At 45.0% G+C, this 72,089-nt stretch overlaps 1 protein-coding gene across 3 annotated transcripts; it reads right to left on the bottom strand.

The window, feature by feature from the left end:
- Positions 1 to 11,815: 11,815 nt before the first annotated feature.
- Positions 11,816 to 68,776, bottom strand: gpn1 (GPN-loop GTPase 1). Of its 3 annotated transcripts, none has more exons than XM_059648801.1 (14): positions 68,595 to 68,776; positions 60,371 to 60,464; positions 60,136 to 60,175; positions 53,857 to 53,923; positions 50,414 to 50,451; positions 40,874 to 40,952; positions 36,797 to 36,891; positions 28,793 to 28,838; positions 26,874 to 27,020; positions 17,600 to 17,682; positions 17,177 to 17,216; positions 16,967 to 17,063; positions 12,465 to 12,578; positions 11,816 to 12,242 (listed from the first exon to the last, which is right to left on the bottom strand). In XM_059648801.1, the coding sequence occupies exons 1-14, from the start codon at positions 68,742 to 68,744 to the stop codon at positions 12,163 to 12,165; spliced, it is 1,170 nt and encodes a 389-aa protein (XP_059504784.1). In that variant the 5' UTR covers positions 68,745 to 68,776; the 3' UTR covers positions 11,816 to 12,162. The 3 variants fall into 3 exon arrangements, with proteins under 3 accessions (XP_059504784.1, XP_059504785.1, XP_059504786.1); XM_059648802.1 differs by having other exon boundaries at positions 68,630 to 68,745; XM_059648803.1 differs by lacking the exon at positions 68,595 to 68,776 and adding an exon at positions 62,251 to 62,538.
- Between the last annotated feature and the right edge of the window lie 3,313 nt (positions 68,777 to 72,089).

Here is a 72,089-nt window from a genome sequence, read left to right as displayed (position 1 = left end):
TTTTTCTTGGAACAGAGGAGACTGAGGATGGATCTGATTGAGGTATCCAAAATTATGAGAGGAAGAGACAGTATATTGTGAGAATCTCTTCCCCCATGAGAGATGTGTCTAAGATAGGGGGCATAAGTTTAAGGTGAGGAGTGAGTGGCTTAGAGGAGATCTGAGAAAACGGATTTTCACCCAGAGGGTGGTAGATATATGCTGCCTGAGTGGGTGGTGGAGGCAGGTACCCTTGCAATGTTGGAGTAGTATTTGGATGAGCACTTGATGCCAGGATAAGGCAAGCTATGGACCAATTGCAGGTAAATAGGATTAGTGTAGTTTGGTTGTAGTTTGGCAGAGAGATGGTGGGCCAAAAAGCTGTTTCTATGCTGTGTAACTGCAAGAAGAACAGGTATGCAGAGTTTTTCTTAAATAGTAAAGTATCCTTGTCTACTGGTCACTGAAGGCCAACAAATATGTGCAGCAAGCTACAGAATTAATCCTCACTGACTCTCCAAACAGCTTCCTACCCAGTCTCACTGCAGCTCCCAGCTCCCCCACCATGGCTAATTCACCTAACCTACACACCCCTGAACACTGTGGGTAATTTAGCACAGCCAATTCACCCAACTTGCACATTTTTGGATGGTGGGAGAAAACTAGAACACCTGGAGGAAACCAACAAAGACACAGGGAGAATGTGCAAACCCTGAAAAGGTAACTGCCTGAGGCTGGAATTGGACCCGGGTCCCTGGTACTGTGAGGCAGCAGTGCTAACCACGGTGCCACTGTGCCACATACATGGGTTACTTGCCAAAGCACAGGAGAGGTAATCTCGCAGACCATGAAGTACAAGGTGCTTTTGTTTTGCTGGGGTGAGGGAGCAGTAAAGTTCAGCTCTTTTGATTTTCTGCTTTCCAGTAAGAAGGGATCAGAGCAACACCTACTGTTCTCAGACCATCATTACAGTCCAGGCTGCTCCTTCTCACCAATTCACAATAAGTGCATTATCCATCTCTGTCTCCTCCTGAGCTCCCCTGAAATAAGTGCACAACCAATACAATTCACTCATGTGATATAAAAAAAAGGCAAGTGCAACAGATAACATCCAACTACAGGACTGAAGACTTGCTCCAGGCAAGCCATTCCAGGGCAGCTACAGCACTGTCATCTACTCCACCTGACAAAGGGGCTACTCTCAGAAAGCTTGTGTTTTCAAATAAACCTGTTGGATTACAACCTGGTGTTGTGTGATTTCTGACCGTGTCCACCCCAGTCCAACAGCAGCACCTCCACACCACATCTACTTAACAGCATGGAGAACATCCTAGTGATGTGTTGTCCACAAAAAGCAGGACAAATCCAATCTGGTTAGTACACTCTCAATCAGAGTAATGGAAGAGATTGTTGACAGTGGACTTCTGTCAGAATAACCCAAGCTCCACAGAATGAGAATTTTCTGAAGAAGGGTCCAGACACAAAATGTCAATTTTCCTGCTCTTCTGATGCTGCCTGGCCTGCTGTGTTCCTCCAGCTCCACACTGTGTTATTTCCAGAGAATGAGCAAGGTTAATTACCCTGGAAATCAAAGCAGCTTTAGGAAATGCTGGAAATATGAAGCAATTCTGGCTGCAACTGTGAAGAAAGAGAAACAGGTAATATTCAGGGTAAGAAAAGATTAAGTGAAACTTTAAATAGGGCTAAGGGAGATGGCAGAAGGTAGGAGGAAGAACTAAAGAGAAGAACTGTCATATTGTGGAAGGTCCAAAATCACACAACACCAGGTTACTGTCCAACAGGTTTATTTGAAAACTCCAGCACCTCCACATATTGTGAAAGGCACAAGATGAAACTACAAAAAATTCTAAGGTGCAGGGTCAAAGGAGATGTTAACAGCACAAGTAAACAAGCAAAAGATGAGGCAAAAACAAATTGGAGAAACGCAGCTGGTCTGGCAGCATCTGTAGAGAGCAAGTGGAATTAACATTTAGAGTGCAGTGTCTTGCCAGTGCTCTAAAGAGGGGTCACTGGACTCTGCTTTCTTTCCACCGATGTTGCTAGACCTGCTGAAAATTCTCCAGCAATTTCTGCTTTTTTTAAAGATTAGATTAGATCCCCTACAGTGTGGAAACAGGCCCTTCGGCCCAACACGTCCACATTGCCCCTTGAAGCATCCCACCCAGACCCATCCCCCTATAACCCACACATCCCTGAACACTACGGGAAATTTAGCATGGCCGATCCACCTAGCCTGCACATCTTTGGACTGTGGGAGGCCTTTTGTTTCAGATTTCCAGCATCTCTAGTTCTTTGTGTTACATTGAGCAAAAGGTGTGCCTAAATGAACTTAGAACATTACAGCACAGTACAGGCCCTTCGGCCCTCGATGTTGTGCCAACCTGCCAAACCAATCTGAAGCCCATCTAACCTACACTATTCCATGTACGCCCATGAGATGTAGATGCTGCAAACAGCTGAACTCAAACACGGGAAATTTAGAAAGGAAGGAGAAAAATTTGGAACTAACTGGAGGCAGAGGTTACCTTGCATTGTTGAACTCCGTATCGGCTGCCAAGTGCCAGATTTAAAGATGAGAAGCTGTCCATCAAGCTTGTAGCAAGCTTCAGTGGAACACAGTACTGGGTCAAGGGGAGAGGGCTCAGAAGTGGGAACTAAAATGGCAAGCAATTGGAAGCTCAGGGCAATAATTTCAGTGGTCACGCAGTTTGTGCTCGATTTCCCTGCCCCAGATAAAAAGAAGTAACATTGTGACTAGTAAACAGTGTACTAAATTGGAAGTAGTATAGTTAAGTCACAGCTTCATTTTGGAGGAGTGTTTGGAGACTTAGATGGAGTAAAACAAAAAGGAAATAGAATGGTTCCAACTGAAATTTCACTTGTATTTCAGATAATCTCCCAAACATTCCTTAAACTGGTGTCCTCACCTCAGTCTGAGGCCATGTGTGTGAGTCATGTGTCACCATGTGCACCCTCTTAAATAATGACTTTAAGCAGCATCAACTCTCTGTCAAAACTGCCCCCCAGTCTGCAGTTATACAAACATACAAATTTGGAAAAGCAAGCCACTCAGCCATTCAAGCCTGCTCCACTATTTAATAAGATATCCGCTGATCAGTTTGTGCTTCAAATCCCTCATTCCATTCCATCCCAGTGACCTTTGGTTGCCCAACAAGAATATTACACCTTAAAACAACTGAATGGCCCCATTTACACTACCTCCTGAGGCAGAGTGTTACAAAGTTGCACAACCTTAGAAAAAAAAATGCCATTATTTCTGTCTTGAAAGGGCAACAACTAGTTTTTTAAAATAATGTCCCCTAATTCAACAAAAGTAAACATCCTTTCCACGCCTACCCTAACACAATCTTTTAGGATGTTATACACTTCAATCAAGTCACTATCATTCTAGTAAACTCCAGTGGAAAAGAAAACAGAATTTGCTGGAAAAGCTCAGCAGGTCTGGCAGCATTTGTGGTCAGAAATCAGAGTTAATGTTTTGGGTCCAGTGACCATTCTCTGAACTGATGAACGGTCACTCAACCCAAAACATTAACTCTGATTTCTGACTCCAGATGCTGCCAGACCTGCTGAGCTTTTCCAGCAATTTCTGTTTTTGTTTCTGAATTCAGCATCCGCAGTTCTTTCAGGTTTTTATCCAGTGGAAACAAGCCTAGCTTGTGCAATCTATCCTAAGATAACCCACTCATTCCAAGTATCAATCTAGTAAATCTCAACTAAACAACCTCCACACATTGACATGCTTCGTTAGATAAGGAGACCAAAATGAACACAGTATTCAAGCTAATAAAATGTGAGGCTGGATGAACACAGCAGGCCAAGCAGCATCTCAGGAGCACAAAAGCTGACGTTTCGGGCCTAGACCCTTCATCAGAGAGGGGGATGGGGAGAGGGAACTGGAATAAATAGGGAGAGGGGGGGAGGCGGACCGAAGATGGAGAGTAAAGAAGATAGGTGGAGAGAGTGTAGGTGGGGAGGTAGGGAGGGGATAGGTCAGTCCAGGGAAGACGGACAGGTCAAGGAGGTGGGATGAGGTTAGTAGGTAGCTGGGGGTGCGGCTTGGGGTGGGAGGAAGGGATGGGTGAGAGGAAGAACCGGTTAGGGAGGCAGAGACAGGTTGGACTGGTTTTGGGATGCAGTGGGTGGGGGGGGAAGAGCTGGGCTGGTTGTGTGGTGCAGTGGGGGGAGGGGACGAACTGGGCTGGTTTAGGGATGCAGTAGGGGAAGGGGAGATTTTGAAACTGGTGAAGTCCACATTGATACCATTAGGCTGCAGGGTTCCCAGGCGGAATATGAGTTGCTGTTCCTGCAACCTTCGGGTGGCATCATTGTGGCACTGCAGGAGGCCAATGATGGACATGTCATCTAGAGGATGGGAGGGGGAGTGGAAATGGTTTGCGACTGGGAGGTGCAGTTGTTTGTTGCGAACTGAGCGGAGGTGTTCTGCAAAGCGGTCTCCAAGCCTCCGCTTGGTTTCCCCAATGTAGAGGAAGCCGCACCGGGTACAGTGGATGCAGTATACCACATTGGCAGATGTGCAGGTGAACCTCTGCTTAATGTGGAATGTCATCTTGGGGCCTGGGATGGGGGTGAGGGAGGAGGTGTGGGGACAAGTGTAGCATTTCCCCACACCTCCTCCCTCACCCCCATCCCAGGCCCCAAGATGACATTCCACATTAAGCAGAGGTTCACCTGCACATCTGCCAATGTGGTATACTGCATCCACTGTACCCGGTGCGGCTTCCTCTACATTGGGGAAACCAAGCGGACGCTTGGGGACCGCTTTGCAGAACACCTCCGCTCAGTTCGCAACAAACAACTGCACCTCCCAGTCGCAAACCATTTCCACTCCCCCTCCCATTCTCTTGATGACATGTCCGTCATGGGCCTCCTGCACTGCCACAATGATGCCACCCGAAGGTTGCAGGAACAGCAACTCATATTCCGCCTGGGAACCCTGCAGCCTAATGGTATCAATGTGGACTTCACCAGTTTCAAAATCTCCCCTTCACCTACTGCATCCCTAAACCAGCCCAGTTCGTCCCCTCCCCCCACTGCACCACACAACCAGCCCAGCTCTTCCCCCCCACCCACTGCATCCCAAAACCAGTCCAACCTGTCTCTGCCTCCCTAACCGGTTCTTTCTCTCACCCATCCCTTCCTCCCACCCCAAGCCGCACCCCCAGCTACCTATTAACCTCATCCCACCTCCTTGACCTGTCCGTCTTCCCTGGACTGACCTATCCCTTCCCTACCTCCCCACCTATACTCTCTCCACCTATCTTCTTTACTCTCCATCTTCGGTCCGCCTCCCCCTCTCTCCCTATTTATTCCAGTTCCCTCTCCCCATCCCCCTCTCTGATGAAGGGTCTAGGCCCGAAACGTCAGCTTTTGTGCTCCTGAGATGCTGCTTGGCCTGCTGTGTTCATCCAGCCTCACATTTTATTATCTTGGAATTCTCCAGCATCTGCAGTTCCCATTATCTCTGATACAGTATTCAAGCTGTGGTCTTACCAATGCCCTGTATAAGTGTATTACAGCATCATCTTTTTACGTTTTAACTTATTACTTTTCACTTATTCTGTTATTTTCCTAGTTTAAACTATGAAACACATTAGTGTTACCCATTACATCATTTCTTTATTTTTCTACTTATTCTATGAAGGTTAGGTTATTTTATTTTTGGATTAGGATTATTCCACGGCACAACATCGTGGGCCGAAGGGCCTGTACTGTGCTGTACTGTTCTATGTTCTTTGTTCTATGAAGTAGTGCTTAACTTTTGAACTCTCATTTCTCTGACTGCTGTGTACCTACATCGTTTGTACCTTGGTAGCTAAGATGGCGTCAGTATACAGTTTTCACTGTACTTCTGTACTTGAATACCCGTGACAATAAAATCTAAATCTAAAATTTAAATCTACATGTTCAATTCCTCTCATTGTAAAGTGAAACACACCAATAGCCTTAATTACTTGCTGTATTTGAATATAAATTACAGAGCTATGGTTGTTCCCACCCTCCCATATGGCTCTGAGAAGAGGACTGTCTACGGCTGACATCTCAAGGCACTGGAGCAGTACCACCGTCACCTACACAAGATCCTGTGAATCCGCTGGGAAGAAAGACACATCAACGTCAGCATTCTCAACCAGAATGACATCCCCAGCATTGAGACACTGGCCACCCTCCATCCACCCCCCACGTCATCTGCATGACCGACGTGAGACTCCCCAAGCAGTGTTCTACTCCCAGCTTCAAAACTGCAGGCAAGCCCCAGGTGGAAAGAGGAAGTGCTTCAGCAATACCCTCAAGGCCTCACTGGCGAAGTGCAGCATTCCCACAGACACCTGGGAATCACAGGCCCAAGACAGTCCAAACTGGAGGAGGAGCATCTGGGAAGGTGTCAAGCGCTTTGAGGCTTGCCGTCACGGAAAAAAAAATGGAAGCCTAGCAAAACCAGCAAAAGCAGCTCACCAACACACCAATGCTCCATTTACTCATTCCCATGATCACTACCTGCCCCAAGTGTAACAGAACCTGTGGTAGCCATATCGGTGTGTACAGTCATCTAAGGGCTCATCCTGAAAGTGTAAGAGGATCATCCTGGTCTGCAAGAGACCACCGATGACATTGAGTATTAACTTTTGCGACTTATGCACTAGAACACCCAGATCCCTTCTCCAGCTGAGAATCCTGCAGCTATTCTGTTTAAGCCATGCTTTTCTTTTTAAAGTTCTTCCTGCCAAAGTAACTAATTCACATTCTCCCCTGTTATACTCCATGTGCCAAACTTTTACTACCTCATTCAACATATTTACATCCATTTTCAACTTCTATGTGCCCAACATACTTTCCTACCACAAATTTATCATCCCTTATGTAAGTCATTAATGTAAACTATAAAAATCTTCTGCCCCAGCACAGGCCCATCTCATCAGATAGCTTTTTGTTAAAGTATCAGGTGTGAAAGATTACACACTTCAACAACTCAGGACACCCTTTCGATCCTACTACACCTTCACTCCTCTCCAAGCCTAGTCCTTCTTCCAATTGTACTTTTAGCTATGTATTCATGATATTCTCTAACTCAGAATGATATGTTATCAACAAAGCCCTCCACTTCAGCCCCTTAACACCCCTTCTATCCTTAAGGAATTAAGCTTGGCACAATGCTTAACTTTGCTTTTTACCTTTGTGCACGTTTCGTCCCTAACTCAAAAGGGGACTTTAACTCATCTCAATCTTTCCCTCTCACCCCTCACCTTCTCGCGATCTTTCCATTAGGAATGCCAGCATGACATCAACTGTCTCAAAGTGCCTGCTTCCCTCTAATCTGTCCCCCTTAAAACTTGCTGCTTTCTGTTCTCTCAAGTCCAACTTTCCATCACGTTCCTAGACATTACCAATGACCACAAACTGAACTGTCTCTGTAGATAGTCACCAACATTCCTCTGACAGTGCTTTCAAGGCTCTCAAGAAAGACAAGGGCAGTAGATACATGGAGTTTGGTTAGACCTCACCAGTGTACAATTTTGATCTTTTTATCTCAGGAAAGATATTATTGACAACGGTGAAAAGTGGAGGTTGGGGAGACTTGTTCCTGGGATGCAGGATCTGTCCTTTGAAAGGGAGATTGGGGATCTCCTGCGTTTTGAAGAATCAGAGATGATCTCATTGAAATCTACAAATTACTTAAAGGGATAGGCAAGGTAGATGCAGGTAAGATGATTCCTCTGACTGGGGAGTCTAGAACCAGAGAGTACAAAAATGAAGATAATATCATTTAGGCCACAATCTTTTTATTCAGTTGGTGAAGCTCTGGAATTTTCTACCCCATAGGTCTATGGAAACTCAATTTCTGAGTACATCTAAAAGTAGTAATTGATAGATTTTTGATTACCAGTTCCATACTGGGCTATAAGGATAGGGTGGGTATTTGCATCAAATGTTCAATTAGGCCTAGTCGTATCGCATGGTGAGGATGGCTCGATGGGCTGATTAGCCTACTCCTGTACCGATGCAGACAGAGAGATAAGGTGAGTAGTCACATGGGACACACCTTTATTAGTCAAGCATTGAATACAAGAGCAAGGTGGTTATGATGGAGCGTGTATATAATGGTAGACCCCATGTGGAGTGGTGTGTGTAATTTTGGTTGCCACACTATAGGAAAGATGTGACTGTATTGAAGGGGATGCTTACAGTTTCACCAGGATGTTACCTGGGCTGGAGCATTTCAGCTATAAATGGACGCTAGAATGCCTGAGGTCGTTTTCCTTGGAGCAGAGAACACTGAGGGGGATTTGATTGAGGTGTACTAAATTTTGAGGGGCATAGATAGAATAGACAGTAACAGTCTATCCCATTTATAGTGGAATCAATAACCAAGTTTTAAAGGTAAAAGACAGAAGAATTTAGAAAGGACTTCTCTGCCCCTACTCAGGGTTACATAGGAATATGTGTAGGCCATTCAGCCCTTCGATCCTGTTCCCCCATTCAATGAGATCACAGCTGATCTGTGGCCTAACTCCACTTACTTTCCTTTGGTTCATAGCTCTTAATACTTTTGTTTAACAAAAAAATATAAAAACGTACAAATAGACAATAGACAATAGGTGCAGGAGTAGGCCATTCAGCCCTTCGAGCCAGCACCACCATTCATTATGATCATGGCTGATCATCCACAATCAGTATCCTGTTCCTGCCTTATCCCCATAACCCTTGATTCCACTATCTTTAAGAGCTCTATCTATCTCTTTCTTGAAACTATCCAGAGACTTGGCCTCCACTGCCTTCTGGGGCAGAGCATTCCATACATCCACCACTCTCTGGGTGAAGAGGTTTCTCCTCAACTCTGTTCTAAATGGCCTACCCCTTATTTTTAAACTTTGTCCTCTGGTTCTGGACTCACCCATCAGCGGAAACATACTTCCTGCCTCCACAGTGTCCAATCCCTTAATAATCTTATACGTCTCAATCAGATCCGCTCTCATCCTCCTAAACTCAAGTGTATACAAGCCCAGTTGCTCCAATCTTTCAACATGTGATAGTCCCGCCATTCCGGGAATTGACCTTGTGAACCTATGCTGCACTCCCTCAATAGCCAGAATGTCCTTCCTCAAATTTGGAGACCAAAACTGCACACAATACTCCAGGTGCGGTCTCACCAGGGCCCTGTACAGCTGCAGAAAGACCTCTTTGCTCCTATACTCAATTCCTCTTGTGATGAAGGCCAGCATGCCATTAGCTTTCTTCACTGCCTGCTGTACGTGCATTCTTGCTTTCAATGACTGATGTACAAGAACACCCAGATCTCGTTGAACTTCCCCTTTACCTAACTTGACTCAATTTAGATAGTAATCTGCCTTCCTGTTCTTGCCAAAGTGGATAACCACACATTTATCCACATTAAACTGCATCTGCCATGCATCCGTCCACTCACATAGCCTGTCCAAGTCACCTTGTATTCTCATACTCACATTACACCCTGCCACCCAGCTTTGTGTCATCAGCAAATTTGCTAATATTACTTTTAATGCCTTTGTCTATATCATTAATGTATATTGTAAACAGCTGCGGTCCCAGCACCGAACCTTGTGGTACCCCACTGGTCACTGCCTGCCATTCCGAAAGGGACCCGTTTATCACTACTCTTTGCTTCCTGTCAGCCAGTCAATTTTCAATCCAACTCAGTATTTTGTCCCCAGTACCATGTGCCCTAATTTTGTTCACCAATCTCCTATGCGGGACTTTATCAAAGGCCTTCTGAAAGTCCAGGTACACTACATCCACTGGCTCTCCCTTATCCATCTTCATAGTTACATCCTCAAAAAATTCCAGAAGATTAGTCAAGCACGATTTCCCCTTCGTAAATCCATGCTGACTCTGACCTATCCTGTTACTGCTATCCAAATGATTTGTAATTTCATCTTTTATAACTGACTCCAGTATCTTTCCCACCACTGACGGCAGGCTAACCGGTCTGTAATTTCCTGTTTTCTCTCTCCCTCCTTTCTTGAAAAGTGGGACAACATTTGCCACCCTCCAATCCGCAGGAACTGATCCTGAATCTGTAGAACATGGGAAAATGATTACCAATGCATCCACGATTTCTAGAGCCACCTCCTTAAATACCCTGGGATGCAGACCATCAGGTCCCGGGGACTTATCAGCCTTCAGACCTAACAGTCTATCCAACACCATTTCCTGCCTAATATAAATTCGCTTCAGTTCGTCCATTACCCTCGGTCCTTCAGCCACTACTGCATCTGGGAGATTGCTTGTGTCCTCCCTAGTGAAGACAGATCCAAAGTACCTATTCAATTCTTCTGCCATTTCCTTGTTCCCCATAATAAATTCACCCGTTTCTGTCCTCAAGGGCCCAATTTTAGTCCTAACCATTTTTTTTTCTTTTCACATCCCTAAAAAAGCTTTTACTATCCTCCTTTATATTTTTGGCCAGTGTGCCTTTGTACCTCATTTTTTCTCCACGTATTGCCTTTTTAGTTATCCTCTATTGACTTTCCCAGTCCTCCAGCTTCCCGCTCATCTTTGCTATGTTATACCTCTTTTTTATCTTTATACAGTCCTTAACTTCCCTCGACAGCCACGGCTGCCCCTGCCTCCCCTTAGGATCTTTCCTCCTCTTTGGAATGAACTGATCCTGCACCTTCTGCATTATATCCAGAAATACCGGCCATTGTTGTTCCACTGCCATCCCTGATAGGGTATTGTACCATTGAACTTTGGCCAGCTCCTCCCTCATAGCTCCATAGTTCCCTTTGTTCAACTGCAATAATGTGGGTATCTGAAAGGGTGGTAGCAGTGGGAATTATGAGACATTTTTATATTAAAGCATTATAAATGAACACTTGAAAGGCTGTAGCAACAGACCAACTGCTAGAAAATGGGAGAGAATACTTGTTTGTTGCAGGTTGCAGGAACAGCAACTCATATTCCGCTTGGGAACCCTGCAGCCCAATGGTATCAATGTGGACTTCACAAGCTTCAAAATCTCCCCTTCCGCCACTGCATCCCAAAACCAGCCCAGCTTGTCTCTGCCTCCCTAACCGGTTCTTCCTCTCACCCATCCCTTCCTCCCACCCCAAGCCGCACCCCCATCTACCTACTAACCTCATCCCACCTCCTTGACCTGTCCATCTTCCCTGGACTGACCTATCCTCTCCCTACCTCCCCACCTATACTCTCCTCTCCACCTATCTTCTCTCCATCTTCGGTCCGCCTCCCCCTCTCTCCCTATTTATTCCAGAACCCTCACCCCATCCCCCTCTCTGATGAAGGGTCTAGGCCCGAAACGTCAGCTTTTGTGCTCCTGAGATGCTGCTCGGCCTGCTGTGTTCATCCAGCTCTACACCTTGTTATCACACAAACACAAAATTAGCTGAAGGACATCTTTCTACTCTGTAAAAATTCAGACATTGGGACACCACCACCTGCATGCTTCCCTTCAAGCTGCACACATGCCTGACTTGAAAATATAACGTTGATCCTTCAGTGTTGTGGGATCAAAATCCTAAAATTTCCTCCCCAACACCATGTTGAATGGATCCACATTCCCCCAACCCCTAAAATCCTCAAACCCAGCATTCAACATTATACAGCCGGAAAGTGTTGAAATAAAACACATCTCTGTCTTAACATCGTCTCTGCTCCACTGGCCATTTGGTAATGCCAGTACCTACACACGACACCACACTGGCCATCTCACCAGTGAGAATCATGTCTCCTCTGACCCTCTATCCATGGACAGAGAATGGAAATTCTTGCATCATTACTGAAATAAAACTTTTATTTCTTAAATAAATATCCCAAAATCCATGATTTGACTTCTCTCTTATCCAAGTTCACAAATGTCAGTCAAAGAAGATGAAAGCGCCCAGTTTGAGGGAAGGGGCAGGAAGCAGACTGTCCACACTGGATCCAGCGGCCTGACCTATACAGCATGAGTTACAGACTGTTGTTCAGAGTCAGCAGGTCCAACATGATTCTGGGATAGAAACCACAGGACCCCACCGGCAAGCACAAGGGTCACATCAGAGGCACAGGTGGGTGATCAGATTCAGTCTAGGTGACTCTTCCTGGTTTGGCATCATGTTCCAATCATTCACTTCCTTTCATTCATTGCTGGTGATAGTTCTTGCGCTTTCTCTGCTCCAGGTATCTTCGGAAGGCAGGTTCTTCACTTTGTTCTTCTGCCTCTGCTCACCAAAAGAAGACAGTCAGACTGACTTTATAATGAACACAGGAAGATAACTAGACAGGTCCTGAACCCAAACTAGAACACCATCTGTGACATGGCACTTCACAGGTAATGCCTCTCTACAGACTGCCCAACAGCCCATTGCTTCCCCTAATTCCTCCCTCTCACACCACTACGTCAACCTCAGGCTTGATGACTCCTCCCTGATTTTGCATCTTACTTTGATGATCCAAGTCATCAGTGTCTGAATCCACTTCCTCATCCTCCTCATCAACGATGCCACGGGTCAGGATCAGGGCCGATGGTCCTTCCTCCACATCTCGCTGCTCATCCACTAGGAACAAAATAATAAAGGGCACAATCAGTAATAGATGCACACACTTCATGCCAGGTGCTCTCCCTGAAACAGCTGCCCAACACCTTGGCACAATCCTAGTACCAACTCTCACACCAGAAACATTCAGAGACAAGGACAACATCAGCAGCTGAAAAAACATGAAGTGGGGAGTTTGTGTGAAAGTGACACAGTGAGAGAGATCATGAGGGGGAACAGATGTTAAAGAAAGAGCGCAAACAAGGTGGGGGGGGGCTTGCGTGGGGAGGGGAAATATGGATTGAAAGCAAAGAAACGTGGCAAGGAGGAAGAACGTGTGGCAGAGAAAGGGTGAGAGATGTGGGGTTGAGTGGTGAGAGACAGGGTTATATAGACCAATTTCCATCCCATTTATCCATCTGACATTGTACCTATATGGCCTTGCCCCTCTCCTTCACTGTGACTATTTCATTGTATCATTTACTCTCCACATCAGCCATCCTCCTTCCAAATCTACTTCATTTATATTTGACCCTGGGGAAAATGACAGCTACCTCTCAAAAACTATGCTCATCTTTCCCAAAACTCCATGGTTTGAGTGCCTCCGGTCTGGATTACAAACAACAAACAAGTAACAGTGCAGCACAGGAACAGGCCCTTCAGCCCACCATCCCCACGCTGACACATGACACCTTTCTAAAGTAAAACATCTGCCTCTGGGCTGTATTCCTCTATGCCCATTTTTTGTCTATCTGTGAAGATGCCTCTTAAATGTAACTCCCGTATCTGCTTCTACCTGCTCCTCTGGCAGCACATTTCAAGCACGTAGTACCTTCTGTGTAAAAAATCTTACTTCTCACATTATTTTAAATTTACCCCCTTTCACCTTAAACCCATGTCCCACTGTAATTGACATTTCCCCCATGGGGAAAAAACTCCAACTATCCATTTTACGCACACCACTCATAATTTTGTAAACTTCTATCAGGTTGCCCCTCATCCTTCAATATTCAAGTGAAAACAAACCAAGTTTGCCCAATCTGTCCTCATAGCTAATACCCACCAAACCAGGCAACATCCTGGTAAACCATTTCTGTACCCTTTCCAAAGTCTCCACGTCCTTCTTGAAAGCTAAAAACCTTCCTGGCCACCTTATTCACTTGTGTTGCCACTTTCAGGGAGCTGTGGGGACTCCTGGAGCCAGATCCCTCTGTATGTTAATTCTTCGAAGGGCATTATAACCATTTACTGTATACTTTCCTCCTGCATTAGGTCTTCCAAAATGCATCACCTTGCATTTGCCCAGATTAAATTCCATCTGCCATTTCTCTGTACAAGTCACCAGTCTCTCTCTTCCCTGATGTATCCTCGTCACGACCTGCAGCTCCTCCAATCTTTGTGTCATTTGCAGACTAACTAATCAGACCACCTACGTTCTCCTCCAAATCATTTATATAGGTTACAAGCAACAGGGTTCCCAGCACTGATCCCTGCAGAACACCACTGATTACAGATCTCCAATCAGAAAAAGACACTTTCACTGCTCCTCTTTGCCTTCTATGACTGAGCCAGTTCCAGAACCATCTTAGCAGCTCACTGCTAATCCCATGTGGCTTCACCTTCTGTATCCACCTATCATGACGTACCTTATCAAAGGCCTTGCTAAAGTCCATGTAGACAACATCCACCACCTTTCCCTTGATCACTTCCTCAAAAGACTCAACGAAGTTAATGAGTCATGACCTTCCCCAAACAAAGCCATGTTGCCAATTGCTATTAAGTCTACATTTTTCCTAATGTGAGTAAATCCTATCCCTAAGAATCTTCTCCAATAATTTCCCTACTACTGATGTAAGGCTAACAGGCCTGTAATATCCCTTAATCCTGCTGGCCAAGAACATTTCATGACCCCTTTTAGCCCTCCTAACTTTAAAAAAAAAGTATTTCCTGCTTTCTTTATATACTTTGAGGGCTCTGTCCATCTTCAGTTTCCTAAACTGGTGGTTGATGGAAAATATTCAGCCTGGAGTCCGGTTACTAGTGGGTGTGCCTCAACGATCTGTTTTGGGACCACTCCTGTTTTTCATTTTTATAAATGACTTGGACGCAGGCATAGGTGGATGGGTTAGTAAGTTTGCAGATGACACTAAAGTCGGTGGAGTGGTGGACAGTGTGGAAGAATGTTGCAGGTTGCAGGGAGACTTGGATAAACTGCAGAATTGGGCTGAAAGGTGACAAATGGAGTTCAATGCAGATAAATGTGAGGTGATTCACTTTGGGAAGAATAATAGGAACGCAGAATACCAGGTCAATGGAAAGATTCTTGGTAGTGCGGATGTGCAGGAGATCCCTGAAAGTTGCCACCCAGGTTGATAGTGCTGTTAAAAAGGTTTACGTTGTGTTAGGTTTTATTGGTAGAGGGATTGAGGTCCGGAGCCATGGTGCCATGCTGCAACTGTACAAAACACGAGTGCGGCCGCACTTGGAATATTGCGCGCAGTTCTGGTCGCCCCATTTCAGGAAGGATGTGGAAGCATTGGAAAAGGTGCAGAGGAGATTTACCAGGATGTTGCCTGGTCTGGAGCGCAGGCCCTATGAAGAAAGGCTGAGGGACTTGGGTCTGTTCTCACTGGAGAGAAGGCAGCTAAAAGGGAGTTTAATAGAGACATTCAAGACGATCAGAGGATTAGATAGGGTGGACAGTGAGAGCCTTTTTCCGAGGATGATGACGTCAGCTTGTACAAGGGGGCATAGCTATAAATTGGGCTGAGAGGTGGCAAATGGAGTTTAATGCAGACAAGTGTGAGGTGATGCACTTTGGTAGGAGTAACCAGAAGGCAAAGTACAGGGCTAATGGTAAGATTCTTAGTAGTGTAGATGAGCAGAGAGATCTCGGTGTCCACGTACACAGATCCTTGAAAGTTGCCACCCAGGTTGACAGGGTTGTTAAGAAGGCATACAGTGTTTTAGCTTTATTAATAGGGGGATCGAGTTCTGGAACCAAGAGGTTATGGTGAAGCTGTACAAAACTCTGGTGCGGCCACACTTGGAGTATTGTGTGCAGTTCTGGTCACCGTATTATAAGAAGGATGTGGAAGCTTTGGAAAGGGTACAGAGGAGATTTACTAGGATGTTGCCTGGTATGGAGGGAAGGCTGAGGGACTTGAGGCTGTTTTCATTAGAGAGAAGAAGGTTGAGAGGTAACTTAATTGAAACATATAAAATAATCAGAACGTTAGATAGGGTGGATAGGGAGAGGCTTTTTCCTAGGATGGTGACAGCGAGCACGAGGGGGCAGAGCTTTGAATTGAGGGGTGAAAGATATAGGACAGATGTCAGAGGTAGTTTCTTTACTCAGAGAGTAGTAAGGGAATGGAACGCTTTGCCTGCAACGGTAGTAGATTCGCCAACTTTAGGTACATTTAAGTCGTCATTGGATAAGCATATGGACGTATATGGAACAGTGTAGGTTAGATGGGCTTGAGATTGGTATGACAGGTCGGCACAACATCGAGAGCCGAAGGGCCTGTACTGTGCTGTAATGTTCTATAGATTTAAGACAGATGTCAGAGACAGGTTCTTTACTCAGCGAGTGGTAAGGACGTGGAATGCCCTGCCTGCCACTGTAGTGAACTCAGCCACATTAGGGGCATTTAAACAGTCCTTGGATAAACATATGGATGATGATGGGATAGCGTAGGGGAATGGGGTTAGATTAGTTCACAGGCCGGCGCACATCGAGGGCCGAAGGGCCTGTTCTGCGCTGTACTGTTCTATGTTCTAAACTTTACAAATGCTTGCTTATTCTTTTTGACCAAGCTCACAATTTCCCTTATCATCCAAGGTTCCCAAATCTTGCCATCCTTATCCTTCATGAACCCTAACCAACAGGCTTTTAGAAGACTTCCACATGTCAGATGTGGAAGTACCCTCAAACAGCTGACCCCAAACTACATTCCTCAGGTCCTGCCTATTGTTGTCGCAGTTAGTCTTTCCCCAATTTAGTACTTTCACCTGAGAACTACTCTTATGTTTAACCAAAAGTAACTTAAAATTGTGGTCACTGTTCCAAAAGTGTTTCCCCCACTGGAACTTCAATCACCTGGCCGGGCTCATTCCCCAGTACTCCATCTAGCATGGTCCCCTTCCCTATTCGGACTATTTATATACAGTTTCAAAAAAGCTGCCCTGGACACACCCAACAAATATCTCACAATCTAAGCCCCTGGCAGTAAGTAAGTCCCAGTCTATAACACCCTCCACAACAACCCTATTTTTATGTTCCTGCTGTCCTGTCAAAATGGCTCTTAAAATCACAAATGTGTTTCTTTTGGTGGACAACCCCTCCTTGTGTGTTCACTTCAACATGATTCACCACAACATCCTCCTCATTTCCTAGACCACTTTACCATGAGCATGAACGTGGCTGGAATCCATGGCAACATCCCCCATGTCCCTCCGTAACTGCTCCAGCTGCTCCTCTTTCTTCCTCATCTCGGCCTCAGCCTGGAATACAGCAGAGAACGATGGATTAAGTAGACTCAGGGCGGGGCTCATGAAGAAAAAGGTACAAAATGAAGGGAATAGGCCGTCCTCTCTATGTAGAGCAGGTCACTCACCAGATCCTGTCGCAGTCTCTCATAATGTGGTCGATATTCACTGTCAGGAGAGAAACAGAGTTTAAATAACCAACAACACAATCCATTACCTATGAGAATAATACCAGAGTCTCCCCTCAGTCCGCAGGCACACAAAGAACTCCTGTACGTCTCTCATGCACATACACCCTCTTTATCAAAAGACATAACATCACTTTCCCATTATCCATCACATAAAGACAGTCCTTACAACCCAGGTCAGAGGGAGCTCCAGCAACACACCCTCGGCCTAATATTTTCCAGGCTTAGACACCCAAATATCTAGGCCAAGTTTGCACATTGGAGGTCCCTAGATGTATGGGGTTTAGGACCCCATCCCTGAGTAGGATTACTGCTTCTTCTCAATCTCATCAACACCCAAACAAATATCATCTCTGTGCTCACGTTTCATACTCAGCCGCAGCATCAGCAACCTGCTGGAGAAAGCCATCCATCCCAGTGCCATCCACTGCCGAAACCCCGACCACCTGATAGAAACAACAGGAGTTAGAAGACAGCTGAGAGGCCAAATGTTAAACAAAGGACAAAGAACATTACTGCACAGGTACAGGCCCTTCGGCCCTCCAAGCCTGCGCCAATCAAGATCCTCTATCTAAACCTGTCGCCTATTTTCCAAGGATCTGTATCCCTCCGTTCCCAGCCCATCCATGTATCACTCTAGGTAATGACACTATTGTGCCTGCCTCTACCACCTCCGCTGGCAACATGTTCCCAGGCACCCAACACCCTCTGCATAAAGAACTTTCCATGTATATCTCCCATAAACATTTCCCTTCTCATCTTAGAAAGGTAGCCACCAGGATACATGAACATCAACTAGCCACAAAACGACAAGACCCACTATCACTCGTATCCTTACATACAGATGAGGAAGGTCACTACTTTGATTGGGACAACACATCCATCCTAGAAGAAGCCAAACAGAGACACGCACGAGAATTCCTAGAAGCATGGCATTCCAACCGGAATTCCATCAACAAACACATTGATTTGGAACCAATCTACGACCCCCTGAGAAAAAGAACAGGAAATGACATCACCAACCCAAGGAAACCTAACCAGATAAATAGAAAGCGGGACATAACACCAGCACTTCATCGGAGGCTCACTGATGATGTTACCTAGAATGGTGACGAAACCTCTGAAAACTAACCTTCCAGCTCAGCGAAAAACCTTGAACCCTAGTAATTGAGTCCTCCACATTGAGAAAAAAAACTTCTTGCTATCCACCCTATCTATACCCCTCATGATTTTTTAGACCTCAATCAGGTCCCCCTCAACCTCCATCTTTCTAATGTAAATAATCCTAATCTACTCAACCTCTCTTCATAGCTAGCGCCCTCCATACCAGGCAACATCCTGGTGAACCTCCTCTGCACCCTCACCAAAACATCCACATCCTTTTGGTAATGTGGCGACCAGAACTGTATGCTGTATTCTAAATGTGCTCGAACCAAAGTCTTATACAACTGTAACATGAGCTGTCAACTCTTGTACTCAATATCACCTCTGATGAATGAAAGCATGCCATATGCCTTCTTAACCACTCTATTGATCTCCGTTGCCACCTTCAGGGTACAATGGACCTGAACACCCAGATCTCTCTGTGCATCAATCTTCCCCAGGGCTTTTCCATTTACCACATAGTTCGCTCTTGAATTGGATCTTCCAAAATGCATTTGCCTTGATTGAACTCCAACAGCCATTTCTCCACCCAGCTCTCTCACCTATCTATATTCTGCTGCATTCTCTGACAGTCCCCTTCACTATCTGCAACTCCACCAATCTTAGCGTCATCTGCAAACTTGCTGATCAGTCCATCTATACCTTCTTCCAGATCATTTCTGTATATCACAAACAACAGTGGTCCTAACACAGATCCCTGTGGAACACCACTGGTCACAGTTCTCCACTTTAAGAAACTCCCTTCCACTACAACTCTCTGTCTCCTGTTGCCCAGCCAGTTCTCTATCCATCTAGCTAGTACACCCTGGAACCCACGCGACTTCACTTTCTCCAAAAGCCTACCACGGGGAACCTTATCAAACGCCTTACTGAAGACCATGTATATGACATCTGCAGCCCTTCCCTCATCTATCAACTTCCCCTTCCCTCATCTATCAACTTCGTCACTTCCTCAAAGAATTCTATCAAGTTGGTAAGACATGACCTTTCCTGCACAAAACCATGCTGCCAATCACTAATAAGCCCATTTTCTTCCAAATGTAAATAGATCCTATCCCTCAGTATCTTCTCCAGCAGCTTCCCCACCACTGATATCAGGCTCATCGGTCTATAATTACCTGGATTATCCCTGCCTCCCTTCTTAAACAAGGGGACAACATTAGCAGTTCTCCAGTCCTCTGGGGCCTTACCCATGCTCAAGGATGCTGCAAAGTTATCTATTAAGGCCCCAGTATTTCCCCTCTCTCAGTATCCTGGGATAGATCCCATCCGGACCTGGGGACTTGTGCACCCTAATGCCTTTTAGAATACCCAATACTTTCCCCCTCCTTATGCCAACTTGACCTCGAGTAATCAAACATCTATCCCTAACCTCAACATCCGTTATGGCCCTCTCCTCGGTGAATACCGCTAGTCCACCCTCACCTCCCTATACCTCCACTGATGCCTCATTTACCAAGACAATATCACATATTCACACAATATTCAACAATGAGGGGAGAGAGAGGTTTAATGCAAAGCCTGATCCCATCATAACAGAATTATCAGCAAAGCTCACTGGACCGCAAATAATTGATTTGTGGCTCCTCCCTTTATTCAGTACTACTCATTATTGCAGAATCTAACTGACTACATGGAGGCCATTTGGCTCACCATGATTATCCCAACTCCTTAAGCATACTATGCAGTCAGTACAACTCCCAGGTACAAGAGAGATAGGAGGAGTAGACCATACTCAGCATGACAGGCCTGACCTGCCATTCATCATTACCATGGCTAAGTTCAGGCTTTAACTCCACAGTACCATCCACTCCCTCATCCTCTCATTTCCAATACCCTAAATTGTGCCTAACCCAGAAATTCAAACAATTATGTAGCATCCACTGTGATCCCTATTCCTCATCTTACTCTGCGCAGCCACAAAATCTGTTTCTGCTGGCAAATACCCGAGCATAACTAAGCCAGCTTCCTGCTCCAGTAATTCACCCACTCTGGACACTTTCATTTGATCCCACCATCACCAGTTTCTGTTAAGTGAGGTTTTTTAACTAGCTTCCTAAACGTGCAATTCAGATTCTGACCATTGATCTAAATGAGAGCTCAAGAAAAACCTAGAAGATTGGAAAACTGCTAATGTAACACTTTTATTTATAAAGGAAGGGAGACAAAAAAAAGGTTAATTACAGGCCAAGATAACAAAGTGTGAAGCTGGATGAACACAGCAGGCCAAGCAGCATCTCAGGAGCACAAAAGCTGACGTTGCGGGCCTAGACCTTTCATCAGAGAGGGGGATGGGGAGAAGGTTCTGGAATAAATAGGGAGCGAGGGGGAGGCGGACCGAAGATGGAGAAAAGAAGATAGGTAATGAATACAAGATAATGTATGGTGCGGTTTAGAAGAGGTGGACGCTAGGAAGTTGTTTCCGTTAGGTGGGGAGACTAGGACCCGCGGGCACAGCCTTAAAATTAGAGGGGGTAAATTTAAAACTGAAATGAGACGACATTTCTTCAGCCAGAGTGTGGTGGGCTTGTGGAATTCATTGCCACAGAGCGCAGTGGAGGCCGGGACTTTGGATGCCTTCAAGGCAGAGATCGACAAATTCTTGATCTCAGAAGGAATCAAGGGCTACGGGGAGAGTGCAGGGAAGTGGAGTTGAAATGCCCATCAGCCGCGATTTAAATGGCGGAGTGGACCTGATGGGCCGAATGGCCTTACTTCCACTCCTATGTCTTATCGTCTTATAGGTGGAGAGGAGAGTATAGGTGGGGAGGTAGGGAGGGGATAGGTCAGTCCAGTGAAGACGGACAGGTCAAGGAGGTGGGTTGAGGTAGTAGGTACGAAATGGAGGTGCGGCTTGAGGTGGGAGGAAGGGATGGGTGAGAGGAAGAACAGGTTAGGGTGGTGGAGACAGGCTGGGCTGTTTTTGGGATGAAGTGGGGGGAGGGGATGAGCTGGGCTGGTTTTGGGATGCTATGGGGGAAGGGGAGATTTTGAAGCTTGTGAAGTCCACATTGATACCATTGGGCTGCAGGGTTCCCAAGCGGAATAAGAGTTGCTGTTCTTGCAACCTTCGGGTGGTATCATTGTGGCATTGCAGCAGGCCCAGGATGGACCTGTCGTCTGAGGAATGGGAGGGGGAGTTAAAATGATTCGCGACTGGGAGGAGCAGTTGTTTATTGCGAACCGAATGGAGGCGTTCTGCAAAGCGGTCCCCAAGCCTCCACTTGGTTTCCCCAATGTAGAGGAAGCCACACTGGGTGCAATGGATAGTATACCACATTGGCAGATGTGCAGGTGAACATGTGAAGGTGACTTCACAAGGTTCAAAATCTCCCCTTCCCCCACAGCATCCCAAAACCAGCCCAGTTCTTCCCCTCTCCCCACTGCATCACAAAACCAGCCCAGCTCGTCCCCTGCCCCCACTGCATCCCAAAACGAGCCCAGCCTGTCTCCGCTTCCCTAACCTGTTCTTCATCTCACCCATCCCTTCCTCCCACCTCAGGCTGCACCTCCACTTCCTACCTACTACTTCATCCCGCCTCCTTGACCTGTCCGTCCTCCCTAGACTGACCTATCCCCTCCCTACCTCCCCACCTGTACTCTCCTCACCACCTATCTTCCTTTCTCTCCATCTTCGGTCCGCCTCCCCCTCTCTCCCTATTTATTCTAGAAACCTCTCCCCATCCCCCTCTCTGATGAAGGGTCTGGGCCCGAAATGTCAGCTTTTGTGCTCCTGAGATGGTGCTTGGCCTGCTGTGTTCATCCAGCTTCACACTTTGTTATCTTGGACTCTCCAGCATCTGCAGTTCCCATTATCACTGATACAACTAATTACAGGCCAGTTAGTTTAGAACCAAGAACAGTACAGCACAGGAGTAGGCCCCTTGACTCAACAAGACCATGGTGACACACGATGCCTTTCTGAATTAAAAACTTCTTCCCTCTCCGCAGTCCGTATTCCTGCCTGTTCGTGTATCTATCAAGATGGCTCTGCAACTGTATCCGCCTCCACTATCTCCTCTGGCAGCACACTCCAAGCACTTAACACCCTCCAGGATATAAACATATCCACTTTTACCTTAAATCTATATCCCCTTATATTTGATCTTTCCACCCCAGGAAAAAGACCTCGACTGTCTATTCAATCCATGTCTCTCATTATTTTGCACGTTTCCAGCGGGTCACCTCTCATCCTTCAACGTTCAAATCAGAACAAACTAAGTTTGTCCAATCTCTCCTCGTAGTTAATACCCTCCAAACCAGGCAACATCCAGGTAAACTGCTTCTGTACGCTCTCCAAAGCCTCCATATCTGTTGCTGGGAAATGTAACTATAAAGGAAGTAACAGCAGAGTATTTAGAAACCCGTGTAACAACCCAGCAGCTTTAGTACAGCTTCTTGAAAATAAATCATGCCTGAAATTCATTACAGGTGTCTGAGCTAACAAGAGCAAAGAACAAAGAAAATTACAGCACAGGAACAGGCCCTTCGGCCCTCCAAGCCTGCGCCGATCAAGATCCACTGTCTAACCTGTCATCTATTTTCTAACGTTCTGTGTCCATTTGCTCCCTGCCCATCCATGTACCTGTCCAAATATATCTTAAAAGATGCTAACGTGTCTGCATCTACCACCTCCGCTGGCAACGCATTCCAGGCACCCACCTCACTCTGCGTAAAGAACTTCCCACGCATATCTCCCCTAAACTTTCCTCCTCTCACTTTGAACTCATGACCCCTAGTAATTGAGTCCCCCACTCTGGGAAAAAGCTTTTTGCTATCCACCCTGTCTATACCCCTCATGATTTTGTAGACCTCAATCAGGTCACCCCTCAATCTCCGTCTTTCTAATGAAAATAATCCTAATCTACTCAACCTCTCTTCCTAGCTAGCACCCTCCATACCAGGCAACATCCTGGTGAACCTCCTCTGCATCCTCTCCAAAGCATCCACATCCTTTTGGTAATGTGGCGGCCAGTCTGTACACAGTACTCCAAATGCGGCCGAACCAAAGTTCTATACAACTGCAACATTACCTGCCAACTCTGCTACTCAATACCGCGTCCAATGAAGGAAAGCATGCCATATGCCTTCTTGACCACCCTATTGACCTGCGTTGTCACCTTCAGGGAACAACAGACCTGAACACCCAGATCTCACTGTTCAATTTTCCCTAGGACTTTTCCATTTACTGTATAGTTTGCCCTTGAATTTGATCGTCCAAAATGCATCACCTCACATTTGCCCGGATTGAACTCCATCTGCCATTTATCTGCCCAACTCTCCAGTCTATCTATATTCTGCTGTAATCTCTGACAGTCCCCTTCACTATCTGCTAGCCCACAAATCTTAGTGTCATCTGCAAACCTGCTGATCAGACCACCTACACCTTCCTCCAACTCAATTACATATATCACAGAAGACAAGATAAAGTCGATGTAATATATTTAGATTTCCAAAGGTATTCAATAAGTACTGCAAATAAGAGTACTTATCAATTAGATAAGAGCCCATTAGTGTCGGGTCAGTACACTAGAATAGATTGAGGAATAAAAATAGTAAATTGCTGGAAAAGCCCAGCAGATCTGGCAGCACCTGTGGAGAGAAATCAGAGTTAATACTTCATGTCAAGTGACCCTTATTCAGAACACAATAGATTGAGGATTGGCTAATAGAAGTCAAAGAATTGGAATAAGGAAGGCATTTTCAGAGGGAAACCTGTAACTACTGGTCTTTATAGGGCATGTAGCTTGGAGCAGCTATCAGACATGGGTGTTCAAAACTGCATTTCCTCAAAGCATTTCGGACGTGAGCAGTAGCAGTTCTATTTCACTATAATCTGTAATCTTATGTCTTGACATAGACCTCACATTAGGCCTTCATAGTGAAGCTACAAAGCAAACTTCCATTATAGATTGAACAGCAAAAGCAGTAAATTATAGAAAGAAATAAATAATTCCAGAACAAAGAATCAGATCAAAGTCCTGATGGTGGTATTAAATGACACAGTAGGCTCAAGGTGCTGAATTGCCTCGTCCTGATCCTAGTTCTTATCTATCTATCTATCTAACCCTGCTGATTGAATTGTTTACCAATGACCTACTGAAGAAGTAAGCCGCCCTCCTTAACGATGGGGGAGCCCTGCACAATACAAAAGGCAGGACTGAAGCATGTGCATCTCTCCCCTCCCCTGATACTCAATATCACAGATGCCAGCCTTCAGCGAACGCAATACACACTGTATGATGTCAAAACACAGGTGAAGGCACTGGACACTGAGAAGGCTGCACATTCCAAATATATTCAGGTGATAATACTGAAGACTTGTGCTTCAGAACTAGCCACGCCCCTAGCCAAGCTGTATCACTGTATCTACAGGAATGGAGTTTACCTGGCAATATGGAAAATTGCCCACTTATGTTCTGAACAAAAAGCAGAACAAATTGAATCCATCCAATTGCCGTCCTGTTAGTCTAAATTTGAACATCAGCAAGTGATGGCGTGGACAGTGCGCATTGCTGGCATTGATAAGGTGGTGGTTAGCTGCCTTCTTCAACTGTTGCAGTCTACCTGCCGTGGGTGGGCCCACAATGTCCTCAGGGAGGGAATTCTAGGACTTTGACCCAGTGACAATGAAGAAATAGAAAAAGTTTCCTCAATCAGGGTGGTGAGTGGCTTAGAGGAGAACTTTCAGGTGCTGATGCTCCTATGTATTTTTTACCCTTGTCTTTCTAGAGGGATGTGGTTGTGGGTTTGGAAGGCGCTAAGGATCTTGCGTGAATTTCTGCAGTGCATCTTACACATAGTACACATTCTGAGCATCAGTGGTAGAGGGAATGGATGTTTGTAGATGCGGTACCAATAAGCAGGCTGCTTCATTCTGGATGGCGTTAAGTTTGGAACTTTACCCATCAAAGCAAGTGGAGAGTATTCCATCACATTCTTGATCTGTGCCTTTTCGATGCTGGACAAGCCTGGGCTGTCAGGAGGTGAGTTACTCACCACAGTATTCATAGCCTCTGACTTGTAGCCACTATGTTTATGTGGTGAATCCAGTTGAGTTTCTGATCATGGTAACTCCACGGATGTTGACAGTGGGGACTTCAGTAAAGCTAACATGGTTGAATGTCAAGAGGCAGTGGTCAGATTGTCTCTTATGGGAGATGGTCGCTGCCTGGTATTTGTGTGGCATGAATATTATTTGCCACTTCTCAGCCCAAAACCGGATATTATCCAGATTTTGTATGGACTGTTTCAGTATCTGAGGAGTCACAAATGATGAACGTTGTGCAATTATCAGTCAGCATCCCCACTTCTAACATTATGAGGAGGGAAAGTCATTGACAAAGCAGCTGAAGATGGTTGGGGCCTAAGACACGACCCTAAGGAAATCTTGCAGAGATGTCCTGGAGCTGAGATGGCCAACTTCCAACAATCACGACCATCTTCCTATGTGTCAGGTAGGGCTCTAACCAGCTGAAAGTTTGCCCCTTGATATCCATTTATTCCAGTTTTGCTTGGGCTCCTTGATGTCACACTCAGTCAAATGCAGCTTTAAAGTCAAGGACTGTCACTGTCACCTAATCTCTGAATCATTGCTGCAAATGCTTCAATCTTGTCTTTTGCACTGATGTGCTGGGCTCTTCCATCATTGAGGATGGGGATATTTGTAGACCCTCCTCCTGAGTAAGTTGCTTAATTGCCTCCAACCATTCATCACTGGATGTTGCAGAACTGCAGGGCTTAAATCTGATCTGTTGGTTGTGGGATGGCTTAGCTCTGTCTATCACTTGCTGCTTATGCTGTTTGGCGTACAGGTGGTATTGTTTGGTGTCTTTACCAAGTTGAGACCTTTTTTTGTTAGGTTTGCCTGGTGCTGTCTCCATTAGACCAGGGTTGATCTCGCGGCTTGATGGCAATGGCTGAGTGGGGGATATGCTGGGCTATGAGATTACAGATTGTGTTGGAGTACAATTCTGCTGCTGTTGATGGCCCACAGCGTCTCACAGATGCCCAGTTTTGAGTTGCTAGGTTTGTTCAAAGTCTATCCCATTTAGCATGTGATAGTACCACGCAATACAATGGTGGCTATTCTCAATGTGAAGAGATGTGTGACACTAGTGATACTAAAGTCATGGGGAATCTATGTGAAACTCGCCTCTGGATAGAATCATGCCAAGCACCCCTTTTTAACTACTCATTTACTTTCATGGACAGAGACTTTTGGGTTTCCTATTGTTAGCAGATGTTCTCATATTTTCTTTGACCTTCAGCTCTCCAATCTCTTCTGCATGCATCTTGGCTCCTGACAATCATGAACCTGAGAGTTATGATAAATTACTTTTAGAGAATGATAAGAAAACAGAGTCTGAACGTAAACCCCAACTAACATGATGTGAGACAGAATAAAGTTGGAGATGAGGTGGTTACAGTGGAGAAGGATTCAGAACATGCTGGAAGATAGCAAGCAACTTACCCGCAGTTGGCTGTAGAACTCATCTAGGACAAGGCTCATGGAACGTGTCAGATTACTGGCAAATGTCGTCTCCTGGTTCAGAGCATCCTGAAAAGTTTCAAAATCTTTCATCCATTCCACAGCAAAGGAATGATCCACGATATCAATCTACAGAAACAAGGTAATGATCAGTGTACAGTCACAGCAACAGGGTAACAATCAGCATATAGTAACAGCAACACGGCACCTCCTGCATCGAGTGAGTCCAGGAGGCTCCATCTTCAAATGTTAATTTTCCTGTTCATCATATTTCCCACAACTACATGTGATGGCTATATACCTCCATCCCCTAATATCAGTTGTGAATCCAATTCCCCATGATGATCATTGCTCACCTTGTCATGATACTCCTCAACTCAATATCCTGACCGTCTCTCCATATCCCTTCATCTCAATTATTCATAAAACACTCATATCATCAACTCCAATTAACTTATTTTGCACGTCTGTCAATTATTCCTCTGCACTGTCCTTTTTTTTTTAAACTTACGGGGGAGGTATAGCATGGGGTTAGATTCACAGTAAACTCCATCTGTGTAGTCCCAAAAAATACATCCAAGGCAAGTACAGAATTGTTCTAATATACCATAAAGCTCCCTCTACTCTTTTAAACAGAAAGTTAAGCGCTCTCAATACCATGATTATCAAACACCCACAGGACAGGTAATGCACGAGAATAGATAAAAAGTAAAGTGCTGTTGACTCTTTTAAACTGAAAGTAAAGCTCCCTTTGACAGTGCCTCCATTGAACATTCCCAGGGACAGCATGTTTTTAGATAGATAAGAACCAGAAGCAGGAGTCAGCAATTCAGCACCTTGAGCCTGCTCCGCCAATTAATACGATCACAGCTGATCTCATCACAACCTCAACTCCACTTACCAGCCCGCTCTCCATTACTCATTACTAAGTAATGATCGACCTCCTCCTGGCATCCGCCACAGACTGAGATAGTGAATTCCACTGATTCACAATCCTTTGAGAGAAGTAATTTTTCATCTCTGTTTTAAACCTGCTAGCCTTTATCCTAAAACTATGATCTCACAATCTAGATTACCCACATGAAGCAACATCCTCTCTATGTCTACTTTGTCAATCTCCTTTAGATATATATCTCAGTTAGATCTTCTCACATTCTTCTAAACCCCTGCGAATGTAGTACTAAACTGCTCACTCCCCTCTAGACAAACCCCTCATCTCTGGAATCAATCTAGTGAATCTCCTCTGAATTGCCTCCTATGCAGTTACATCCCTCCTTAGGGAAGGGGACGAAAACTGCAGGCAATACTCCAGCTGTCTGTATAATTGCAGTAACACACCCACTTTTATAGTTTAGTCCTTTACCAACAAGTGACAAAATTCCAGCTGTCTTTCTTATTACCTGCTGTACCTGCATATTGGCTTTCAGAGATTCATGCACAAGGACACCCAAATCCCCCTGCACCAAAGCACTCTGAGGTTTCTTTTCATTTAGATAGTCAGTTGCCTTTCTATTTTCCAACCCTAATGAATAACCTCAAACTTATCCATATTGAGCTCAAGAATACAGAATAAAGCTCCCTCTACCTATCAAACACTTCCAGCCTGTGAGTTCCAGGGTAGGTACAACATTCAGCAAGATACACAATAAAGCTCCCCTTACACTGTGACTAATTGTGGCCAAGATCCACCTTTCAAAAGCTGACCCACTATTACACGGCTCAGTATTTACTGTAACCAACCCCACCACTGCATATCCTGAGTAACTGGACTGAGACCATCTTGGACCCAGTGGCTCCAGCAGGAAATTTTAATCATTGGGAATTTCTGAACACAGATCTTTGAGGGGTAAGGTCACTGTGTGAGCCCTACATTGCTCCAACCTGACTGAAGTGACTCTTACCTTATTCATGATAACAATGAATGGCAGTCTGGTCTTGTACAGAATACTGAAAGAGGAGAGATTGACATTATATTTTAATTCACAAATCCACTGTACACCCAGGAAACGTACAACCAACACACTTTGAGATGAAATATAAAGGATTGCTAGACTGGCAGAGTTTTTCTGGAGCTCCCCATATTATGGGAGGAAAATTTAAGAAATGGTTAGGAATAACAATATGACTGCTGTCAAAGATTTGAATTAATTATCGAGGTAAGAAGGAAATTCATTGGGAATCTAATCCTTAAATTGTACTAAATTAAAATAGTGAACGATAATAATTTAAATAGAAATTAGGGCACCAAGGTTAAATCATTAGAAGGTTTTAGAAAGGTGAGGGAGGAATCAAAATGACTGTGATGGAGGTACAAAATATTGTTATAGAGGAGACTGAAAAATTGCTGATATTTAACTACCGTCAGAAGTCACATGACACCAGTTTTAGTCCAATGGGTTTATTCGAAATCACACAGAGTGCAACCTCTTCCTTCAACAGATGCAGCGAGAGAGCAGAACACACAGACCCAGAGTTTATAGGCAGAGCGATGGAGGGCAGAGAGATAGAACTGGTGTGAGTGGAGTGTCAGGTAGTAAGTCTCTGCAGACAGCCAAGAGCATTAGACAGTGAGTGAAGCGTCAACAGCTGAATAACCTGAATGGACTTCAGCAAGGCATTTGATAAGGCTCCCCACAGCAGGCTCATTCATAAAGTCAGGAGGTATAGCATACAGGGTGATTTGGCTGTCTGGATTCAGAATTGGTTGGCTGACAGGAGGCAGAGAATGGTCGTAGATGGTTGAATATTCTGCCTGGAGGTCACTGCTGAGTGGCGTCTCGCAGGGCTCTGTTCTTGGGCCTCTGCTCTTTGTAGTTTTTATAAATGACTTGGATGAGGAGGTTGAGGGGTGGGTTAGTATGTCTGCTGATGACAACAAGGTTGGAGGTGCCGTGGATAGTATCAAGGGCTATTGCAGGCTTCAGCGAGACATTGACAGAATGCAGAGCTGGCCTGACAAATGGCAGATGGAGTTCAACCTGGATAAATGCGAAGTGATGCATTTTGGAAGGTCAAACTTAAATGCTGAGTATAGGATTAAAGGCAGGATTCTCGGCAGTGTGGAGGAACAGCGGGATCTTGGTGATCAAGTGCATAGCTCCCTCAAAGATGCCACCCAGGTGGAAAAGGTTGTTAAGAAAGCATATGGTGTTTCGGCTTTCATTAACAGGGGAATCGAGTTTAAGAGCCACGAGGTTATGCTGCAGCTCTACAAAACCCTGGTGAGACCACACTTGGAATATTGTGTCCAGTTCTGGTCGCCCTATTATAGGAAAGATGTGGAGGCTTTGGAGAGGGTGCAAAGGAGGTTTATCAGGATGCTGCCTGGACTGGAGGGCTTGTCTTACGACGAGAGGTTGACTGAGCTTGGACTTTTCTCTCTGCAGAGAAGGAGGAAGAGAGATGACCTGATTGAGGTGTACAAGGTAATGAGAGGCATGGATAGAGTCGCTAGCCAGAGACTTTTCCCCAGGGCAGGATTGACTGCCACGAGGGGTCATAGTTTTAAGGCGTTAGGAGGACGGTATAGAGGAGACGTCAGAGGGAGGTTCTTCACCCAGAGAGTTGTGAGCACATGGAATATTTTGCCAGTGGAAGTCGTGGAAGCAGAGTCATTAGTGACATTTAAGCAAATGCTGGACATGCACATGGACAGCAGTGAATTGAGGGGAATGTAGGTTAGGTTATTTTATTTTTGGATTAGGATTATTCTCCGGCACAACATCGTGGGCTGAAGGGCCTGTACGGTGCTGTACTCTTCTATGTTCTAACCAGCGAAGGGATGACCTATAATCTGATTAAGTGAGACAGAGAAATAATTAGAAAATATTAAAAATAAGGTGGTGCTGAAGACAAACTAAATGACTGGAATCACATGCTGAATTCAAAACTGTACAAACTTAATTAAGGTAAGGAAATCATAACAATTTATCAAGATGATGCTGTCAAAATAGGACAGTAAGGAAGACTTTACAGATGCAGGACAGTACGATGGGGCCACCTGTTGGACTATAATCTGGTGTTGTCTGACTTCTAACTTGTCCACTCCAGACCAACACCCACGCCTCAACATCATGGTGTTAATTAATGACACTACTTCAAGTTTCAGACAATATGACAAATAAAGAGGCTGCAAGCAAACTAAAAATTTATGATCAAATATGGCTCCTACAGGTGATGATGCATGAGATTAAGGAAAAAAAAAGTAAAGAATGAATAAGAATGACAAGAGACAACTACGACAAGGAAGAGTCGGGACTGTTTGAACATATCAGTGTAAATGAGTTGTGAAATGAGACATGAGGCAAGAGGAAAGAAAACAAGATTTTGAAGATAAGCAGGAGTCATAGTCACAAAGCAGATAAACAGGCCCATCGGTCCATCACATCTATGCCAACCCACAAACACCAAAATATACTAATTCCGTTTATCTGGACTCGGTCCATTGCCTACTATGCCCTGCAATTTTAAGTGCTCATCCAGATGTTTCTGAAATGTTGGGACAGCACCAGGTGGGTTATTCATTGGAAATGCTGGGTTACAGGAACAGGACAGGGCAGAGTGTCAGGGCGGGATGTTCTTCAGAAGATCAGTGTGATTTTGATAGCCCAAGTGGCTTGTTTCTGAACTGTAGGAATTCAAAGATTCTATGAATACTTGCCTCCACCAGCTTCTCATTTGGTATTTCTACTACCATCTCGGTGAAGTTTCTTTTTCTTCAGATCTTCACTAAACCATTTGTTAATCACCTTAAAGTTATTCCCTTTGAAACAACTGCCATGAGGAAGAGTTTTTCATGATCTAATATGTCTATACCTCTCAATTTTGGATACTTCAATCAGATTCCCCCTCAGCCTATCCAGTCTCCATTCATAACTGAGACTTTTCACTCAAAGCAACATCCTGGTTAATCTCCTCTGCACAATCTCCAGTGCTTTCACATCTTTCCAATAACGTAGGGAGCAGAACTGCACTCAATTTCCGATCTATGGGCTAACTAATTTTTTATGAAGTTGTAATAAGACTTCCCTGCTCCTATATTCTTATGGGGAGGCAACGGCCGAGCGGTATTATCATTGGATTGTTAATCCAGAAACCCAGATAACATTCTGGGGACAGGGTTTGAATCCCGCCACAGCAGATGGTGGAACTTGAATGCAAAAAATATCTGGAATTAAGAGTGTAATGACAGACGTGAATCCATTGCCAATTGTTTGAAAAGCCCATCTGGTCCACTAATGTCCTTTAGGGAAGGAAACTGTCATCCTTACCTGGTCTGGCCCACATATGACTCCAGACCCGCAACAATACGGTTGAATCATAACTGCCCTCTGGGCAATTATGGTGGGCAAAAACCTGGCCTGGCCAGTGACACCCTCATCCCTTGAATGAATAAAGAAAATAAAAATTCTATGCCCCGGTAATGAAGGCAAGCATTCTGTATGCCTTCTTCCCCACCATCTGCCTGTACTGACACCTTCAGAGATCCATAGACTTGTACACCAAGGTCCCTTTGCTCCTCAGTACTCCTTAGAGACTAACCATTCATTGTGTATCTCCTTTCCTCAGTAGACCTCCCAAAAAGGGTCACTTTACAATTATTGGTATTTAATTTCATCTGCCATTGCTTTGCCCAATTTACCAGCTGACCAATATCAGACTTTAGCCTGAGAGAATCCCCCTCGTTATCAACAACACCACCGATTTTCATACCTTGGACATCTGTTACTGTGCGTAACAAGCAGCAAGGGTCCTAGCAGCAATCCCTGTGGTACACTTTGCTGGTCACAGGCTTCGAATGACAAAAACAACCCTCCACCATCACTCTTTACTTCCTATTTATAAGTTAGTTTTGGATTCAGTTTGCTAACTTGCCTTGCATTCCATGGGCTGTTATCTTTTGCATCAGCCTTCCATGTATGACCTTATCAGAGGCCTATCTGAAGTCCATGTAAACCACATCAACTGCGCTACCTTCTTCAATATATTTAAGCATCTCTTCAAAAAACTCAATTAAATTATTAAGACAGGATTGCCCAACAATTGCCCGAACAACAATGCCAGACTAATTGGTCTAATTACCTGCCATTCTTCAGCAAAGGAAGCCCACTAACTATCCTCTAATCAGCTGGCACTTCATCTGTGGCCAGCAAAGTATTAAATATCTCTGCTATGGCCTGGGACATCTCATTTCTTGCCTCCCATAGCTGCCTGCGATAAATTTCATCTGGCCCTGGGGATTTGCACACCTGTACGACTGTTAACATGTCTAATATCTCCTCCTTATGAACCATAACGTGTTCCAGAGCCTCACTATTCCAAATGAATTCCCTACCTACAATATGTCTCTCTCCTCTGTGAATACTGTTGAGAAGTATTCATTAAAGATCTCACCCATGTCCACTGATTCCATGCAAACATTGCTGGGTTGGTTTCTACTAGGTCTCATACTTTTCCTGGTAATCCTGTTACTCTTAAAGTCTTAGGGTTTTTTCTTGATCCTATTTGCCAAACATATTTTGTGACCCCTCTTCGCCCTCTTAATTTCCTTTTTAACAAACCCCCCACACACTATACTTAGAAAGGCCTCCCCTATTTTAATGTGCTCTATCTGACATGCTTTCTCCTTTTTCTTTAGCAAACTCTCGATATTGCTCGATATTCAGGGGTCCCTGGACTTGCTGCCCTTACCCTTCACTTTTACAAGAACATTCTGGCCCTAAATTCTCTTCTTTATTACCTTTCAAAGACTCCCACTTTCCAAACGTAGACTTATCAGGAAGTAGTTGTTCTCAGTCTCTGCCAGATTCTTTCTTACATTGAAATTGGCCTTCCCCCAGTGTAGACACAATTTCTGCACTACTCTTATCCCTTTCCATAATGAAACTTTCTTAATTTGAAACTTACAGGGCTATGATCACTATTCCCAAACTTTTTGCCCACTGAAACCAACCACTTGACCTGCTTCATTCCCTAGGATTAGGTTTGGCATGGCTCCATCTCTAGGAGGACTATCTACATATTGGCACCAAATAGCTTCCCTGGGTGCACTTTAAAAAATCCCTGAGTGATTCTCTCACATTAAGGCGATCTCAATTAATATTGGCAAAGTTGAAGTCACCTACAACTGTTAAAACTTTCTCTCACACCTTTCTGCAAATTGCTTATATATCTGCCCCTGTATCTCCCTCTTATTGTTGGGAGGTCTATAATATAATCCCAGCAAGGTAAATGCTCCTTTGATTATTTCTAAGCTCTACCCAGATGGCCTTATTTGATGTCTCTTCTGCAACATCCTCCCTTTTTACTGCAGTAGTGGTTTCCTTTGTCAATAATGCAATGCCCACAACTTACTTCCTTCCCTCTACCCTACCCGAAACTTTTATATTCAGGAATTTTAAGTTCCCAGTCCTTTCCTTCCTTAAACCGTCTCTCAGCGATTGCAACACCATAATATTCCCATGTGCTGACCAATGTTCGAAGTTCATCTGCCTTGCCAGTCAAGCTCCTTACATTCAAATAGATAAAATTTAGCTTTCTAGACCGAGATCATAGATCATAGAATCCCTTCAGTGTGGAAACAGGCCCTTCAGCCCAACACGTCCACATCACCCATCAGAGCATCCCACCCAGACCTATCCCTCATAACCCACCTAATCTACACATCCCTGAACACTATGGGCAATTTAGCATGGCCAGTCCATCCCTCATAACCCAAATCTCATGTACCTTATTTTGCCTATGTCTGTTCTGCATTCTGACTGTTCTGGCATTCCTTCTATATCTGACTGAGCCTTGCTCCTGAATTTACATCTACTCTGTGCTCCACACCACCGCCAAATCAGTTTGAAACCTCCCCATCAGCATGAGCAAACTCCCAGCAAGGATACTGGACCTATTCCAGTTTAGGTGCAACCCATCCAACTTGTAAAGATCCCACCTACACCAGAAGTTGTCTCAATGATCCAAAAATCAAAAACCCTTCGTTCCACACCATCCAGTTAGCCATGTCTTCATCTGTCTCATCTTTCTATTCCTATATTCAGTAGCGTGTGGCAGGGATTACAACCTAGAGTCTTCCTTTTAAATCTACCACCTAAGCCTTTAAACACCTGCTGCAGGGCCTTATTTCTTTTTTGACCCCCAACATATAATATGACTGCTGGGTGTTCACACCTCCCTCAGAATGTTCTGCAGCCACTACTGAATTGGCTAAAAGTGAGATAACAAAGATTGCAATAAACTGAAAGGACATATTTAAGATAACAAAATGGACAGTTTTGAGGTCTGACAGAATATACACAAAGATCCTATGGAAAATGGACTTCAGTAAGGCATTTGATAAGGTTCCCCATGGAAGGCTCATTCAGAAGGTCAGGAGGAATGGGATACAGGGGAACTTAGCTGCTTGGATACAGAATTGGCTGGCCAACAGAAGACAGCGAGTGGTAGTAGAAGGAAAATATTCTGCCTGGAAGTCAGTGGTGAGTGGGGTTCCACAGGGCTCTGTCCTTGGGCCTCTACTGTTTGTAATTTTTATTAATGACTTGGACGAGGGAATTGAAGGATGGGTCAGCAAGTTTGCAGACGACACAAAGGTCGGAGGTGTCGTTGACAGTGTAGAGGGCTGTTGTAGGCTGCAGCGGGACATTGACAGGATGCAGAGATGGGCTGAGAGGTGGCAGATGGAGTTCAACCTGGATAAATGCGAGGTGATGCATTTTGGAAGGTCGAATTTGAAAGCTGAGTACAGGATTAAGGATAGGATTCTTGGCAGCGTGGAGGAACAGAGGGATCTTGGTGTGCAGATACATAGATCCCTTAAAATGGCCACCCAAGTGGACAGGGTTGTTAAGAAAGCATATGGTGTTTTGGCTTTCATTAACAGGGGGATTGAGTTTAAGAGTCGTGAGATCTTGTTGCAGCTCTATAAAACTTTGGTTAGACCGCACTTGGAATACTGCGTCCAGTTCTGGGCGCCCTATTATAGGAAAGATGTGGATGCTTTGGAGAGGGTTCAGAGGAGGTTTACCAGGATGCTGCCTGGACTGGAGGGCTTATCTTATGAAGAGAGGTTGACTGAGCTCGGTCTCTTTTCATTGGAGAAAAGGAGGAGGAGAGGGGACCTAATTGAGGTATACAAGATAATGAGAGGCATAGATAGAGTCGATAGCCAGAGACTATTTCCCAGGGCAGAAATGGCTAGCACGAGGGGTCATAGTTTTAAGCTGGTTGGTGGAAAGTATAGAGGGGATGTCAGAGGCAGGTTCTTTACGCAGAGAGTTGTGAGAGCATGGAATGCGTTGCCAGCAGCAGTTGTGGAAGCAAGGTCATTGGGGTCATTTAAGAGACTGCTGGACATGCATATGGTCACAGAAATTTGAGGGTGCATCCATGAGGATCAATGGTCGGCACAACATTGTGGGCTGAAGGGCCTGTTCTGTGCTGTACTGTTCTATGTTCTATGTTCTATGTTCTAAAATGACAGAGGCAATGAAGGACCCAGAAAATGTACCATGTTCTTTTGACATGTGTAAACTACATAATTTGTAGTGCAGAAAGGTCAATTCAACTTGTGTAATATTAATTACCACTCTGCCATGGTGGGATTTGAACTTGTGTTTCCGGAACATTATCCGAGTTTCTGGATTAACAGTCCAGTGTTAATATCACTCAGCCATTAGCTGCCCGAATATATAAACATTGAATTCGAGCTGTTAGATTTTGCCAATTTACTATTGTTACCAAGTCGCCCTTATAGCTTTCTTTGGTATTCAATTATTCATTATCATTTTTATTTTACAGTTATCTGAAAACATGGATACAGGTCCATCTCCAGCCTGACATCCAAATCAGTGGAGAGCACAGTGACAATTCCACCCTCAACACAGAGTCTGGGAACATACCTGCATGCATACAGCATGTTAGACATGAAGGTGACTGGGTTTGTGCTGCGTGACGTGTCCATCACATAGACAACAACTGTGGAGAAGGTGGAGGCCTGTGAAGAAGATCATTGTTATTATAACAGACAAACAGTCAGGATTACTTTCCAACATGAATACTCAGAGTATGGCAGGGCATCAGGAAGGTTGTTAGGTTTTAAACTCTCGCTAAAATGTAGAAAAATGTTGGTGGGTACAGCTGCAGATATAGCAGAGCCTGGGAACGTTAGGAGGACGAAGTACTGACAAATTTATAGGAGGAAAACAGCATTAAGTTGTTGGGATATAGAAGCTACATGGGCAGGTATGGGATATTGACAGCCAGAGGCATTGTTAAGGGCCAGACCAAACCCCCTCAAAATATATTAAGACAGTATCTCAGACACTCACTTTTTCTTATTTTTAATGGCAAATGTAAGGCATTGTATTCCGGATGCAATTCAATTGGTCAAACTACCCATTTTGAAGAAAAACCCATTTAATTCTTACACTACAGTTAAAATAAAAACAAAAGAAAGAAGAATTGGAATAACTTAATTCAATCAGAAAATTTAACAATATAACAGATGATTTAATTACTAAAAAGCAACTATTCCAAATAACATTGCACAAACACACCCTTGGCAAAGGCAAATTCAGTAAAATAGATTGCCTGTCATGCAATTCTAGCTGCAGGGGAACACAAGAATTCAACTGTAGCAGAGAAAGGAATAACAGCTTCCACACTCAGCTTCATGGCCCCGGCAACCACTGAAAGCTTAAACTAAAATCCTGGTTCTGTGGGAACTTGACCCATCTATTCGTGCTGCTTCTATTTTGCCAACTTTCTAAAAAAAACACCAGGGCCTCACAAGTTTGTTATTTTATTGGCTTGAAACAGACCATTCAGCGCTAGAACAGACCTCTGTCTCAACCTCGCTTCACAAAAAACCAGGACAAAATACACCTTTTAAAGGCATAGTATTGTCACAGCATGTTGGTGCAGATGGATTTGTTGTGTAAGACAATTGGGGTTCAAGCAAACCCACCTACTTGCTCTCAGGTCATCTCCCATATCTCTAAGACCGCCCTGGGAGATCTTCTAGATTATGAACCTGTCATAGGAGGTGGCGGCTTCAACTCTACTGATTCACCTAGCAACCTTCTCCTACCTCACCTTCTCTATCACCAACAACTAAACCTTCCTAACATAAACTGACCCACTTCCAATTGCATTACCTGAGCTCCAACTATAAATCTTCCCCTTTATCCTCAGTCCCCCAATACACTTTCTCCTCATAAACCTATCTACATGGACACAGCTTCCTCCCAATATCCCAAGGATAATTCCACAACCATCCTCAGCCTATTTTACCCCTTTCACCCCATTTGTTAGAAAACCTTTTCATTAGAAAAAGTGCAGTGACGAAGGACTGGTGTTGGTTAATGTTAATTCCTAGAAGAGAATCAGAACATCTTTAGTGAATAGTAGAACAATATTTCTGATGTCTTAGAATTTGACAGTACAGGAGACCATTCAACCGATCATGACTGTATCACCTCTCGAAACAGCTACTCAGCTAGTTTTACTTTCCGGTTCCATCTCCATAGCCCTCTAACTTCATCATTTTCAAACATATATCCAGCTTTGTTTGGAAACCTTCTGTGGAATCTGCCTTGACCATTCTCTCAGGCAGCGCATTCCAAATCCTAATACCTCTCGAAGTAAAGAAATTCCTCCTCATCTCTCTCCTAGTTCTCTTGCTGATAATCTTGAAATTCTGACCCCTAGTTTCTGACATACTAACTAATGGAAGTAGAATATCCTTCTTTACCCTGTCACTGAGTAGGAAAAATAGTGGAAGCATCACTAAAGGAGAGAACAGAAGAATCACTAGAAATGCAATAATAAGTAGTCAGCGTACATTTCAAAAGGGAAAATAGACATTGGTAAAGCGGGATTTCAAAAGGCCTTAAATAAGGTGCCCCATAATAGATGGAGGATTAAGATCAGAGATCGTAGAGTTAGAGAACGCATAGCAGACAGAGCTCTGGCTGGCTTCAAAACAGAAAGCAGACAGTGGGAACATAGAGCTGGTGTCAAAGAGCACAGGGTGGGAGGTAATGCTCTGTAAAATTGGTATGGGACCACAGCTGGTCACAATTTACATTAATGATCTGAAGTCTGGTATTTAAAATGCAATTTCTAAATTTGCAGTTGCCATCATCTTGGAAGAGGAAAGGGTACTGGAGATAGTCAACACAAAAAGACTGTACCAAATTATAGAAAGACATTAAAAAACTACAAGAATGGAAAATTAATTGGCAAATAATTTCCAACACAAATGTGTGTTATACACCTTGGGGAATAAATGGCACATTATTTAGAGAATTCAAGTCCAGCTGAATTACAGGAATTCAGGTATCTCAGAACCAAATTATAGCAAGTAACTTGAAGCTGCAGCACAGATAAGCAAGGCCAGTAGAAAAGCAAACAAAGCCTTTATTTCTAAAGATATAAAGTTGAAAAGTAGCAAGGTTACGCATCAAAACTTGTTTAGTCCATAATGTTCTGGTTATACAATTGTTAAAGAATGATTTACAAGGCCAATATGAAAAATGCATGGTTATACATCTCAGGAATAGATGGTTAGGCTGGGTCTCTTCTTGAAGTAACAAAGTTGAGAGGCAAGCTACATAGAACATTACTGCACAGTACAGGCCCTTCAGCCCTCAATGTTGTGCTGATCTGTCATACCGATCTCAAGCCCATCTAACCTACACTATTCCATGTACGTCCATATGCTTATCCAATGACGACTTAAATGTACCTAAAGTTGGCGAATCTATTACCGTTGCAGGCAAAGCGTTCCATTCCCTTACTACTCTCTGAGTAAAGAAACTACCTCTGACATCTGTCCCATATCTTTCACCCCTCAATTTAAAGCTATGCCCCTCGTGCTCGCCATCACCATCCTAGGAAAAAGGCTCTCGCTATCCACCCTATCTAACCCTCTGATTATTTTATATGTTTCAATTAAGTTACCTCTCAACCTCCTTCTCTCTAATGAAAACAGCCTCAAGTCCCACAGCCTTTCCTCCTAAGACCTTCCCTCAATACCAGCCAACATCCTAGTAAATCTCCTCTGCACCCTTTCCAAAGCTTCCACATCCTTCTTATAATGCGGTGACCAGAACTGCACACAATACTCCAAGTGTGGCCGCACCAGAGTTTTGTACAGTTTCACCATAACCTCTTGGTTCCGGAACTCGATCCCTCTATTAATAAAAGCTAAAACACTGTATGCCTTCTTAACAGCCCTGTCAACTTGGGTGGCAACTTTCAAGGATCTGTGTACATGGACACCGAGATCTCTCTGCTCATCTACACTACTAAGAATCTTACCATTAGCCCAGTACTTTGCCTTCTGGTTACTCCTACCAAAGTGCATCACCTCACACTTGTCCGCATTAAACTCCATTTGCCACCTCTCAGCCCAGCTCTGCAGCTTATCTATGTCTCTCTGCAACCTACAGCATCCTTCGTCACTATCCACAACTCCACCGACCTTAGTGTCGTCTGCAAATTTACTAACCCATCCTTCTACGCCCTCATCCAGGTCATTTATAAAAATGACAAACAGCAGTGGACCCAACACCGACCCTTGCAGTACACCACTAGTAACTGGTCTCCAGGATGAACATTTCCCATCAACTACCACCCTCTGTCTTCTTTCAGCAAGCCAATTTCTGATCCAAACTGCTATATCTCCCACAATTCCATTCCTCCGCATTTTGTACAACAGCCTATTGTGGGGAAACTTATCGAACGCCTTGCTGAAATAAGCTAATTGAAGTCTTCAGATAAGGAGACCAAAATTGTACAAAATATTCCGGGTGTGGTCTCACCAAGGCCCCGTTTAATTGCAACAACACATCCCTGCTCCTACACTCAAATCCTCTCGCTATGAATACCAACATACCATTTGCCTTCTTTACCACCTGCCACACCTGCATGGTTACCTTCAGTAACTGCTACACAAGGACACACAGACTTACCAAAGCTTCTGAGATGATGGTTCCAGATGCTGACCAGGTAAATACTTCAATCTGTCCAGGTGTATCTATCAGAACAAACCTGAAAGAAATGAAAGGACAACACCAACTAATTAATCAAAGGAAAGTAATCCCAGTTCTTTTAGTCCCTGACATCACAAGTGTCCCTCAGTCATGTTCCTTTACTCAGTTCAAGGGCAATTGAGCATGGACAACAAATGTTGGCTGTGCCAGAACACCTACATGGCATGCAAGAACAAAACAATGCATCTCTGAATAAAAGTTTAACAATGTATGAAGATTAGGCTTCAGTTCCATCCTTCCAACTGGGGCATAATCAGTTTATTCAAAATGTTTGGCACACACATCATCTTTCATACTTTTGTGGTGTTCTTTATAAAGTCATGGATTACTATTACAAGTTTGTTTTTAAGCTATTGTCACAAAAGGTTAATCAAATAAAGTTGTCATTGACTTCTGAAATAAAAGCAGAAGATGCTGGAAATATAAGAACAAGGAGCAGAAGCAGGTCATTCAGCCCTTCAAGCCTGCTCAGCCATTTAACAGAATCATGGCTGATCTCATCTCAGCCTCAACTTAACTTTCCTGCCCACTCCACATAATCATGTCACGTGTTACCGACAAATTATCTGTCCATCTCCTCAAATGTATTTGCCGCACTCTGGAGTACTGAATTCCACAGCTTTACGACCCTTTGAGAGAAGGAATTCTGCTTCACCTCCATTTTAAATCTACCACCCCTTAACCTAAAACTGTGACATCTTGCTCAAGACTGCCCTATAAGGGGGAACATCCTCGCTACATCTACTAAGTCAATACTCTTTAACATCTATTTACCTCAATTAAATTTTTCATCATTCCAATTTCCAGCAAGCATAGGCCTAAACTGCTCAATGTCTCCTCATAAGACAAACTCTTTCATTTCTAGAATTAATCTTGTGAGCTGTCTCTGAACAGTTTTCCATGCAAGAACATCCCTCCTCTATCAAAAGGACCACAACTATACACAGTACCCTGATGCAATTTCACCAACACCTAATACAATTGCAACAACACTACACTGCTTTTATACGTCATTCCTTCAGCAAAATATGCCAAAAATCCAACTGCCTTCCTTATTACCTGCTGTATCTGCACACGAGTTTTCTGTGATGCGTGCACAAGGACACCCAGACACCTCTGCACAAAAGCATTTTGAAATTTTTCTTTTTAGATATAAGTTGCTTTTTTATTCTTCCAATCAAAACGGATAACCTCACTTACCCATGTCGTACGCCATCTGCCAAATTTTGGCCCATTCACCAAACTAACCATATCCATTGGGCAGCATGGCGGCTCAGTGGTTAACACTACTGCCTCACAGTTCCAGAGACCCAGGTTTGATTCCGAGCTTGGATGACTGTCTGTGTGGAATTTGCATGTTCTCCCTGGATCTCCGAGGGTATCTACCAGGAGATCCAGTTTCCTCCCACAGTCTTAAGACACATAGTTTAGTAGATTGGCCAGGGCAAATTGTCTTGTAATGCCTGGGGATGTGCAGGTTAGTTGGTTAGCCAGTTAGCCATGGTAAATACTGGGACAGGATGGGGTTCTGGGTGGGATGATCTTTGGGGGTGCAGGGGGTGGTCAGTGCAGACTTGATGACTGAATGGCCACTTTCAGCACTGTAGGGATTCTATGGTAAATTTCTTGATCTTTCATAGTATAAATCCATAAGACATAGGAGAAGAATTATGCCATTCAGCCCATCAAGTCTTCTCCAATATTCTATCATGGTGATACGCTTCTCGTCTCCATTCTCCCGTCTCCTTCCTGTCATCTTTGATCTCTTTCTAATCAAGAATCTAACTATCTCTGTCTTAAATAGTCAGTGACTTGGTGTGATATGGTCACACATGACATGTTGGTCCAATAGAGACCATGGGATGCAAGGCAAGTTGGCAAGCTGGATGCAAAAGTGGCTTAAAAATTTGAAGTAAAGGGTGATGGTAGAGCGTTGTTTTTATAACTGGAAGCCTGTGACCAGCAAGTGCACCACAGGAATTGGTACTGGACCCTTGCTGTTTGTTATGTACTGTAACGACTTGGAAGTGAATGTCAAAGGTATAATTAGTAAGTTTGCAGATGATATGAAAATTGGTGGTGTATTGATAGTGAGGAGGGTGGTATCAGGTTACAATCTGATATTCATCAGCTGGTAAATTGGGCAGAGCAACGGTAGATAGAATTTAATCCTATTAGTGTGGGGTGATGCATTTTGGGAGATCTAATAACGAAAGGACATACACGATGAATGATTAGTCTTAAGCAGTACTGAGGAACAAAAGGACCTTGATGTACAAACCCGTATATCCCTGAATAGGTTGACAGGGTGAGGAACTTGCCATACTGGATGCTTGCCTTCATTACCTGGGCCGAGAATATAGGAGCAAGGAAGTCTTGTTGCAACTTTATAAAGCATTGGCTAGGCCACAGATGGCATAGTGCTTGCAGTTCAGGTCACCACACTATCGGAAATATATGAACCAAGAGAACTGCAGATGCTGTAAATCAGGAACAAAAGCCAAGTTCCTGGAAAAGCTCAGCAGGTCTGGCAGCATCTGTGCAGGAGAAAACAGAGTAAACATTGGGGTCCAGTGAACCTTCCACAGGACTGATGGTGGCTGGGAAAACATCAGTTTATACGCAGAAAATAGGGAGGTGGGTGGGGCAGGGAGAAAACAATAAAATAAAAAGAGAGAGAAAGACAGTTGGACAGACAAAGGAGTTGTTAACAATCAGGCTGGGAGGGTGAATAGTTGTTCATCGGGACTGTTAACGACTAACAACAGTGGGTGTGTAGTGGCAGGCTATGTGGTAACAAGACCTGGCGTGTGGGGTGGGAGGCTGGGATATGAGAGAGTTTAGACCCTAAAATTATTGAATTCAATATTGAGTCCGGAGGGCTGCAGGGTCCCCAAGCAGAAAATGAGGTGCTGTTCCTCCAGCTTGCGTTGGGCTTCACTGGAACACTGCAGCAAGCCGGAGACTGAGATGTTGGCCAGAGAGCAGGGCGGTACATTGAAGTGGCAGGCAAAGGTAGTTCAGAGTCTTTTTGCGAGCAGAACGTAGATGTTCTGTGAAGCCGTCGCCAAGTCTACACTTCGTTTCCCCAGTGTAGAGAAGACCACATTGTGATCAGCGAATGCAGGAGGTTAGATTCTGGGAAGTGCAGTTGGAGTGTTGCTTCACCTGGAAGGTATGTTGGGCCCTTGGATACCAGGGAGGGAGGAAGTAAATGGGCAAGTGTTGCACCTTCACTGGTTACAGGGGAAAATGCCGTAGGGCTGTAGGGAGTGGTTGGGGATGAAGGAAGTGTGGACCAGGGTGTCCCAGAGGGAATGGTCCCTGCAGAAGGCAGACAAGGGAGGGGAGGGGTATGTGTGTCTGGAGGTGGCATCTCGCTGGAGGTGGCAGAAATGGTGTCTGATGATCTTCTGGATGTGGATGCTGGTGGGGTGGTAGGTGTGGATAAGGGGAACCCTATCGCCATTGCGGGAAGGAGAGATGGGGTGAGGGCAGAAGTGCGGGAGATGGGGTTGAACCCGATTAAGGGCCCTGTCGACAATGGAGCTGGGGAATCCTCTGCTGAGGAAGAATGTGGACATTTCAGAGGCTCCCCTGTTGTAGTCGGCCTCATGGTTAATATCTCTGTCATATATTTCAATACCCCCTTGTTTAAGAAGGGCAGCAAGGATAATCCAGGTAATTATAGACCGGTGAGCCTGACGTCAGTGGTTGGGAAGCTACTGGAGAAGATACTGAGGGATAGGATCTATTCCCATTTGGAAGAAAATGGGCTTATCAGTGATAGGCAACATGGTTTTGTACAGGAAAGGTCATGTCTTACCAATTTAATAGAATTCTTTGAGGACGTGACAAAGTTGATTGATGAGAGAAAGGCTGTAGATGTCATATACATGGACTTCAGTAAGGCGTTTGATAAGGTTCCCCATGGCAGGCTGATAGAGAAAGTGAAGTCACATGGGGTCCAGGGTGTGCTAGCTAGATGGATAAAAAACTGGCTGGGCAACAGGAGACAGAGGGTAGTAGTAGAAGGGAGTTTCTCAAATTGGAGACGTGTGATCAGTGGTGATCCACAGGGATCTGTGCTGGGGCCACTGTTGTTTGTGATATATGTAAATGATTTGGAGGAAGGTGTAGGTGGTCTGATCAGCAAGTTTGCAGATGACACTAAGATTGGTGGAGTAGCAGATAGTGAAGGGGATTACAGCAGAATATAGATAGACTGGAAAGTTGGGCAGATAAATGGCAGATGGAGTTCAATCCGGGCATATGAGAGGTGATGCATTTTGGACGATCAAATTCAAGGGCAAACTATACAGTAAATGGAAAAGCCCTAAGGAAAATTGATGAACAGAGAGATCTGGGTGTTCAGGTCCATTGTTCCCTGAAGGTGACAATGCAGGTCAATAGGGTGGTCAAGAAGGCATATGGCATGCTTTCCTTCATTGGACGCGGTATTGAGTACAAGAGTTGGCAGGTCATGTTGCAGTTGCATAGGATTTTGGTTCGGCCACATTTGGAGTACTGTGCACAGTTCTGGTCGCCACTTTACCAAAAGGATGTGGATGCTTTGGAGAGGGTGCGGAGGAGGTTCACCAGGATGTTGCCTGGTATGGAGGGTGCTAGCTATGAAGAGAGGTTGAGTAGATTAGGATTATTTTCATTAGAAAGACGGAGATTGAGGGGGGACCTGGTTGAGGTCTACAAAATCATGAGGGGTATAGACAGGGTGAATAGCAAAAAGCTTTTTCCCAGAGTGGGGGACTCAATTACTAGGGGTCATGAGTTCAAAGTGAGAGGAGGAAAGTTTAAGGGAGATATGTGTGGAAAGTTCTTTACACAGAGGGTGGTGGGTGCCTGGAATGCGTTGCCAGCGGAGGTGGTAGACGCAGACACGTCAGTGTCTTTTAAGATATATTTGGACAGGTACCTGGATGGGCAGGGAGCAAATGGACACAGACCGTTAGAAAATAGATGACAGGTTAGACAGTAGATCTTGATCGGCGCAGGCTTGGAGGGCCGAAGGGCCTAAGGGCCTGTTCCTGTGCTGTAATTTTCTGTGTTTTCACAATCCTAACGGCATCTTCCCCTGTAATCGGCAAAGGTGCAACACCTGCCCATTTACCCTTTCTCTTGTTGTCCTCTTCCTTCTATTCTATGCATAAAAAGCCTTGGGATCCTCCTTGATCCTTTTTGCTAAAGGCATTTCATGGTCCCTTTTAGCCTTCCTAATTCTACTTTTAACACTCCTCAAGGGCTTCGTTAGTTTGTATCTACCCAGACCTATCATGTTTCCTTTTGACTAAGCTTACAATTTCCCTTGTCATCCATGGTGCCTGGATCCTGCCATTCCTATCCTTCAGTTTGTCAGGACATGCACATCCTGCACTTTAATGAACTGATCTTTAAAAGCCTCACACATGCCAGACATAGATTTGCACTCAAATAACTGCTCCCAATCCACATTTCCCAGTTTCTGTCTAATTTGGATGTAATTGGCCTTTGTCCAATTAAGCATCCTCACCTGAGGGCTACTATTATCCTTGACCATGACTACTCGAAATCTGATGGAGTTATGGTCACCAAGCCCAAAATGCTCTCCTACTGAAATATTGATCACCTGTCCTGGTTCATTCCTTAATACCAAGTCTATAAAGGTCTCCTCTCTGGTTGGATTGTCAATGTACTGTCTCAAAAAGCCCTCCTGGACACATCTAACAAACTGCTCTCTATCCGACTCCTTAGATCTAAGGCAGTTCCAGTCAATAAGAGGAAAGTTGAAGTCACCCATTGTGTTTGCTGCTGTCGTTTCTTGTGCCTACGTTAATGCCAGGAGGACCATTCCAGTTTAATTTGTTTTCCTTGGAGTTTTGATATATCTGCTTTGCTTGTCTTTCCAGGTGGTTGAGATGTCAAGTTTGAAGGAAGCAGTCAAAGGAGCTTTGACAGGTTGCTAGAGTGCATCTTATAGGTGGTGGCAGAGAGTATGGATGCATATGGTTATGAACGGGTGCCAATTGGGTGGTCTGCTTTGAGATTCTTAAGGTTTGGAGCTTCAGTGGGATGGCAGGACTTATGTATGAAATGAATTGATTAGGGTTATTTTTGCTGGCGTTCAGATGAATGAGGGGAGAGTCTAATAGAAAATGATAAAATTCTACCATCATGAATGCAGATAGGATGCTCCCAATAATAGGGGAGTTCAGAACCAGGATATAGGGTGTCTAAGGATATAGGGTAAACCATTTAGGACTGAGACAAGGAGAAATTTCTTCATGCAGAGAGTGGTGAACATATGGAATTCTCTGCTACTGAAAGCAGTTCTGGCCAAAACTTTTAGTGTCTTCCAAAAGGAGTTAGATGTCATACTTTGGGCTAAATGGATAAAAGGATAAGTGAGAAAAACAGGACCAGTATCTGTACATCACTCCACCTGGAATCCATTCACAGTAGGTTTTTCACAGGCCTATCTGCCTTGTTTGACTATCACACAGATTATGTTCCTAAGCAACCTCCTGGCTTCCTCCATCATCACCTTCCCCTTCATTATCAGAAGTTATCTCTTTATTTCTAAATATGTCCTCTTTTTTGTTGAATGAGGTTGTGATGGGTGCAGCATGATGCCCTGGTGTGATTATTTCTTCTGGTGTAGGAAAATTTCCAACCAACTAGTCCACAGATTCTGTTACAGATCTCAGGAGCAGGTGGAACTTGAACCAGGTTTCCTGATTCAGATGTTAGGGCATTACAACCCCACCACAAGAGCCCCCTATTCTTTCTGGTATATACTACAGTGCACCAGCTCAGTGGTCTAATAATCTGATGTTCATTTTGAGCAGTCCTATCACCATTTCAATGCTGGCCTTTGTGAAAGCATGTACAATGTTATATCTCTCCTCAGCAGAAGTCTGGGGACACTTCACTTGTGTCACTTCTTCAAGGCATAGTCTTCATCTTCCAGTAGCCAGCTGGAACTGATCAACATTAAAGACTACAGCCACTTGTGCCCTCTGGAATGAAGAAGCCTTGAGAATTCACTGGATATTGTGCAGAAACTGGGGTATTTGGGTGGTTTGGGCACATCTTAGTTGTATATTGCAGAAGTTCTGTTGATAAACACAACTGCAATTCCCAAGCTGTTCTAATGGCAGCAATAGCAAGCTATAAATGTTTATTGTACTTGTGGGAAACACCACCGCCATGGTCTCTGCATCCATGGGAGCCCTCACAAAATTCTGGCTGTTCAGAGGACAGCATCAGTGACCTTCATATACACTTGAGGCTGGCAGTGATTTCATAGAGGTCCCCAGAGTAGCCTGGGACAAACCACAAGTTCAGGGCTATAGATAGCTTCAAGACGACAGGCATAGGACTGCCTCCCAGTTCCTGTGACTGCATGTCCTTATCCTGCAGCTGCCAAAGTTAGAGCATAACCCCTGAAATATTCTGAGGCACCTTCTGCATCATACTGGCCAGATTCTGTTCCTGAGCAATGCTCATTGTCATTGTGGGTCCTGCTTTGCCTCTGCAGGCTCAATCTGTGTCTGCTTTTGCTGCTCCCTTATCCTTCTGTACTACTCCCTTTTCATCTGTACCATGACCTCGGGTGCAGGGATGTTCCCTTCTATTGTACTGTCAGTTTTCGGAGATCTGCACTTACAGTTGATTCATCCATACAGGTATAATTTTCTTTGAGTTGTGCCCTCCAAACCTGCTCCATGATAGCACTTTAAGCCCTTCACTTATCCTCTTCTCCTGGTTACTTACTTACCCAAAATGTAGATCATGATGAGGTCCATTCCAGTGATCCCACAGGAAAACTACTTGAGGCAAAACAACTACATGTATGGAGACAACGGGAAAGGATGGGATACATGAAGCATGTCCATGCATCGTCCTGTACACAACAGTCTTGCCCTTCAGCAAGGATGCAACACAACTGCTTTGGTCTTTACAGATCTGTTGCCAATACTATCCTATCCTTATCTGTTACAAGCTTTCAGCTGGGAAACTAATAACTCCAGGCATGGAGAATGTTGCCCTATCCCAAGTGGGCTTCTTAACACTTTTATATAAGTGTGTCTTTTTCGGGCTGGTAGGATCTCATTAGTGGTTTGTCACAGGGGTCAGTGCTTGCGGTTCAACTCTTGGATGAAAGTTTCCAAGATAGTGTTGCTAAATTTGCTGATGACACAAAGAGAAAGGAAAGTGAGTTGTGAAAAGGACAAAGGAAGCCTACAAAAGGGATGAGCTAGGTTAAGTGAGTGGGCAAATATGTGACAAATGAAGTATTATTCCCATTTTGACAGAAAGAGTAAAGAAGAAGCCGATTATGTAAATGATGAGACGTTGCACAGCTCTGAGATGCAGAAAGACCTGGGTGCACAAGTGCATGAATCATGTTAGTTTGCAGGTACAGCAAGTAATCAGGAAAACTAACAATGTTATGGCTTATTGCGAGGGGATTTAAATATAAGAGCAGGGAGGTTATGCTTCAGTTATACAGAGCATTAGTGAGACAGCATTTGGAGTACTATGTATGGTACTGGTCACAGTTTTTACTGTGGAATATAATGCGTTGGAAAAAGTTCAGAGAAGGTTGACTAGACTAATAGGTGAAATGAGCAGATTGCCTTATGTAGAAAGGCTAGGCCTGTATCTCTGGAGCTTACAAGAGTCAGAGGTAACCTAACGAAACAGATATAAGAAGACTTGACACATAGATGTTGAAAGGATGTTTTCTCTTGTGGGAGAATCTGCAATTAAGGGTCAGAGTTTAAAAATAAGGGATGGCCATTTAAAACCAAGATGAGGAATTACTTTCTCTTTCAGAGGGTTGTCTCTCTTTGGAATTCCCTTCCTCAAAAGGCGGTGAGCGCAAAATCATTGAATATTTTTAAGGCAGTGGTACATAGATTCTTGATTACCAAGGGGATTAAAGAATATTGGGATATGCAGGAATGTAAAGTTGAAGTTAAAATCACAGCAACAATGTTCTTGCTGAATACTCCATTCTTCAGGACCAGAGAATTCTGCCTGGACTCACTGGATTTTACATTTACTCACTAGTATACACATATATTGACCAGTTTTCAATCCAATGAATTTGTTCCAAATCACCCCTCTCCTTGAATTTGCCTTTTTTTAGCCTACAACCAATCTCAGTGCTCTTCTATTCAATCTCACTTAATAATTGTGAAATTGCTCCATTTCTTTTTGCAAGTTTCAGTTCTCTGTCTAAATTTCTGTTATGTTCCAGTATAGCAACAAACACTTTACCAACACACCCATCCAACAGTCTAAAAAATTTGAGGCATTATGATGGAGAATATTTGGATTTAAGGATGGATAAGGTAGAGATTGAAACATCATTTCTAAGACAGAAAAGGAAAGGCTAAAGTGGAGTTTCAGTCAATGACTCGAATGGCCTCCACGTCTGCCACAAAACTCACTTACCGACAGTCCTGCTGTCTCTTCTCAATAAATTTCATAACCTATACCAGACAGAGTGAAGAGGAATAACATCAATGACAAATCACACAAATGTTTTATAAAATAACCCCTTCAAATTTCAATGCCATGGTACAGTAAATTCAACAACTATAACATTACACGCATACGCAGCTGGTGTAGGAGGGAGGGCTTCAGATATGTAGACAATGGGGATGCCTTCTGGGGAAGGTGGGACCTGTACAAGAAGGACGGGTTGCATCTGAACTGGAAGGGGACCAATGTCCTGGGTGGAAAGTTTGCTCGAGTAGTTCGAGAGGGTTTAAACTAGTATGGCAGGGGGGTGGGAACCTGAGCTGTATACCAGAGGTGAGAGTTGATGCAGGTGAGGCAATAGCAAGAGGTAGACCAGCTAGTGGGAAAGATTTTCCTGGGAAGGAACCAAGGGATCGGTTAAAGTGTGTTTGCTTTAATGCAAGGAGTATCAGGAATAAAAGTGATGAACTTAGAGCATGGATCAGTACCTGGTGCTATGATGTTGTGGCCATAACAGAGACATGGGTTTCTCAGGGGCAGGAATGTTTGCTGGATATTCCAGGGTTTAGAGCATTTAAAAAGAATAGGGAGGGGGGCGAAAGAGGAGGGAGTGTAGCACTACTAATCAGAGATGGTATCACAGCTACAGAAGCTTCCATTGTCAAGAAAGATCTGCCTACTGAGTCAGTATGGGTGGAAATTAGGAACAGCAAGGGAGTAGTCACCTCGTTAGGGGTTTACTACAGGCCCCCCAATAGCAGCAGGGAGATTGAAGAAAGCATAGGTCGACAGATTTTGGAAAAGTGTGGACGCAGTAGGGTTGTTGTAATGGGTGACTTTAACTTTCCTAATATTGATTGGAACCTGCTTCAAGCAGAAGATTTGAATGGAGCTGTTTTTGTAAGGTGTGTTCAGGAGGGTTTCCTAACGCAGTACGTTGACAGGCCGACGAGGGGAGAGGCCATTCTAGACTTGGTGCTCGGAAACGAGCCAGGGCAGGTATCAGATCTTGTGGTGGGAGAGCATTTTGGTGATAGTGACCATAACTGCCTCACATTCTACATAGCTATGGAGAAGGAGAGGATTAGGCAAAATGGGAGGATATTTAATTGGGGAAGAGGAAACTATGATGCGATTAGACATGAGTTAGGAAGCATGGACTGGGAGCAGTTGTTCCATGGTAAGGGAACTATAGACATGTGGAGACTGTTTAAGGAACAGTTGTTGGGAGTGATGAGTAAATATGTCCCTCTGAGACAGGCAAGAAGGGGTAAGATAAAGGAACCTTGGATGACGAGAGCGGTGGAGCTTCTTGTGAAAAGGAAGAAGGTAGCTTACATAAGGTGGAGGAGGCTAGGGTCAAGTTCAGCTAGAGAGGATTACATGCAGGCAAGGAAGGAGCTCAAAAATGGTCCGAGGAGAGCCAGGAGGGGGCACGAGAAAGGCTTGGCAGAACGAATTAGGGAAAACACAAAGGCATTTTACACTTACGTGAGGAATAAGAGAATGATCAAAGAAAGAGTAGGGCCGATCAGGGATAGCATAGGGAACTTGTGTGTGGAGCCTGAGGAGGTAAGGGAAGCCCTTAATGAGTTTTTTGCTTCTATCTTTACAAAAGAAACGAACTTTGTAGTGAATGAAACCTTTGAAGAGCAGGTGTGCATGCTGGAATGGATAGAGATAGAGGAAGCTGATGTGCTGAAAATTTTGTCAAACATTAAGATTGACAAGTCGCCAGGCCCGGACCAGATTTGTCCTCGGCTGCTTTGGGAAGCGAGAAATGCAATTGCTTCGCCACTTGCGAAGATCTTTGCATCCTCGCTCTCCACTGGAGTCGTACCTGAGGACTGGAGAGGCGCAAATGCAATTCCTCCCTTCAAGAAAGGAAATAGGGAAATCCCCGGCAATTATAGACCAGTAAGTCTCACGTCTGTCGTCTGCAAGGTGTTAGAAAGGATTCTGAGGGATAAGATTTATGACCATCTGGAAGAGCATGGCTTGATCAAATACAGTCAACACGGCTTTGTGAGGGGTAGGTCATGCCTTACAAACCTTATCGAGTTTTTTGAGGATGTGACTAGAAAAGTTGATGAGGGTCGAGCTGTGGATATGGTGTACATGGACTTCAGTAAGGCATTTGATAAGGTTCCCCATGGTAGGCTCATTCAGAAGGTCAGGAGGAATGGGATACAGGGGAACTTAGCTGCTTGGATACAGAATTGGCTGGCCAACAGAAGACAGCGAGTGGTAGTAGAAGGAAAATATTCTGCCTGGAAGTCAGTGGTGAGTGGGGTTCCACAGGGCTCTGTCCTTGGGCCTCTACTGTTTGTAATTTTTATTAATGACTTGGATGAGGGGATTGAAGGATGGGTCAGCAAGTTTGCAGACGACACAAAGGTCGGAGGTGTCGTTGACAGTGTAGAGGGCTGTTGTAGGCTGCAGCGGGACATTGACAGGATGCAGAGATGGGCTGAGAGGTGGCAGATGGAGTTCAACCTGGATAAATGCGAGATGATGCATTTTGGAAGGTCGAATTTGAAAGCTGAGTACAGGATTAAGGATAGGATTCTTGGCAGCGTGGAGGAACAGAGGGATCTTGGTGTGCAGATACATAGATCCCTTAAAATGGCCACCCAAGTGGACAGGGTTGTTAAGAAAGCATATGGTGTTTTGGCTTTCATTAACAGGGGGATTGAGTTTAAGAGTCGTGAGATCTTGTTGCAGCTCTATAAAACTTTGGTTAGACCGCACTTGGAATACTGCGTCCAGTTCTGGGCGCCCTATTATAGGAAAGATGTGGATGCTTTGGAGAGGGTTCAGAGGAGGTTTACCAGGATGCTGCCTGGACTGGAGGGCTTATCTTATGAAGAGAGGTTGACTGAGCTCGGACTTTTTTCATTGGAGAAAAGGAGGAGGAGAGGGGACCTAATTGGGGTATACAAGATAATGAGAGGCATAGATAGAGTTGATAGCCAGAGACTATTTCCCAGGGCAGAAATGGCTAGCACGAGGGGTCATAGTTTTAAGCTGGTTGGTGGAAAGTATAGAGGGGATGTCAGAGGCAGGTTCTTTACGCAGAGAGTTGTGAGAGCATGGAATGCGTTGCCAGCAGCAGTTGTGGAAGCAAGGTCATTGGGGTCATTTAAGAGACTGCTGGACATGTATATGGTCACAGAAATTTGAGGGTGCATACATGAGGATCAATGGTCGGCACAACATTGTGGGCTGAAGGGCCTGTTCTGTGCTGTACTGTTCTATGTTCTATGTTCTATTATCAACTTATGGGAGTAACTTTGTCGCATGAAGGCACGGAGAGGGGGCACAGCCATAAGGGATCAAACAGAAGAAGCACAGCTGTAGATTCTAAAATGAGCATTCTCCCTCTGCCCCTCCCACACAACCAATAAACTCACCTGATCAAACCGTGTTGCAAACAGGTTTAAAGCTGTTACGATGCCACCATTGGGTCCAAGACCATACCTGGAGCTGCAGTTCAGGGAAATAAATTAGCTGGCAGACTGAGAACAGACAGGCCGAGATCTCACACAGTTGGAAACGTAGGAACAAACAGCATGAGTAGAACTTGGACCCTTCGAGCCTGCTCAATCATTCAATATAATCATGGCTGAATAATCCAACAGAGTACCATGTTCCCATTTTCTCCCCACATCTTTTGACGCGTTTATCCGTCAGAACTATATCAGTTTCCTTCCTGAAAACATTCTATGTCTTGGTCTCACCTATGGCAGAGAATTCAAGAGGCTCACTACTCTCTGGTTGAAGAAATTTCTTCTCATCTCAGTGTTAAATGATCTTCTCACTATCCTTAGACCCTGGTATTGAACTTTCCAGACATTGTGAACATCCTTCCTGCATCTACCCTGTCTAGTCTTTTAAGAGGTTTATAGGTTTCCATGAGATCCCTCCTTATTCCACTAAACTTCAGTGAACATAGTCCCAGCTGATCCAGTTGCTCTTCATGCATCATCCCAGCAATCAGATAAATCTTTGCTTACAGCAGAACATCCTTCCTCAGGAAAGGAGAGCAAACCTGCCTGTTGCATGCTTACTTTCAGAGATTGGTGTCCAAGAACACCTCGGTCTCATTGCACCTCTTCCTTTCCCAATCCATTACTATTCAAATAATCTGCCTTCTTGCTTTTGTTACCAAAGTTTCACACATTATACTTCAGCAGTATAAGAAGAAAGAACAAAGAAAATTACAGCACAGGAACAGGCCGCCAAGGCTGCACTGATCCAGATCCTCTATCTAAACCTGTCACCTACTTTCCAAGATAATGGGAACTGCAGATGCTGGAGATTCCAAGATAATAAAATGTGAGGCTGGATGAACACAGCAGGCCAAGCAGCATCTCAGGAGCACAAAAGCTGACGTTTCGGGCCTAGACCCTTCATCAGAGAGGGGGATGGGGGGAGGGAACTGGAATAAATAGGGAGAGAGGGGGAGGCGGACCGAAGATGGAGAGTAAAGAAGATAGGTGGAGAGGGTGTAGGTGGGGAGGTAGGGAGGGGATAGGTCAGTCCAGGGAAGACGGACAGGTCAAGGAGGTGGGATGAGGTTAGTAGGTAGCTGGGGGTGCGGCTTGGGATGGGTGAGAGGAAGAACCGGTTAGGGAGGCAGAGACAGGTTGGACTGGTTTTGGGATGCAGTGGGTGGGGGGGGAAGAGCTGGGCTGGTTGTGTGGTGCAGTGGGGGGAGGGGATGAACTGGGCTGGTTGAGGGATGCAGTGGGGGAAGGGGAGATTTTGAAACTGGTGAAGTCCACATTGATACCATATGGCTGCAGGGTTCCCAGGCGGAATATGAGTTGCTGTTCCTGCAACCTTCGGGTGGCATCATTGTGGCAGTGCAGGAGGCCCATGATGGACATGTCATCAAGAGAATGGGAGGGGGAGTGGAAATGGTTTGCGACTGGGAAGTGCAGTTGTTTGTTGCGAACTGAGCGGAGGTGTTCTGCAAAGCGGTCCCCAAGCCTCCGCTTGGTTTCCCCAATGTAGAGAAAGCCGCACCGGGTACAGTGGATGCAGTATACCACATTGGCAGATGTGCAGGTGAACCTCTGCTTAATGTGGAATGTCATCTTGGGGCCTGGGATGGGGGTGAGGGAGGAGGTGTGGGGACAAGTGTAGCATTTCCTGCGGTTGCAGGGGAAGGTGCCGGGTGTGGTGGGGTTGGAGGGCAGTGTGGAGCGAACAAGGGAGCCACGGAGAGAGTGGTCTCTCCGGAAAGCAGACAGGGGTGGGGATGGAAAAATGTCTTGGGTGGTGGGGTCGGATTGTAAATGGCGGAAGTGTCGGAGGATAATGCGTTGTATCCGGAGGTTGGTAGCGACACATCCCTCACACCCCGCCCCCGCCACAACCGCCCCAAGAGGATCCCCCTCGTTCTCACACACCACCCTACCAACCTCCGGATACAACGCATTATCCTCCGACACTTCCGCCATTTACAATCCGACCCCACCACCCAAGACATTTTTCCATCCCCACCCCTGTCTGCTTTCCGGAGAGACCACTCTCTCCGTGGCTCCCTTGTTCGCTCCACACTGCCCTCCAACCCCACCACACCCGGCACCTTCCCCTGCAACCGCAGGAAATGCTACACTTGTCCCCACACCTCCTCCCTCACCCCCATCCCAGGCCCCAAGATGACATTCCACATTAAGCAGAGGTTCACCTGCACATCTGCCAATGTGGTATACTGCATCCACTGTACCCGGTGCGGCTTTCTCTACATTGGGGAAACCAAGCGGAGGCTTGGGGACCGCTTTGCAGAACACCTCCGCTCAGTTCGCAACAAACAACTGCACTTCCCAGTCGCAAACCATTTCCACTCCCCCTCCCATTCTCTTGATGACATGTCCATCATGGGCCTCCTGCACTGCCACAATGATGCCACCCGAAGGTTGCAGGAACAGCAACTCATATTCCGCCTGGGAACCCTGCAGCCATATGGTATCAATGTGGACTTCACCAGTTTCAAAATCTCCCCTTCCCCCACTGCATCCCTCAACCAGCCCAGTTCATCCCCTCCCCCCACTGCACCACACAACCAGCCCAGCTCTTCCCCCCCACCCACTGCATCCCAAAACCAGTCCAACCTGTCTCTGCCTCCCTAACCGGTTCTTCCTCTCACCCATCCCTTCCTCCCACCCCAAGCCGCACCCCCAGCTACCTACTAACCTCATCCCACCTCCTTGACCTGTCCGTCTTCCCTGGACTGACCTATCCCCTCCCTACCTCCCCACCTACACCCTCTCCACCTATCTTCTTTACTCTCCATCTTCGGTCCGCCTCCCCCTCTCTCCCTATTTATTCCAGTTCCCTCCCCCCATCCCCCTCTCTGATGAAGGGTCTAGGCCCGAAACGTCAGCTTTTGTGCTCCTGAGATGCTGCTTGGCCTGCTGTGTTCATCCAGCCTCACATTTTATTACCTACTTTCCAAGGATCTGTATCCCTCCGTTCCCTGCCCATTCATGTATCTATCTGGATACATCTTAAATGACGCTATCATGCCCGCCTCTACCACCTCCGCTGGCAACGTGTTCCAGGCACCCACCACCCTTTGTGTAAAGAACTTTCCACACATATCTCCCTTAAACCTTTCCCCTCTCACTTTGAAATCATGACCCCAAGTAATTGAGTCCCCCACTGTGGGAAAAAGCTTCTTGCTATCCACCCTGTCTATACCCCTCATGATTTTATAGACCTCAATCAGGACCCCCCTCAACCTCTGTCTTTCTAATGAAAATAATCCTAATCTACTCAACCTTTCTCCATAGGTAGCGCCCTCCATACCAGGCAACATCCTGGTGAACCTCCTCTGCACCCTCTCCAAAGAATCCACATCTTTTTGGTAATGTGGTGACCAAAACTGTACACAATACTCTAAATGTGGCCGAACCAATGTCCTATACAACTGCAACATGACCTGCCAACTCCTGTACTCAATACCCCGTCCAATGAAGGAAAGCATGCCGTATGCCTTCTTGACCACTCTATTGACCTGCGTTGTCACCTTCAGGGTGCAATGGACCTGAACACCCAGATCTCACTTTGCATCAATTTTTCCCAGGGCTTTTCCATTTACCGTATAGTTCTCACTTGCCCATTTACATGGAAGAGGATAACGAAAGTACTGAAATTCACTTTTTCAGGGATAAAAATCAGAAGGTGAGAGTAGTTATTAAAGCATCCAGCATTCTTGGTTTTGTCAACAGATGTACATAGTACAACAGCAAGGAGGTTATGTTGTACTTGCCAAAGACCTCGGCTGCAGTATTGCATGCAGTTCTGAACACATTGTCGGAAGGATGTGAAAATATTGGAGCAAGTGCAGCAGAGACTGGTTTCAGGAAAAATAAACTTTTTTTGGGAGGAGCGATCAGAAAAGTTAGGAATGCTTGTGCCAAGAGGAAATCTAATAGAAGTTTTCAAAATTATGTTGGAGCTGTACAGAGTACATAGGAGAAACTGTTCCCACTTGTAAAGGATCAAGAATAAGTGGACTCAGATATATTCGGCCTGAAACGTCAGCTTTTGTCCTCCTAAGATGCTGCTTGGCCTGCTGTATTCATCCAGCTCCACACCTTGTTACCTCGGATTCTCCGGCATCTGCAGCTCCTATTATCACAGATGTAAAGGAGTTTGCAAAAGAACTAAGAGCAATGTAGGAAAAAACTTATTCACTCTGAGTTTTTAGGGTCTGGATTGCATTCTTTGGAAGTGTGGTGGTGGTCACAGAGTCATAGAGCTGTACAGCACGGACACAGACCCTTCGGCCCACCAGATATCCTAAATTAATCTAGTTCCATTTGCCAGACTTTGGCCCATACACTTCTGAACCCTTCCTATTCATGTACCCATCCAGATGCCTTTTAAATGGTGTAATTATGTCAGCCTCCACCACTTCCTCTAGCAGCTCATTCCATGCACGCACCACCCTCTGTGTGAAGAAGTTGCCTCTTCGTCCCTTTTAAATTTTTCCCCTCTCACCTTAAATCTATGCCCTTTAGTTTTGGACTCCCCTCCCCTGGGGGAAAAGACCTTAGCTATTCACCCTATCCATGCCCCTCATGTTTTGATTAATTTCTATAAGGTCATCCCTCAGCCTCCACCACTCCAGGGTAAATAGCCCCAGCCTATTCAGCCTTTCCCTATAACTCAAACCTCCAACCCTGAGAACATGCTTGTAAATCTTTCCTGAACCCTTTCAAGTTTAACAACATCTTTCCTATAGTAGGGAGATCAGAAATGAATGCAGTAGTGGCCTAACCAATGCCCTGTACAGCCACTACATGACATCCCAATTCCTGTATTCAATGCACTGAGATAACGTCAACTGAGGCATTCAGGAAGGAATTAAATGATTAATTAAATTGAAAAAGTTTAGGGTTTTGGAGTAAAAACAGGAGAAAGGCACTAAGCTATAATGCTCAGTTGGACAGCTTGTGCAGTCACAATGGGTCAAATGGCCTTATTCCGTGAACCCTAGTTCGATCACAGTTAGAGACAGTGATGCAGAGCTACCGTCTGGTTAGACCACATAGTGGTCTGATTCATGATATCCTCCTGGGCTGATACCAGAACACAGAGACTTTTCTTATCAGAAAGGTTAACAGGCTAGGAGTTTTTCTCCAGAAACGAAAAGACTGATAGGTGACGACACACACCTTTGACATTATTACATAATTCATTACAGTAGGTGAAAAGATAATGTTCCCACTCATGGGAAAGATGAATAATTCCCTTATAAACTCAGATTTCTGTAAAACCCTTTCACTTTGAGGTAAAAATGTGGAAGACATTTCCACAGAGCAGCTGAGGCACAGAAGATACAAGTGTTGAAAGAGAAGCTGGCTAAGCATGAGAGACAAAGAAATAGAAAAATATATTAAAGAGGAGTTTGGAGTTCATGGTGTGGCTGTACAGGACAGTGGTTAGGCCACTTTTGGAAGGCTGCATTTAATTCTGGTCTCCCTGCTTTAGGAAAGATGTTGTTAAACTTGAGAGGCTTCAGAAAAGATTTACATGGATGTTGCCGGAGTTGGAGGGTTTGAGCAATAGGGAGGGGCTATTTTCTCTGGAGTGTTGGAGACTGAGGGGTGATGTTGTAGAAGTTTATAAAGTCATAAGAGGCTTGGATAGGGTGAATAGTCAAGATCTTTTTCCCAGGGTAGCAGAGTCCAAAACTAGAGGGTATAGGCTCAAAGTGAGAGGGGAAAGATTTAAAAGGGATCCGAGAGGCAGCTTTTTCATACAGAGGTTGGTGCATGAATGGAACAAGCTGCCAGAGTTTGAGTCTGGTACAATTACAACATTTAAAAAGGCATCTGGATGGGTATATGAAGAGAAAGGGTTTAGAGGGATATGGGGCAAATGCTGGCAAATAGGACTAGATTAATTTAGAATAGCTGGTCAACATGAACAAGCTGGACCTAAGATCTTTTTCCGTGCTGTACAGCTCTATAACACTGGACTTAAGTTAGACAAAAAAGGTGTAGGAGGAGGCTCTTATAAAACATAAACACCAGTATGGGCGTGTTCAGCTGAATGGCCTGTTTCTGTACAGAAGTAGCACATTCGACTTTTTCACATTTCACCAGTCACCAGCATGCTTCATACTACCTGTTTATATGGCTATCACCCAGCCCCCTCCATGAGAAGGATACTGCTTCATCACTTCCTTGTAGTTTACAGTGTCCCGAATATCTGCAAAACAGAACTCTGTCAGACCATGGTGCATAGCTCCTGAAGCCCATAAGTCTTGGTCCCATTGAACATGAGAACACAGGCCAGTCCTCGCACCAGCCTAATTCTGCATACCCTCCAACACTCTGATTTCTACTTGCACAGCTTCTACATCCCAGCCCGATCAGAAACCTGCTCCTGATTCAAGGCCCTTACCGATATTGGCTGGGAAAGGAATCTCATGTACTGCTGGGTCCAGGTTGATCAGGTAAGGTGGAGCTCCCTTACTATGGAGATGGCTGGTCAGTCTCTGTAGGATGGAAAAATGAGGAAAAAGAATCACATGGTGTGCATCAGATGACGCACAAACTCACCCCTTACAGCCACACACCCACCCTCCATATTTTAGTCCCCTTATCCTCTTTCTCACCCTGTCCTCATTAATTGTTGATCTCTTTTGCCTCCATCTCCATTTCTCTCTGCTCATATCTACCCTTTAGACCTCATTCACTTTCCCTCAACACTTCCCACATCTTCACGTGCCCCAACTGTAACTGACCAATTATATAAAGGTTTAGTGAGACCACACTAGGAGTACTATGTATAGCCTGTGTCTCCTTAACTTGAGGAAGCATATTGCTATGAATATGTTTCATATTTAATACTTCTGAGAGGACTTCAATTTTAAAGGATTGTGGAAAGTTTGATTTATTTCACATATTCTGGAAAGATCTAGGGTGGTTTCTTTAATTAGTCACTGCAGACACTGGAGACTTTGTTTTAAACCATGCTTCCTGTAAATGGCCCCCCCGGTACTAAATGATTGCTATGCTGTTGACTCTGCTGGGACTGACTGAACAATGACTGAAGGAAAATGCTCTGGTGTTGGGAAGTAGCAGGGACAAGAAGTCAGTGAGGATGGGCTGCCCCTCTGACTTCACTCATTGTTGAAGAGGAAACTCTTGTTCAGTTCAGGGTGAAGCCTATTTGTTCTTCTCAATATCATATTCCCAGAGCAGGCTGTGTCTGAAATATTTCAGAGACAATCATACAAAATTAGTGACAACTACAACAGCCAGATCATCTGAGCAGTCTCTAGAACTCTAGAAGAAGGTTGAGAGGTGACTTAATTGAAACACATAAAATAATCAGAGGGTTAGATACGGTGGATAGGGAGAGCCTTTTTCCTAGGATGGTGACGGCAAGCACGAGGGGGCATAGCTTTAAATTGAGGGGTGAAAGATATAGGATAGATGTTAGAGGTAGATTCTTTACTCAGAGAGTAGTAAGGGAATGGAACGCTTTGCCTGCAACGGTAGTAGATTCGCCAACTTTAGGTACATTTAAGTCGTCATTGTCAAGCATATGGACGTACATGGAATAGTGTAGGTTAGATGGGCTTGAGATCGGTATGACAGGTCGGCACAACATCGAGGGCTGAAGGGCCTGTATTGTGCTGTAATGTTCTATGTTCTAGAATATTCTATTCTTTATCTTTTGGCCTTTAAGAATAACCAATTGAAAGTGATTTTCCAGATAGCCAATCACTGCAAAGTTATCAGTTCTTTTTCCTCTACATCTTAAGACTGCCATGTTTTGGGGATATTCTCCTATATTATGTATTGCACATTATTCAATAAAGGTGCAAGAATTGGTAAGCTTTATATGAGAGTCATGGAGTAGTGGAACTAGAGTAATCATAAACTCTACCAGCCTTAGTCACAACCAAATAATATTGTCACATTGGGGAGAACTCTTTCTCTAGCCCCACAATCATTCACCCCTCACATTGTCAATGTGATTGTTATAAATACAGAGAATACTGAAGAAACTCAGCAGGTGTGGCAGCATCCTTGGAGAAAGAGATAGTTAATGGTGCATCAGAATTTTCAGATTTCCAGTGTGTATAGTATTTTCTTTATTGAAATGTAATTGTCTCACCCAGCTCCCAATATTGCCAATCTTCTGTTTCTCTATATTATACTTGTAATAAAATGATTCATAAATCAGGTTTAATAAATTGTTTCTGATTAATCGTTTTAAATTTTTCACAACAATGCAGAATTCATTAATTTACTACTAAAAAAATCCCAAACCTTGGATGTAAGTTTGCTCGCTGAGCTTGAAGGTTAGTTTTCAGACGTTTCGTCACCATTCTAGGTAACATCATCAGTGAGCCTCCGATGAAGCGCTGGTGTTATGTCCCGCTTTCTATTTATCTGTTTAGGTTTCCTTGGGTTGGTGATATCATTTCCTGCATTGGTGATGTCATTTCCTGTTCTTTTTCTCAGAGGATGGTAGATTGGCTCCAATTTGTTGATGGTGTTCCGGTTGGAATGCCATGCTTCTAGGAATTCTCGTGCATGTCTCTGTTTGGCTTGTCCTAGGATGGATGTGTTGTCCCAATCAAAGTGGTGTCCTTCCTCATCTGTATGTAAGGATACTAGTGATAGTGGGTCATGTCGTTTTGTGGCTAGTTGATGTTCACCAACCCAAGGAAACCTAAACAGATAAATAGAAAGCAGGACATAACACCAGCGCTTCATCGGAGGCTCACTGATGATGTTACCTAGAATGGTGACGAAACATCTGAAAACTAACCTTCCACCTCAGCGAGCAAACTCACATCCAGAACCTCAACCTGAGCTACAAATCTTCTCAAAACTCGCTATCCCAAACCTTATTCAACAACTCACAACCAGGCATCCATTCAATCAGGAAGAGGACAAACGATTTCTCTTTGAAGAGATTCACTGAGAAAAACAACCTTTTGGCTAATGTTGTATCAGAACCATTCTTGAAGGCAAAGGATAAGGTTTGAAATATTCAGTTGGTTGAATATCTGGCATTCTGAAACACAGCCAGGAATCATCAACGTGGGCTGCTGTCTCTGGGGTCTATGCAAACTCAAGTTACTTAGGAAGTATAAATAAGGATTCTCCAAGTTTCTCTTAAAGGTGATAATTGGGTTTCATACTAGATGCATTATAAAGGTACTTCAGGCACAGTTCATACAAACATACAAATTCAGTCCATCTAGTCTCCTCCATCATTCAACATGATCATGACCTGAGATGCTGCTTGGCCTGCTGTGTTCATCCAGCCTCACATTTTATTATCTTGGAATCTCCAGCATCTGCAGTTCCCATTATCTATGATCATGGCTGTTTGGTTTGTATTATAAAATCCACATTCCTATCACCCTCCATCACATCGAGAGCCAGTGGCACAAAGTCACACAAGATCCAAAAGAAAAGTCTTCAATCAAAGCAGCTCCCCTAACTTTAAAACAGTGGCCTCTAGTTCTGGAATGACTCACACCACAAATCATTGTTTCCATATCTACCTTGTCATACCTTTTGTTCAATGTGTGCAGGAGGGTTTTCTCCTGCCACACTGGATTGGTACTTGGTAATGAACCAGGCCAGGTGTTTGATTTAGTGGTAGGTGAGCACTTTGGAGGGAGTGGCCATGAATAGGTTATGTGAGTGATAATGGGAACTGCAGATGCTGGAGAATCCAAGATAATAAAATGTGAGGCTGGATGAACACAGCAGGCCCAGCAGCATCTCAGGAGCACAAAAGCTGAATAGGTTATGATTAGTTTAGCGATGGAAAGAGATAAGAACATGCCACAAGGCAAGAATTATAGATGGGGGAAGGGTAATTATAATGTGATTACGCAAGACTTAGGAGGCATAGAATGGGTTAGCAAAATGCAGGGGATGGGGACAATCAAAATGTGGAGCTGGTTTAAGAAACAGATATTGCGTGTCCTTGATAGGTATGTCCCTGTCAGGCAGGGAGGAAGCGATAAGGTAAGGGAACCGTGGTTTACTAAAGAAATTTTATCTCTTGTTAAGCAGAAGAGGAAGGCTTATGTGACATTGAGACAAGATAGTTCAGAGAGGCAGTGAAGAGTTACAGATTAGCAAGGAAGGATTTAAAGAGAGAATTAAGAAGAGCAACGAGGGGACATGAGCAGACATTAGCAAGTAGAATAAAGGAGAACCCTAAAGCTTTCTATAGGTATGTGAGGAATAAGAGGATGACTAGGGTAGGATTAGGGCCAGTCAAAGACAGAAGTGGGAAGTTGTGTGTGGACCCTGTAGAGATTGGAGAGGTGTTAAACGAATATTTCCTATCTGTTTTCACTCAGGAAAAGGAGAATATTGCATAGAAGACTGAGTTACGGGCTATTAGAATTGAAAGGATTGAGGTTAGTAAGGAGGAGGTGTTATCAATTCTAGAAGGTGTGAAGGTAGATAAATCCCCTGGGCTGGATAGGATTTTTCCGAGGGTTCTCTGGGAAGCTAGGGAGGAGATGGCGGAGCCTTTGGCCTTGATCTTTGAGTCATCATTGTCTACAGGTTTAGTATCAGAGGACTGGAGGATTTCAAATGTTGTGCCCTTGTTCAAGAAGGGCAGTAGAGATGACCCAGGTAATTATACACCTGTGAGCCTTACATCTGTCGTAGCAAAAATTCTGGAAAGGATTATAAGAGATAGGATTTATAATCATCTAGCAAGCAACAATTTGATTGAAGATAGTCAACATGGATTTGTTAAGGGTAGGTCATGTCTCACAAACCTGAGTTTTTTGAGAAGGTGACCAAGCATGTGGATGGGGGCAGGGCAGTTGAAGTGGTGTACATGGACTTCAGTAAAGCCTTTGATAAGGTTCCACATGGTAGGCTTTGAGAAAATGCGAAGGCATGGGATTGAGGGAGATTTAGCAGTTTGGATTAGAAACTGGCTTTCTGTAAGAAGGCAACGAGTGGTGGTTGATGGAAAATATTCAGCCTGGAGTCCGGTTACTAGTGGTGTGCCTCAACGATCTGTTTTGGGACCACTGCTGTTTGTCATTTTTATAAATGACTTGAATGCAGACGTAGGTGGATGGGTTAGTAAGTTTGCAGATGACACTAAAGTCGGTGGAGTGGTGGACAGTGTGGAAGAATGTTGCAGGTTGCAGGGAGACTTGGATAAACTGCAGAATTGGGCTGAAAGGTAGCAAATGGAGTTCAATGCAGATAAATGTGAGGTGATTCACTTTGGGAAGAATAATAGGAACGCAGAATACTGGGTCAATGGAAAGATTCTTGGTAGTGTGGAGGTGCAGAGGGATCTTGGTGTCCATGTACATAGATCCCTGAAAGTTGCCACCCAGGTTGAGAGTGCTGTTAAGAAGGCTTACGGTGTGTTAGGTTTTATTGGTAGAGGGATTGAGTTCTGGAGCTGTGATGTCATGCTGCAAATGTACAAAATGCTAGTCCGGCCTCATTTGGAATATTGCATGCAGTTCTGGTCGCCCCATTACAGGAAGGATGTGGAAGCATTGGAAAAGGTGCAGTGGAGATTTACCAGGATGTTGCCTGGTCTGGAGCGAAGGTCTTATGAAGAAAGGCTGAGGGATTTGGCTCTGTTCTCATTGGAGAGAAGGCGGCTAAGAGAGGATTTAATAGAGACATACAAGATGATCAGAGGATTATATCGGGTGGACAGTGAGTCTTTTTCCGAAGATGATAGCATCGGCTTGTACAAGGGAGCATAGCTACAAATTGAGGGGTGACAGATTTAAGATGTCTGAGGCAGGTTCTTTACTCAGAGTGGTAAGGGTGTGGAACGCCCTGCCTGCCAATGTAATTAACTCAGCCACATTAGGGGCACTTAAACAGTCCTTGGATAAGCAAATGGATAATGATGGGATAGTGCAGGGGGAGGGTCATAGATTAGTTCACAGGTTAGCGCAACATCGAGGGCCAAAGGGCCTGTTCTGCGCTGTATTGTTCTATGTCTTCAGCATCTATTATGTTCTGATCATGTTACCACTGTCAACCATCTCTCCCCCATCCACTTCTAAACTCCAGTGGAATGAAATCTAGTATGTACAATCTTACCTCATTTCAGGTATCAAATCTAGTACATCTCCACTGAACCACTTTCAACACATTAACACAAGTCTCCCCACCATCCCCTGCCCTTTCCCATATTCCTCCCCATACACACAAAATATTCCCAGCATCTGCTACAAACACAGAACACTGGAGAACTCAGCAGTTCTGGCAGCTTCTGTGCATAGAGAAATAGAATCAACAATATAACTCTTTTTCAGAACTAACATTATAGTTGCTGGCAGACTTGCCAAGTGGATTCAGCATCCACTGTTTGTTTCAGACTTCCACCACCTGCAGCATTTTGCTTTCCATGCACCATCTGGTGGCTGGTGTGTGAAGCCCCTGACCTACTGCCTCCTACTACTCCCTCCCAGGGGTGGACGCTGGGAAGTTGTTTCTGTTAGGCGGGGAGACTAGGACCCGTGGGCACAGCCTTAAAATTAGAGGGGGTAAATTTAAAGCTGAAATGAGACGACATTTCTTCAGCCAGAGAGTGGTGGGCTTGTGGAATTCATTGTCGCAGAGTGCAGTGGAGGCCGGGACGTTAGATGCCTTCAAGGCAGAGATCAACAAATTCTTGATCTTAAAAGGAATCAAGGACTACGGGGAGAGTACAGGGAAGTGGAGTTGAAATGCCCATCAGCCATGATTTAAATGGCGGAGTGGACTTGATGGGCCGAATGGCCTTACGTCCACTCCTATGTCTTATGGTCCCTCTCAACTCAGTGTTGTGTGGAATTTTGGTCCGTTAGTCTGAGGAATGAAATTCTTGCTAAAGAGAGAGCGCAGCAAACGTTCACCAGACTGATTCCCAGGATGGCAGGACTGACATATGAAGACAAACTGCATCAATTGGAATTGTATCAGTGATAATAGGAACTGCAGATGCTGGAGAATCCAAGATAATAAAGTGTGGAGCTGGATGAACACAGCAGGCCAAGCAGCATCTCAGGAGCACAAAAGCTGACATTTCAGGCCTAGACCCTTCATCACCCCTTTCTGATGAAGGGTCTAGGCCCGAAACGTCAACTTTTGTGGTCCTGAGATGCTGCTTGGTCTGCTGTGTTCATCCAGCTTCACACTTTGTCATGAACTGGAATTGTACTCGGTGGAATTTACAAGAATGAGGGGGAATGCTCAGCATGATCTCTACAGGCTGGGTGAGAGGGCAAATCAATGGCAGATACTGTATAATTTGGAGAAATGTGAGGTTATTCACTTCAGAGGCAAAAACAAGAAAGCAGATTAATACCTGAATAGCTGTAAACTGGGGAAGGGGGATGTGCAGCAGAACCTGGGTGTTCTTGTGCACCAGTCACTGAAGGTAAGTGTGCAACTGTAGCAGGCAGTAAAGAGGGCAAATGTTGGCCTTCATTGTGAGAGGTTTCAAGTACAGGAGCAGGGATGTGTTGTTGCAGTTGTACAGGGCCTTGGTGAGATAACACCCAGAATATTGTGTGCAATTTGGTCTCCCTTTCTGAGGAAGAATACTTTACTCTCGAGGAAGTGCAGTGAAGGCTTATCAGAATAATTCCAGGGATGGCGGGTCTGACGTATGAGGAGAGATTAACGAGGTTGGAACTGTGTTTGCTACAGTTCAGGCGAATGAAGGAGGATCTCATAGATACTTATAAAATTCCAACAGGACTGGACAGGGTAGATGCAGGGAAGATGTTCCCAATGGTGGGAGTGTCCAAAACCTGAGGTCACAGTATGAGAATTCAGGATGGATGGTTTAGCATGGAAATGAGGAGACAGTTCTTTACCCAAGGAGTGGTAAGCTTGTGGAATTCATGACCACTGCAAGTAGTTGATGCCAAAACATTGAATGCATTCAAGAGGCGAGTAGATATAGCACTTGGGGTGAATGGGATTAAAGGTCAGGGGGAGGAAACAGACTATTGAGTTAGACAATCAGAATCATCGTGATGAATGGTCGAGCAGGCTTCAAGGGTAGGATGGCCTCTGCGTGCTCCTATCTTCTATGTTTCTATGAATGTCATAGAAACACCTAAAATTCTGTTGGGACTGGTCAAACTAGATGTGCGAAAAATGTTCCTAATGTTGCAGACGTCTAGAACATGGGATCAGCCAGTCAGGACTGAGATGAGGAATAATTATTTCACTCAGAGTTGCGAACTTGTGGGATTCTCCCCCACACGTAGCTGTTGGGGGCAATTCATTCGATATATTCATAGAACATGGAACATTACAGCACAGTACAGGCCCTTCGGCCCTCGATGTTGTGCCGACCTGTCATACCGATCTCAAGCCCAGCTAAACTACACTATTCCATGTACGTCCATATGCTCGTCCAATGACGACTTAAACGTACCTAAAGTTGGCGAATCTACTACCGTTGCAGGCAAAGCGTTCCATCCCCTTAATACTCTAAAAAGGGGGCGTGGCCCTTGCGGCTAAATGGATCAAGGGGTATGTAGAGAGGGGGGAGGCGATACTGAGGTGGCACCATCACATTGAACTGTGGTGATGGGCCGAATGGCCCACTGCACCTATATTCTACGTATCCCAGTCAGTGATACCTGAACAAACGTGGTTTTCCCCGACCCCGCCATACCCAGTACGATCAGGCAGACAGCACCGGGTTGTTGTTGCTGGAGACGCGGCCCAAGCTCCGGCCCCGGGCTCGGGCTCACTCCTCGACACGCTTCCGCACCCACCGCCGCCGCCATTTCGATCCTGACGTCATCCACGCGCGACGAACGGTGAAACCATTAACGTCATCGACGATGGGAGCAGTGAGCCAGTGCCCAGGAGGTGGGGTCAGAGGGATACCACACACGTGGAGGCGGGGACATGGGAAGACCACACCCACAATGAGGCGGAGACATGGGGAAGACCGCACCCACTGTGAGGCGGAGACATGGGGAACACCACACCCACAATGAGGCGGAGACATGGGGATGACCACACCCACTGTAAGGCGGAGACATGGAGAAGACCACACCCATAATGAGGCGGAGACATGGGGAAGACCACACCTACTGTGAGGCGGAGACATGGGGCAGACCACACCTACTGTGATGCGGCGACATGGGGAAGACCACACCCACTGTGAGACGGAAACATGGGGAAGACCACACCCTCTGTGAGGCGGGGACATGGGGAAGACCACACCCACTTTGAGGCGGAGACATGGGGCAGACCACACCCACTGTGAGGCGGAAACATGGGGAAGACCACACCCTCTGTGAGGCGGGGACATGGGGAAGACCACACCCACTGTAAGGCGGAGACATGGAGAAGACCACACCCATAATGAGGCGGAGACATGGGGAAGACCACACCTACTGTGAGGCGGAGACATGGGGCAGACCACACCTACTGTGATGCGGCGACATGGGGAAGACCACACCCACTGTGAGACGGAAACATGGGGAAGACCACACCCTCTGTGAGGCGGGGACATGGGGAAGACCACACCCACTTTGAGGCGGAGACATGGGGCAGACCACACCCACTGTGAGGCGGAAACATGGGGAAGACCACACCCTCTGTGAGGCGGGGACATGGGGAAGACCACACCCACTGTGAGGGGGAGACATGGGGAAGACCACACCCACTGTGAGACGCGGACACACGGAGAACACAGCCACAGGGATAATAGTGTGGGGCTGGGTGAACACAACAGGCCCAGCAGCATCTCAGGAGCACAAAAGCTGACGTTTCGGGTCTAGACCCTTCATCAGAGAGGGGCATGGGGTGAGGGTTCTGGAATAAATAGGGAGAGAGGGGGAGGCGGACCGAAGATGGACAGAGGAGAAGATAGGTGGAGAGGAGAGTATAGGTGGGGAGGTAGGGAGGTAGGGAGGGGATAGGTCAGTCCAGGGAAGACGGACAGGTCTAGGAGGTGGGATGAGGTTAGTAGGTAGGAAATGGAGGTGCGGCTTGGGGTGGGAAGAAGGGATGGATGAGAGGAAGAACAGGTTAGGGAGGCAGAGACAGGTTGGACTGGTTTTGGGATGCAGTGGGTGGAGGGGAAGAGCTGGGCTGGTTGTGTGGTGCAGTGGGGGGAGGGGATGAGCTGGGCTGGTTTTGGGATGCGGTGGGGGAAGGGAAGATTTTGAAACTGGTGAAGTCCACATTGATACCATTAGGCTGCAGGGTTCCCAGGCGGAATATGAGTTGCTGTTCCTGCAACCTTCGGGTGGCATCATTGTGGCACTGCAGGAGGCCCATGATGGACATGTCACCTAAAGAATGGGAGGGGGAGTGGAAATGGTTTGCGACTGGGAGGTGCAGTTGTTTATTGCGAACCGAGTGGAGGTGTTCTGCAAAGCGGTCCCCAAGCCTCCGCTTGGTTTCCCCAATGTAGAGGAAGCTACACCGGGTACAGTGGATGCAGTATACCACATTGGCAGATGTGCAGGTGAACATCTGCTTGATGTGGTAAGTCAACCACAGGGAGGCGGGTAAACAGGAGACCACACCCACAGGGATAACAAGGTGTGGGGCTGGATGAACACAGCAGGCCAAGCAGCATTTTAGAAGCAGGAATGCTGATGTTTTGGGCCTAGACCCTTCATCAGAAAAGGGGGATGGAGAAGGAGGCAGGACACGGGAAGATCACACCCACAGGGAGGCAGGATTCTGAGGAAGGGTCACTTGACCTGAAACATTTATTATTTTTCATCACAGATGCTGCCAGACCTGCTGAGTTTTTGCAGCAGCTTTGTTTTTATTTCTGATTTACAGCATCGGTAGTTCTATCATGTTTTATTTGGTATTACACCCACATCCATAGGTAGGTGGGGCTGTAGGAATACCACACCCACAGGGAAACCACACCTATAGGGAGGAGGTGCCAGAGGGAGACCACACCCATAGGGCAGGGAGCCAGACAGAGACCACACCTCCATGCGGCAACAGGGGAAAGAGAGTTATCAGCAGGTGGACCATAAGACATCGGAGGAGAATTAGGCCATTCAGCCCATTGAGTCTGTTCTGCCATTCAATTTTGGCTGATATGTTTATTATTCCCATTCTCCTGCTTTCTATTTGTAACCCTTGGTCCGAGTACCATCAAGAATCTCTCCATCCATGTCTTAGAGAGGAAATTTTTAAGAAATTTTACTTCATCTCTGTTCTCAGTCTCTGCTAGTAATGGGAACTTCTTCTCCATCCACTCTATCCAGGTCCCTCAATACACTGTAAACATTAATCGCATCACCCATAATCCTTATAAATTCCACCGAGTACAGACTCAAGTCCTCAACTGCTCCTCTTATGACAAGCACTTCACCCCTGGGATCGTACATGCAAACTTCCTCTGGACCCCTCCAATGCCTGCCCATCTTTCCTTGGTGGGCCGCTAAAGTAACTCCAATATTCAAAAAGGCAGGTAGAGAGAAAGCAGGGAATCATAGGGAAAATTCTCAAATCCATTATCAAGTATTTTATAGCAGAGCATTTAGAAAACAATGGTAGGATCAGATGGAGTCAGCATGAATTTAGGAAGAGGAAATCATGCTTGACAAATCTGTTGGAATTCTATGAAGCTGTAATCAGTACAGTTGACAAGGGGGAGCCAGTCGACATAGTATATTTAGACTTAAGAAAGCTTTTAACAAAGTCCCATATAAGAGATTAATGTGTAAGATTAGAGCACGTGGGATTGGCGGAAGTGTATTGAGAAGGACAGAAAACAGGTTGGCAGAGAGGAAACAAAGAGTAAAAATTAATGAGATGACAAGGTGTGGAGCTGAATGGACACAGCAGGCCAAGCAGCATCAGAGGAGCAGGAAAGCTAATGTTTCAGGCCTAGACTCTTCTTCAGAAACATCAGCTTTCCTGCTCCTCTAATGCTGCTTGGCTTGCTGTGTTCATCCAGCTCTACACCTTGTTATCTCAGATTCTCCAGCATCTACTGTTCCTACTATCTCTGTAGAAATTAATGAATTATTTTCACATTAGCAGGCAGTAACTAGTGGGGTGCCACAGGGATCAGTGCTGGTGTCAGGCTCGTTTTCAGAGACCCTCACGGACTTGCTGCAATAACAAGACACTGACCTGTTTGG

The sequence above is a fragment of the Stegostoma tigrinum genome, chromosome 9, assembly GCF_030684315.1.
Source record: "Stegostoma tigrinum isolate sSteTig4 chromosome 9, sSteTig4.hap1, whole genome shotgun sequence".
NCBI classification, from domain to species: domain Eukaryota; kingdom Metazoa; phylum Chordata; class Chondrichthyes; order Orectolobiformes; family Stegostomatidae; genus Stegostoma; species Stegostoma tigrinum.
Note: the sequence above shows the minus strand (reverse complement) of the source record. Positions and strands in the feature narration are given on the sequence as shown.

Excerpts from the sequence above, each read along its gene's own strand:
- gpn1 (XM_059648801.1), bottom strand. The coding sequence starts at position 68,744 with ATGGCGGCGGCGGTGGGTGCGGAAGCGTGTCGAGGAGTGAGCCCGAGC. Across the intron at positions 40,953-50,413 it reads AAGAGACAGCAGGACTGTCG|GTTTGTTCTGATAGATACAC; the intron begins GTAAGTGAGTTT and ends CATTTCTTTCAG. Across the intron at positions 17,064-17,176 it reads AGAGACTGCGACAGGATCTG|GCTGAGGCCGAGATGAGGAA; the intron begins GTGAGTGACCTG and ends GCTGTATTCCAG.